Source organism: Microtus oregoni, unplaced genomic scaffold, assembly GCF_018167655.1.
Source record: "Microtus oregoni isolate MIOR12 unplaced genomic scaffold, Mior012 000074F_007, whole genome shotgun sequence".
In the NCBI taxonomy this organism is placed as follows: Eukaryota; Metazoa; Chordata; class Mammalia; order Rodentia; family Cricetidae; genus Microtus; species Microtus oregoni.
The window spans coordinates 263412-335500 of NW_024543994.1; the positions used below are offsets into that span (position 1 = coordinate 263412).

The following is a 72089-nucleotide window of genomic DNA, read 5'->3' on the forward strand; positions in this document are numbered from 1 at the left end:
GGAGGCTCACAACCATCCGTAATGAGGACTGGTACCCCCTTCTTGCCTGCAGGCATACATGTAGACAGAATATTGTATACATAAAAAGAATGACTTTAAAAAAAAATTCCTGTAAGTTTCAGGGAATCGACTTGAATCTGCCTCTCCGGAGTCAAACAGACTGCAGATAAGTATTCTGCGAGCGAACAGCCTAAGTTTTCTTACCTACTGCCTATTCCTGGAGGTAGCAATCTCTCCACCTTTCCTGGTCTTGGAACTTCCCTCTCCCAATTGGCAGGACCGTAAGCCTAGAAGTTTCAAATGTACACCCAAGATAAAAAAAAAAATCCTCTAAACTCCTTAACTTTACCTTCTCTTCCTAGTCTATCTTTGTCAACAGATTTCAAGTCAACTGCAGACTTCAACAGATTTCAAATCAACTGCAGCAACAAGCTAGGGGTTCCTTGAAAATCTGCATCCCAGACAGCTTCAAAATTGCTAGCCTGGACAACAAGTGAAATAGCCTGCTCTCCCCAGATTTGGCCAGCATTCCAGCTTCCAAGGGTTGGTTTTATTTATTTATTAATATCAATTCTTTGTTCATTTACTTAAAAAATTTCTGAGACAGAGTCTCTCTGTGTAACAGTCCTGGCTGTGCTGGAACTCTCTCTGTAGACCAGGCTGGGCTTGAACTCAGAGAGATCCACCTGCCGCTGCTTCCTGAGTACTGGGATTAAAGGCATGTACCACCATGGCCCAGCTAGATTGACATTTTAAGTGACCAATGACATTTTTACAAGAAGGACAGAAGGTGGGTGGCCTGCCTGGCCTGTTATGCATTTTCCTCACCCCTCCACGTGTATACCCTGAATAAAATTTCATGCAATGTTCTGATTTGGGATTTTTTGTTTTGTTTTGTTTTTCTGTTTCTTTTGAGATGAAGTCTCACTACACAGCCCTGGCTGGCCTGAAACTCACAGATATCCCCCTGCCTCAGCTTCCTGAGAGCCACGCTCACAGGCATGCACCACACACCAGCCTTTCAGTAAGCTTTTAGGTGAGAGTCTGGAGTCTGCGATATTTCCTGGCTGTTCTTAGTTTATATTCCTTGACCCCAGGCTACAGTCACCAAGGGGTCGCCAGAAAGAAGAGAAAAAGGAATTTGCAGATATTTTCACATGAAACGAAGGTGGTATCTGCAGAGATGGGTGCTGAGTCAGAACAGGGAGGGGAGATAAAGTCACCACAGGGGAGGCGGGTGCCCAAGGGAACCTGATTATGTAGAAGTCCAAGATGTGACCCTGAAACATCCCGGGCTTTAAGGAGGATCTGAGATTGGGGGATGTGTGCAAGTGTCCTCAAGGGTTGTCCAGGGGGGGATCCACAGTAAAGTTCAGATAATCCACAAATCTAAGAGGAGAAAAATAAGCACAAATCCAGCCAAGAAATAGTATGTATGCAACCCTGTAAAAGCAGGAAGCTCTTAGAAACTAAATGCATGCATGAATGAATGAGTGAAATATAGTGAAAGTATTTTTGGAGCTGGTGAGACAGCTCAACAGTTAAGAGTATATAGGCTCCGCCCTTGCAGAGGACCCAGGTTCAGTACCCTGTGTCCACAGGGAGCCTAACAATCTCCATAACTCCAGAGTCTCAAGGACTTCTGATTGTTCTAGAAAGTAAAGCCAACTTCTGATGTAAAACAGATGCAGCCTCCCCATAGGAACTCTGAAGCTTTGACCTCCTGGCTGTTTCAGTTCCCACTGGCACCTGCGATTGCAGCCCCACCACAAAGCACCCCCCCACACACACAGGCAATTTGACACCTCACATAAAGCAAGTACTTTCTCCCAAGTGCTTGATGTCAGGCTCCACCCACCTGCTTGTCTACCACCACGTGTAACTGATAGCAAGGAAACCCTAAGGCTTTGTTGACAAGATGCTTTAACTAACACTACACCAAACCCACAAACCCATCTTAAACAGTTTTAGACTACGAAAGACGCATTTCTCGTTCTTTCTGAGGCTATTATAGCTGAGTCACGTGCTCATAGCTCAGTGGGTAGGGCGCTCGCAGATTAATGAGCAGAGTGCTTGTAGCTCAGCCAGTAGGGCGCTTACCTAACATTCAGGAGGTTAGCAGTTCAGTTCTCTTAGCGTTGTGGTTCAAAGGACTGAACGCAGGCTGTCAGGCAAGATGCAAGAGCCTTTACCCGTTTTATTGTTTGTTTTTTAATATTTTCAGACAGCACCCAGGTGGCTATGCTAGCACACTTAGGAAGCTGAGGCAGAAGGGCATTTGACATTAGCCTGAGCGATGTAGCTTGTGTTTTGATTTCTTGTTGCTGTGACAAACTCCTTGACGAGCAGGAAAGAAAGTGACTTTTATTTTAAAAACAAGAACCGTCAGGAGCTTACTTGCAACTTCATTACCAAATACAGGAACTGAACAAAGGGCGGAAAGCAGCAGCATTTTCCCGAAAATCAGGGATAGGGAAGAGAAACCAGGGCCACCCATGAGGAGGAAAACAGCAGCCCATGAGGCACTGAGAAGCTGAAAGTAGCTGAAAGGGTCATCCCTGAGGCCTGACAAGGAAGCCACGACGTGAGCCCCATCCACCCTGCACCTTCTGGGGGCTCCTGCAACATCTTGGAACCATCCCATCCTGCGCCATCTTGAATTTCACTCCCTCTTGATCCAGCACTCTATCAAACAAGCTACAAGTACTCCACCCACTGAGCTAAAAGCACTGAACCACTGAACCACACCCCCTGCCCCATACCCAATCCTTGATTGCCCATTTTTCCTTTGATTTATTTTTCCCTATTTCTACCATATTCCTGGTTGGGATGAATTCTTTGCTACCAGGAATTCGTTGCTGTGGGGCCTGAACAGCACATGCTCTACATCTGAGGCAGTTTCGCATCAGTTATCAGTGGCTGGCGTCTGGTTTTTTACCAATCCTGCTTTGCCTGGCAGAGATCAAGATGCCAATAAAAAAAATGCATTGGGTCACGACCTTCGTTCAAGCCAAAGCAGGAGTTGCTTTCAGGTGCATGTAGAAGTGCTCTATGACTCCAGGTGACCCCAGCATCACCAGTGCTGAAACACTGATACTCTGAAGCCATATATACCCATGGGGCATATGATGTCAGCAGAGCATGCAGAAGTGTCACAAAAGCAGCCAATACAGAAAGGGGTGGGTCCACGGGACTAAGTGATGTGTGGCGACAAACAAAAAAGGCTGCAGAAAGCAAAGCAGGGGGAGACCCACTATGTGACAAGGGGGAAGGGAGGACACAGCCAAGCAGAGCAGCCCTAGGTACTGAGCCTATAGCCCTTCCTGGGTACTAGGCCTCACATCGCCCCAGGGTTTCAGGAGGATGGCACCTGTTAAGGTGATGGCGAGTCCTAGGCTGAGTGGGATGTGCACACACAAAAGGGAGTAGGCAGAGGAACACACTGGAACAAGTCCAGCCATCCCCCTGGCTCAGGCATATGTGGATCCACATAGGTCCTGGGAATTAGAACTTAGATCCTAATTGCTCGAGCAGTCAATCACACAGAGTATTTGGCTGTATCAGATGGTTAATGTTGAGTTTAATAAATGATTTTGTCATCATGAAACCAAAACCAAAATATAGCATGCTCGGTGCATTCTGACTAGTGAAGTATCAGGTCCTAGCAGGCACTCAGTGTTTACTGAATGAAAAAATATTGTTCTCAACGTTAAACAATAAAAAAAAACCCAGCAGACTTCCTTGCTTTCAAAATCAGATGTACCTGCCACCCACAGGCTCCAGCAGGGCACCTGCTACTGAGTGGATGATCTTTATCCCTGTTTCTGGGCCCCTTTCGTCCCTGTGTCTCTCAGGACTGTGTCTCCTAGCTAAAGCAGGACTCTGCCACGCGCATGCTCTAAGCAGCCGGGGAAACCGCATTCTTTGCATGCCAGGCTCTGAGAAACTCTGCCCAGGCTTTGCAGGTGGCTGCTGTGGTCTGAAAAGTACCGTGTTCTTAGCAATCCCGGCGAGCCCAATCGTGTATGATACCACTTAACAGGTCCCTGGAAACCCTGTCTACCCAGGAGTCCTCGGGCTCAGGATCAGCAGGTGTCGCGGGTCCACGGGGAGCAGGAACTTTCGGGGGGGGCAGTGGGGGCTGCAAGACGCTTGCGGTGTTCGCCCGACAGCATCGTCGTCCTCGGGAAACTCCTGGAAGCCGTGCCCCACCTGGACTCCTCCCCTGGTGCCTCCACCTCTCCACCGCTTGGGCTCTGCCAGGAACATCCACGGATGTCAGCCGGAAGTTCCTGCGCATCTTCTCGTTTCCTGCCGGGGGGTGGGGGGGGGGGGGGGGGCGGGGAGACGTGAGCCGGGACCCCCGAGCATCCCCCTCGTTCTATTTACTTTGGTACAGGCGCATCCCGTGGGCTCCGAAGGTAACAGGCAGGGCGGGGCTGCAACCCGGCTCCTCCCATCTCGGGGTAGGCGGAAGGGCGGAGCGCGAGGAAGACACCTCCCCAATCACGTCGTCCCGCCCCCCCCCCCCCCCCCCCCGCCGGCGTAGACCGGTCCCCGCCCAGCCGGCTTCCGCCTGGAATGAAGAGCGTTGCCATTGGCGTTTGTCCCGCGGACCCCACGCGCGTCCCACCGGTTCCCGCCGCTCTGAGCCCCGCTGCGCGCGCTTCCATTGTCCTTACGGCTGTGGGAGCCGGGACGCGTGTGCGCTGCCTCTGCTGATGCCGAGGCTGCCTTTGCGCCCCCGTCTCACGGTGCGTCTCCCGCCCCATGGAGCCGCCCGCGGGGGCCGCGGCGACCGAAAAGGATCCTGCGCCCAAAGACGACCCCAAGGATGCCAAGGTCTCGGCGCCAGTTGGGGACCCCCCGACCAGGACGTCGCCTCCGCAGAAAGCTGGACACGCGCTACAAAACTGGGACACCGTGGCCACAGTGGGTGAGTGAGAACTCGCGTGTCGGGACGCAAGGGTCCCCTGCGACCCTGGGGCTTTTATCTCCCACACATTTCAGTACACGGTCTCCGGAAATGGGGCGGCCCTACGTCACAGAGCTTTAAGGAGGGTGACTTCACCTTGGGGACTCGGTGGCTCCCTGCTGGGGTGCCAGTCACCCCGGGGACACCACGCCCGGCCTCTCTGGCGCTTGCGCACCCGCTTGGGCCCTAGGGTGCCTCGGGGTCGAATCCAGCCTCCCTAGTGTGGACACCTGGTGGGGTTCACCTCCGGAGGACCCTTCAGGGACAGCTATGCCGATGTTTTCCCCGCATCCCCTGTGTGCCTGGGTCTAGGTTTTTCTTTAGTGGCTCCTAGTTTGGTCTCCCCGTGACCCTCCAGGTTACTCGAGAAGTCGGTGGCTTCCCTCACGGGCCGGGATGCTATGAGGGGGCTGGGATCACGCAAGGTATCGTGGGCAGCAGCTTCTCAAGTCTGTCTGGGGCATCTCGGAGACCTCGGTCGCTAGGACAGTTACGCCCAGTGTGTTGATTTTTAGGAAAGTGTTCCTGGAGGAGGGACGAAGGGCGGGATTGGCGTCCTCTGCTGGCACAGATGCTAGAGACTTCTTCGTGCACCCTGGTGTTAGAAGGGGTTCAGTGCCTAGGTTGAGGGAGTCAAGTCGGGGTTCCGCGCTAGGCTTGAAGGAGGATTAATACCTTCTGAGCCGGGCTGGAGAGATGGCTTGGTGGGTAAAGAAGTTTGTGACCCGAGTTTGATCAAGGTTCCAGCTTGGAGGAAACCGGCTTTTGATTGACTTTTGAAGGAAACGGAGCCCCTGTGAATGTCTTTTACTTATTATGATGTAGCCCTGGTTGACCTTACTGTCACTGTGTAGCTCAAGATGACCTTAAAGTGCACATTCCCCTGCCAATCCTTTCTAAGTGCTGAAATTGCGGCCCTACTCCACCGCAGATTGGTTATATAGTGCTGCGAACCGAGCCCCCGCCCTTGTTTTTGAGATATTGTTTGAACTGAAAGTCACTGCATAGCCCAAGCCCACTGGAGACTTCAGGCAATCCTCTTGTCTTAGCTTTCCCAGTGCTGGGACCATAGGGACTCACGGACACTCAACACTTCAACTGGTTCTCCACCCTTTTCTTTCTTTTTTGGAGACAAGGACTCTCTACATAGGCCTGGCTGTCCTGGAACTTACTCTGTGGACCAGGCTGGCTTTGAACCTAGAGATGATCCCACCTCCCAAGTGTTAGGATTAAATTCGTATACCACCACTCCTGGCTTCTTTGTTAATTTTTAAATTCACTTATTTACTGCTCCGCATATGGGCAGGGTGGGGGTCAGGGATCAATTTACAGACATCTGTTATTCTGCCCTCCACCAAGTTGGTCCAGGGTATTGAACTCAAATTCTTGGGTTTGGCAGCAAGCCTCTTCACCTACTAAGCCCTCTTTCAGGCCCACTGGGTCTCCCATTGGACCCCATTGGGCATCTTGGGAGCCTCCCTGGGCCGTGTCACATCCTGAATCCTACATCCTTTCTCTGTTGTGAGCTTGTTCCCTCCGAGTCTTCTAGAAGGACCTCGGTGTGTGCACATGTCAGCTTCCCCTCTCCCCAGTCAGCCTTTTATTTTATATACACACACTTAACTAAGCTACAAGAACTCTCATCATTGAGGACTCATATAAGTTTAGACTGTGACTATGACAAACATGGTGTTCTGGGGGTGTTTGAGACAGAGCTTTCATGTGTAGTCCTGCCTGTCCTGGTGCTTGTTGTGTAGACTAGACTGGCCTGGAGCTGCAGGTGCCTACAAGTACACACCACCCAAATCCACAGGGAGCCACCCCCACGCTCACAAGAGTACTCTAGAGCTCACCAGGCGACTCCTGCATCCCTAGTCAGTCCCCAGCACACGCCCTACTCTGCATTCTCCAGAAAATAAATATTGATGATATTGCCTCCTACCTCAAATTCATTTCATTCCAGGCTGAAGATGTGACTCCGTGAGTACAGTGCTTGTAGCTTAGGTGGAATAGTTCTTACAGCCCAATGGGAAGACTGCTTGTGGTTCTGCAGATAGGGTTTTGTGTGATTCAGTGGACAGTATTTATAGCTCCGTGGGTAGAGTAGCTCAGTTGATACAGTGCTTCCATTCAGTGGATAGAGTAGTATAGCTACGTGGGTGAGTGCTTGTGACTCAGTGGGTAGACTGCCTACTGCTCAGCGGGCAGAGTGCTTGCAGCTCAGTGGATCTCAGATCTAAATTTGCGTAACAGGCCCCCTCTGCTTGGCTGGACTTCTGCACTCATTTCCCTGGACTCGGGGGTGATGCCTTGTGTTCTGAGCTGTCACCTGTGCCTCAGTTTACTGTTCAGCACCTTCCTGGCTGGCTTTATGAAAGCCGGTGTTAAATCTGAAACTTGGTGTTAAATTCTCAGTACTGCTAGGGCAGGAGCTCTGTCTGGGTGGGAGTCTACTAAGATGTATGGTCACATGTCTAGCTGTCTTTCCGATCACCAACAGGCTAGCACCTTATTATACACTAGAGAGGAATTGTTGAGGGGGAGTAGGCACCTGGTCGTCCATAGTAACAATAATCCATATCTAGAGCCATCTAGAAGACACTTCAGGTAATTACGTTGAGGAGGGAGGTGTTTGGACACGGATGGGGACCCAGAGTGCTTAAAAAGGAAAAATATCATTCAGAAACTCATTCAGTCAATCACCAGTCAATACTGTCAGTCACAAGCATTCATGCCTGTGGATGAAATAAGAGCAGCTGTGTCATGCGCCTGTGTCCATTATGTTGTCCCCTCCACAAGCCCCAGCCTCACTGTCACTTGCCTGATTAGCACTAGAGGAGTAAGATGTGAGATTTGCATAACATTCATGGATATGTAAATATATACTTACCCACATTGTACCTCGAAGGCCTCCAGCTCCTTCTAGAGCAGTCCCATCCTAAACAGGAAAGGGAAGTCTCATCATAGATCTTTGCAAAGTTCCTAAAGACAGACACACTGCACAAAGCCCCTCGCCACAGCACCAAGTCCCTGAGCACCACCTTCTAATTCCTTGTGGTTTCTAGGGGTGGGGCTCATTGTCATTCAAGCCAAGCATCTGCCCCCGATGGAGAGTGAAGGATCATAGGGTAGAGGGATGTGTCTGGCTGAAGCACCCAGGAGCTGAACTGGATAGGAAGGGTCCTCCCTGGGGCCTGTGAGTGGTGGGGCTGATGCACTTACACCTTACACTCCTGTGTTTGTTGGGAGACCAACAGGTGAATCTACTCGCCCCATGCCATCTTAAACTCCACCAACCTGTGCCATTTTGGTTTAACCCTATGTGCATCATCTTGAACCCCGCCCACCTTCCGCCATCTTAAATCTCACCCAACCTCTACCATTTTGGCTTGACCCTATATGTGCCATCTTGGAGTCCACCAACCCTGTGCCATTTTGACTTGAACCTATGTGCGTCTTCATGAAAGCCACCCACCCTGTACTATCTTAACTGAACCTACCTTCATCATCTTGAATTCTACCTGGCCTGCTTCATCTTAAATAACCTACATGCACCATCTCGAATCCCACCTCTTGGCAGGCATTTTGAATTGTTCACTGACTTGATTTATTCTTTCAGATTTCTTTTCCTGACTGTTTACTCCTCAAAACTCTCCTAGGACTTAAGGTATCCTCAACCCTTAGCTGTGTGTTTGTCCATCTCCTCAGCCACTGGCATCCTTTCTCGAATCACCAAAGGTGACACTCTGTTGTCCCTCTCTCAGAGGCACTTGTCCTGTATCACTGTGAAGGTGGTTCTAGAGTGAGTTTCAGGATGTTTTTGTTTTAGGACTGGGGCCAGACTGGGATGCCACCCAGAAGGAGGAAAGCAAGAACCTGTCACAACGTCAGTCACACAGGCCCGTGCTTCTTGCTTCAGTCACCCCTAAGCCTGGGTGCTCTACGCTGAGTCTGACCACACTCTTAGGACAGTACCTTCATTATCTGGAGAAGTTGAGCTTACTGGGGCTTTCTCTGTATTCACTCAAATTTTCATTTTATTTTATCTTTGAAATACTGGGCATTGAATATAGAATCTCATTTACACTAAGACAATCCCCTCCTTCTCCCTCTTAAGTCTCCTCACTCCTCCCCCTTTGCTTCCTGAGTCTCCCCTTGTAGCTCAGTCTTTCCTGGAACTCACTGTATAGTCCAGGGTGTCCTCAAACCACTGTTAATCCTTCTGTCCCTACCTCAGAAGTGCTAGGATTAAAGCCTGCCTCACCAGGCCAAGTTTATGCAAAGCTGGGGATTGAGCCCAGGGCTTCATGTGTGCTACACCAAATATATTACTTTCAGTTTTATTTCCTGTCTGAAATAGCCATCAGGTCATCACACTTCCTTTATTTTAAAAAGATTTTCTCCTGAGGTTGAGGGTGTAACTCAGTTGATAAAGTGCTTTTAACTCTGTGGGAAGAGTACTTGTGGCTTAGTAGATTGGCTCTTCTTATGGAAGGCCATCAGTGCTAATGACACATTGATATACCCGACACTTGGCTCCTCCAGGAATATTCTGGGCTGTACTTCCAGTCCACTCTTCTGTTTATTTTCCTTTTGTGAGGCTAGGAATGGAATGTGGGGAAATTTTTTTATTATTATTTTTGAGGGATGGAACCTAGGACCTTGTGTATGCTAGGCAAGCACTCCCCTGAGTTACACACCCAGTCCAAGAAAAATCTTATTAGTGTTATTATCATCATCATTATTGTTATTGTGCTAGGTGCTGGGGATATGGCCAGGGGACTCATTTGTGCCAGGCACGTACTCCAGCACTGAGCTGCACCCCCATCCATACCGCCCAGCTCTTTGAACACATAATGTGCTATATTTGACCTGGGACAAGAATCACCATATTCCAATATGATGGCGAAAAGGGAAAGAACCTGCATGCCTCTACACAGCCTACTGGGATTGTCCCTACTTGCACCCCATTGGTTACTGATACCTGGTTCTGGGCATCTGGGCCACTTTCATGTAACATCTGTGTCCGCCACCCTGGGAGCCTATTACATAAAAATTCATCCCTCCCCCATGCCAGTCATACAGAGAATTACTTCTGGAAGTTTCCAGGTATCATCCATGGATGGGGCACTTGACTACCATTTGTAGAGTGTGCACAGGGTGTGGGCAGCATCTTCCTACTCTGAGGTAGTCATTTTTTTAATTGAGGAGGCCACTCATCCTTGTGGCATAGAGGGCAACCTCGAAGTGTGTAAAGACTATAAAATGGTGTACAATTAATTTGGGTGGTGATGTTTGTTACCTCACTGCCCCTGTGACCTGGGAGTCACTTTACAGGTCAAGGGACTGTGCTAGAGTGACTGGTGTTAATGACTGGGGCTTAAACATCGAAGATGGAGTGATTTTTTTTTTATCACATAGGGATGCTGGGGCATTCACTGGGATGGGCAGATAACAACATACATTTGAGTGATTGTGGGTATGCTGTAGTTTACAACCAAGGGATTAGGGGTGGAGGTTGTATAGGGGCAAACAACCGGATCCAGTGACAACACAATTCCTTCTACAGACTTTGAAAAATGGTGTGCAATGTGTATTAGCTAGCTTTCCATTGCTGTGGAAAAAAATCCTTGACATAATAAAATTATAAAGATGTGTTAGCGCCTGGTCTCAAATGTGTCTGTCTATAACTCCATTGCTTTGGACCTGTGGTGACCCAGAGCATCATGGGAGCATGTGGTAGAGCAGAGGTGCTCACTACATAGTGGTCAGGAAACAGAAGAGGAGACTGGAGTCCCAGTGCCCCATTCAATGACACGTCCCTGATGAGCTAAGTTTCTCCCACTAGGCAGTAAACAGCACCTTGCCCTGGGAGTTTCTGGTACTTTCTTGTTGTCTTTGTTCTGGCAGCTTCTGGCAGTTGGCGCTCTGTTGCACTGTGCTTTTCCACGGTGTTAGGTTTCTCAGCTGCTTTGCCTCTGCAGCTCCCCTGCTCTGTGTAATCAACACCACCAGCTGCCTCTGTACCCACAAGCCGCAGGCACAAGTGTGAAGGAAACAGGTCGGCAGCCATCTGACGCAGAAGCCATGCCGTGGACTGCACATCACAGTGCATCTGTCAGGTTCTGCTCACACAAAAGTGATGTGTCCCCCACCAATCAGAAACACTCACAGGGTTCTAGTGTCGCAGCACTTGCTTTTCTCATTGCTGCGACAAAATGCCTGATAATCAAAATTTAAGGGAGGAGGATTTATTGTGTCCCAGACTGGTGCCAGTCCATCATGGAGACAGGAATATAAATGTCAGGAGCAGAGAGAGGTGACCACTGGGACTCAGGTCTTTCTCCTCCTCCTTTAATCCGGGAACCCCAGCGAAGGAATGATAATGCCCACATTCAGGGTGGGATTTCCCACCTCAGTGACCCCCCCACTTCAGTGAGCCCCATATTCAGGATAGCCTGGGGCAGACCCTGCTGAGGTTATTCTAAGAACATTTGGAGCATGCTTACCCCAATCCTCTCTGGAAAAGTGTATGAAAATACTCCCACCCACTTTTCCCATCTGATCCACTCTAGGCCAGTCCTGACTTCAGGATCACTTTTGACTCTCTGTGCCCCCTCCAGTCCTGTGTGTTCTGTGACAGGTGTCTCCTGATTGGTTGGCATCCTTTTCTAAATAACAGAGCTACAGAGATCCATTTTATATCCTAATTAATTTATTTTAAGCTAAGATAGCAGAAGTCAAAAGAAGTGTTTTTGAGACTGGGCATGACAAAGCATGCCTTTTCCCCCTTTAATACAACTTTGGTGCTGAACATGGTTCTCTTGGTCATTGGGCTATTCAGCCCACGGTCTAACTGTGGGTGGGTGGGTGTCTTTCTTGGTCCTGTGCCTAGCTCTACCTTGCTGTGGGGAACATCCTGCATGTTTGCAGAGATTGGGATTTTATGAGGTTTGCTTTTTCTTTTCTTTCTTTTTTTTCTTTTATTTTGGAAGCAGGGGGTTGAGGACAGGGTTGGTTTCTGTAGCTATCCTGGATATTCTGGAGCTTTCTCTGTAGACCAGGCTGACCTTGGACTCACAGAGATCTGCCTAATTCTGCCTCTAAAGTGCTGGGATTAAAGGTGTGCACCAACACCATCCAGTGAGTTTTGCCTTTTCTTTACTACATTATAAGGGTAAGCACTGTATGTTGAAGTATCATAAGGCAGAAAGCAACTGTGTTTAATTAAAAGTTGAGATGGGGGCTGGGTATTGATGGTACACACCTTTAATCCCAGCGTTTGGGAGCCAGAGACAGGTGGATTTCTTGAGTTTGAGGCCAGCCTGGTCTACAGAGTGAGTTCCAGTACAGTCAGGGCTACACAAAGAAACCCTGTCTATAAAAAAATGCCAGGATGTGGGAGTGTGAGTGGGTAGTTAGATGGGTGAATGGATGAATAAATTGGGAGTGGGGGTGGATGGTTTAGTACATAGAGTGAAACAGAAAAGAAGGAGTGAGAGGAGAGAGAGGAAGAGATGGATATGGAGCTGGAAAAGGAAAGGAACAAAAGGGGCATAGCTAGAGATGAGGATGGAGAAAGATGAGGAAAGGAAGAATTAGGAGAGGGCAAATGCTGTTGGGAGAGGAAAAAATGAGGAGATAAAAGAGCAGAGGCAGCTGAGGGGTGGATGGAGGAAGAAAGTGCAGGAAGAGCAGAGAGATTCAAGAAGCGGAGCAGAAGCTCCAGGAAGAACTGGAGGAATGAGAGGAAACAAGGGATGTGATAGAGGTGGAGGACCGAGGAAGAGGTGGTAAATAGAGAGAGCTAGGATTAAAATTACCCCACCAGGTCAGGTGGTGGTAGCACAGGCCTTTAATCCCAGCACTCGGGAGATAGAGGCAGGTGGATTTCTGTGAGTTTGAGGTCAGTTCTGCTCTACAGAGCTAGTTCCAAGACAGCCAAGGCTACACAAAGAAACTCTGTCTTGAGAAACAAAAAACGTACCCCACTAGGAGTTGCAGAGTCTAGCATCTGGGCTCTTCCCGTGACAGTGTTTAAATCATGGCCGACTTGAAATACAATCTCCAATACGTATAGCAGACAATTATTTTTTTAAGTTTTAGTCATTATTATTACTATATGTATGGTTGCATATTATAGCATCCTTGTGGACATCATAGGAAAGTTGTTGAGTGAGTTTAAACCACCCCCGCCCTGCCTTACATGGGTGTCTAGATTTGATCTCAGGTTATCAGGTTTGCAATGCAAGCCCTTTACCCTCAGAGCCATTTCCCTGGCTGCTTAATTGACAGTTGTGTATAAAAACATATGCATAAAGTCCTCAGTGCTCAAGTAAGTTTCTCTCCCTGTGTCCAGCTTTCAGGTCCCAGGTCAATATGGTGTTCATTTCTCAGATATGTATGCTTTTCCTGATTGAGGGGAGATTTGACTGGCTGCTTTGTTTTCTTTAAGGCACCGGAACATTCGGCCGCGTGAACTTGGTGAAGGAGAAGACAGGCAGGAGGTACTATGCCTTGAAGATTATGAGCATCCCGGATGTCATCCGCCTGAAGCAGGAGCAGCATGTGCAGAATGAGAAGGCAGTTCTGAAGGAAATCAACCATCCCTTCCTTGTTAAGCTGTGAGTTCCTGGCTCCTTCTTTCTAGCTCCCCACTTCTGCAAGGTTATTCTCTCAAGGGAGCATTATCGGGAAGGTGCTGGCTGTAGCTCAGTGAGTAGAATGCTTGCAGCTTACATGATAGAGAGCTTGTCGCTCAGTGGGTAGAGCACTTGTAGTCCAGTTGACTGATTGCATGTAACTCAGCAGGGAGAAAGTTTGTTGCCCAGAGGATAGAGTGCTTGCAGCCAGCTAATATAATGCTTGTAGCTCAGTGGGAAGAGTGCTTGCCCTCACCTAATAGAGTGCTTGTAGCTCAGAGGTATGAGGTAGGAGATGCTACCCGGGTTTTGTCTTGATTTCTTCTTAATTGTGCATGACTGTGCACATCCAAATCATACCCACAGAGGCCAGAACAGGGTGCTATATCCCCTTGGAACTGTAGTTTTGGGTAGTTGTGTACTGCCCAGCCAGGTGTTGGGATGCAAAGTTGCATCCTCCACAGGAGCAGCAAGTGTGCTTAACCTCTGATCCATCCCTCTAGTCTCAACCTATGAATTTTTATAACAACTCCTTTTGTGTGACCTGAATAGGCCTTGTGATGCTGATATCAATCTCTTCTTCAATATGATGCACCTGTAGAAGTCAAAGACCTGGATCTTTTATTACAGCATCTAGTCAAGATGACAGAGTAACCTAATTATTCATTCATAATTTTCATCTAAAACTCAACTGGTGATTTTTATCAATGTTAAAACCCTTTTTTGTATTTTAGAAATATATACACATTTATGTAAAATATATTATATATATATATGTGCACATATATATGTCTATATATATATGTGGAGATCAAAGGATAACATCTGCCATTGTTACTTAGTTCGCACTAAGAGTTTGAGACAAGGTCTCCTGCTGGAACTCAGCAAGTATGACTGTCCCGTGAGCCCAGGAGAGGGTAAATTACCCGGCATGACATCATTGAAATACCACCACATGATAGTCATGTTATTCTAGAGTGTTCCATCTTGTTAGAACATCATAGATGTACACTATAGTCAAAATTCATTAGAATAGCATAGAATTAGAGTATCAGAGTTTGGAGAGAGGACTCAGTGGTTAAAAGCATCTGCTTCTCTTGCAGAGGACCCCAGTTCAATTCCCAACCCTCACCTTGCAACACACAGTCCTCTATAATTCTAATTCCAGGAGATCCTATGCCCTCTGCTGGCCTCTGTGTCTGCTGTACTCTTATATGTACACACACACATATATATGTACACACTTAAACACACAGATATAAATAAAATACAGAGAAGTATTTTTTAAAAATGTAAAACACAAGGACCTTAAATTATACATGAACTTAAATATTAGCCAAAATGGGTTCCTCTTGGTGGAAACACCAACTAAGGCTCATCCCTCTGTATCTGTCCCAGTCCTTCTTATGAGGACTCAGTCCTGTTAAGTCAAATCTATCCCAGAGACATCATTCTACCTGTTTCCCCATAAAGACCCGGTTCCACACACAGTCCTGTCCCAAGGTCTTGGGTGTGCAGACTTTTAACACAGAAATTTTGGAAGGATGAATCCTGAGTGGTTAAGTCAGACTAGACATCTCCACCCACTCCTGTGTGACTACACATTCCTTATAGGAATCTTTTCTTGCTTTTATATATTTTGCATTCATAGGACTCAACAGGCAGGTTAAGAGCTAGGTTAAAGTTCACTTAGTGTTACAGGGACTTGGAGTACTTACAGCCTGGCAGAACATGCCGTGTATCTGCCCAGCTGTGGGAACACAACTTAGTCGGGCCTTTGAACTTTCAAGGATGATGTGCATGCTGCTGGAGATCTTCAGGGTCATCATCCTGCTTGCGTGTGTCAGCTGTGAACGTGGAGTAGTCTGTTTGTCTTGAACAGACATGGGATGCATAATGAGAATGGCTTCAAACAGCTGATAGGACTCTCAGTTTGTATTGCTGCAGGGATCTGGGCTTATTTGCAAATGGCTTTAGTAAGAGTTGGTATTAGACTTAGCCCACTGTGGGTGGCACCATTCCCAAAGTACAGGGAAAATGTCCTGTTTCAACTGCCAACTGACACAACCCAAAAAGGTCTCACTGAGGCATCTTCCACTTCAGATCAGCCTGTGGGCATGTCTGTGGGAGTGTTCTGATTGATGACTGATGTAGGGATCTGCCCACTGCAGGCGGCACCATCCCCAGGTAGGATGAGAGTGTGCTGTCACTTGACACAGAAAATTTGTGCTCTGATTGGAGACCATGATCTCTCTTCTTGTACAACCATTCCTTTTATGTCAGAGGGATATACACACAGAGATCTAACCAGGAATGAAGCCTTGAGTAGAGTAAATTTTTGGAGAGGTATGAACTATAATCTCTGAAAGGCCCAGTGTCTCCGGACACAATACAGCAGGTGTCTAGAGGAGCCTCCCATCCTAGGGGATTATAGTCAGAGAGTGATCTGTAGACATTGCTTTGTGCGCGTGGAAAGCAGTGATGTTTTTGGATGAAAACCTTGTGGTAGTTGGGAGAGTTACTTGGCGGGGGGAGGGGAAGAGAGAGAGGGATAGATAGATAGATAGATAGATAGATAGATAGATAGATAGATATTAGTAGATAGATATTAGTAGATAGATATTAGTAGATAGATATTAGTAGATAGATATTAGTAGATAGATGATATAAATGATAGTTAAAGATAAATGATGGATGGATAATGGATAGATGATAGATGGTAGACAAGATAGATGGTTGGATGGATAGGTTAAATAGCTAGATAATAGATGATTGGTAAATAGAAGAAAGGTACATACATACATACATACATACATACACACACATGCATATGTTCATACATACATAATACATACATAGTTTTGGTTAAGATCAGGGTGTTGGTGAAGGTCCCACCTAGGGCAACACTGGCTTAGCACATACTCTGCCTGCGAACTTCACCCTCAGGTTGTCCTCACATAGCAACCTAAGACATCCTAACATCAACCTGCAGCCACAGTCCATCTAAGCACAACCTTACCATTAGGTGAACTGACATCGGGCATCTTAATCAAACATCCTCATTTCTTACTGGCCAGCTTTGACTCTGTTGCTATGATAAAACAGTGACGCAAAGGGACTGAGAGTCTCTAAGGGTTAACTTGGCTTTCACTTCTCTGTCACCATACCCCCCCCCCATCTTGGAGGTAAGGCAGAGCAAGCAGAAGCAGAAAGTTTTCATCCAGCACAAGAAGCCCTCTCCACAGTGGGCAAGTTCTCCCATGTCAGTCATCAACTCCCTGCAGATACCCACGGGCCAGTCTGATGTGGGAAATGTCTCACTAAGATCCTACCTAGGTTACTCCAGGCTGTGTCGAAGGTGACAGCACATCTTACTGCAGCTAGGGAATGGTGTCACCCACAGTGGGCATGATCTGCATTCATCAATCAATTGAATGAAGAACCTCCTCACAGACATGCCCACAGGCCAGTCTGATATAGAAAGTTCTTTGCTGTACCCTTGACAGTTAAAGCTAACCAGGGCACATACATATGTTTGCACCTTTTTGTGTATTTATCTTTATATCTGTATTTATACAACAGGCCAGTCTGATAAAGAAAGTTCTTTGCCGTACCGTTGACAGTTAAAGATAACCAGGGCACATACATATGTTTGCACCTTTTTGTGTATTTATCTTTATATCTGTATTTATACTTTGATATTTGTATATAGACACATGTTAGTGTCTGTATACACCAGTATATTAACGGGAACATCTACCTCTGTATATCCAGAGTCTGCACACATGTCTTGCCATCCGTATCTATCAATCACCAACATCCATCTGCATCTACATCTGAGCACCTACCTCAACACCCATCATGCACTCTGTTGCATCTTGCAGGTTCTGGACTGGCCATGACAACCGCTTCCTGTACATGCTGATGGAGTTCGTGCCTGGTGGTGAGCTGTTCACTTACCTGAGGAACCGTGGCCACTTCTCCTCAGTTGCAGCAATCTTCTACTCCACAGAGATCGTGTGTGCCATCGAGTACCTGCACTCCAAAGAGATCGTGTACAGGGACCTAAAGCCTGAAAATATCCTTCTAGATAGGGAAGGGCACATCAAACTCACTGACTTTGGCTTCTCGAAGAAGCTGGTGGATAGGTGAGTGGGAACAATCACAGGGTCATCGGAGGTTGATCGACAATTGAAGGTTTGATTTAGGTGGGTGAACAGACATAAGCAGAATGCACAGTAGGCTCTGGTGTGATGCACCCCTCCCTCCATCTATCTAATTGGGTATCCTATTATTTTCTTACTAATGTTGTTAAACACTCCTAAAAAAGTTTTTTAAGGAAGAATGGGCTTATATTAGTTGGTTCCTGGTTCCATCATGGGATCACGTGCCAATAGGACCATGTGTAGAGGGCAGCTGCTCACATTGCAGCCACATACAGGAAGAGAAAATAGGAAATAAGGCAGGGTTCTCAAACCCTGAGCTCACCCCCTGCTGGGCACCAAGTGTTAAAATACCTGAGTCTGTGGGAAGCAGTCCACACCCAGTGTACAACTTTGGGAGTGGTGGTGTCCAGGTTGTGAGCAAAGGAGAAAATCATTCTGTTATCAGAGTGGTTGAATTTTGTTCTGGAAAATTGTAATAATGTCCATGTGAGAATAACTTTGTATTTGAATATATGTGCATATGCAAATATATTTAAATACATATCTATATTACATGTACATTTGTGCAGTTTATATGTTTACATACATGTATGTATGCTTACAGATATACACATACATGTAGATTTTACACACACAAGCATATGTTCAGGGATACTATAGCTAGGTAACATGTTAGTTCCATTTTTGTTGTTGTTTTTCAAGAGTTTCTCTGTGTAACAGCTCTGGCTGTCCTGGAACATTGTTGACCAGGCTGGCCTTGAGCTCTCAGAGATCCGCCTGCCTCTGCCTCCCAAGTGCTGAGATTAAAGGCGTGCGCCAGCACCGCTAGAGGGCAGTTTGATTTTTAATGTATTTTTTTGCCTCAAGATGTATTGTATGTGTGTGAGTGAGTGTGTGTGTGCATGCACGTGCACATACATGCACATGCGTTACCCACAGAGATCATAAGAGAGCATTGGATCCCCTAGAACTGGAGTTACAAGTGAATGCCTGCAGTCATGTGGGTCCTGGGTACTGAACCCAGGTTCTCTGCAAGAGCAGCCAGCCCTCTTAAGGCTGAGCCACCTCTCCAGCCTCCATCTTAGTGTTTTCTATTTATAGAACTCTTTCCTTAGGGTCCTCTGCTCAGGGCTAAGGGAGCCCCTCGTAGGTAATGAAGAAGATGGTGTCACATTCCTGTTAAGCCATAGGGTGGGGGTGGGGGTGGGGGGAGAAGGCTTCACATTGAGGAAATCAGGCACTTTGCAGCCTCAGCAGGGTATCTCTGTGCTGGGGACAGATTCTCTGTGGTCCCAATACTAGCAGAGTATGCTAAATACCCTTGACCAACCAGACAACCATTGGGGTATTTTTGCAAAAAAAAAAAAAAAAAAAAAAAAACGGATTGCCTGTAGAGAGTTTCAAGGCTGTAGAAAGAAGTCAGGCCCAAGGCTGTAGAAATTTCCACCTAAGGCATGCAAACCTCCAGCCTGGGGCAGACACAGAAAGACTCAGCTTTCAGCCCGGTAAGTGGAGCTCTCTCAGGTCCAGTTACCTGTGGCCTCCTCAGCTACTGTGCTCTATCTACCCTGATCTTGTTCTAACTGAGTCAGGCTACAAGGATCGAAATCTGAGTTAATGAGCCCAGAAGCACACAGGAGCCAGTGACTGACTGGCTCCTAGTGTATTCCATCGGGATGGGGTATGAGGCAAAGGGTGTGTGTGCACCCCAAACTGGATGAGCTTGAACTCCTGATCCTTGTGCCTTAACCTCCCGAGTGCTTAGATGACAGGTGCGCATCTCATGTCCTGTTTCCACTGGGACTAGAACCTGGGCCCTGTGTCTGCTAGGCAAGCGCTCTATCTATTCAGCTACACGCTTCCCACCCACAAAGCTGTCGGCACTCTACTCAATGACCTATAGTTCCATCCCTGCACAATCCCTTGCACCAGGTCCGGATCCATTATTTACAGATTCTGGGCCTGAGTCCCTTCTGTACATTTCACTTGCAGGACTTTTCTCCCCATCTATTCCCTGCTCTGTCTGGTTCACTGCACAGAGGTTTTTCGTGTTGTGCCCTCCCACTGCCAACCTTCCTGAGCCACTAGAGTCCTTTTCGGAAAGTCCTTGTGCTGTGACTTGTCAAGTCCCCTGCAACTGGAGTTACAGGTGGTTGTACCACCACCACGTCGATGCTGGGGATCACAAGAACAAATACTCTTATTCACTGAGCCATCTCTCAAGCCCTCTCCCCCGCCCCTTTTTTTGGTTTTTCTAGACAGGGTTTCTCTGTAACTTTTGGAGCCTGCCCTGGAACTTGTTCTGTAGACCAGCTTGGCCTCAAACAGAGATCCGCCTGCCTCTGTCTCCTGAGTGCTGGGATTAAAAGTGTACACCACCACTGCCTAGCTCAAGCCCACTTTTTAAAAAATAATTTATTACATTTATTTATTTTGGATGGGGAAATGTGCCGTGGTGCATAGGTCAGAGGGACAGCTTGCAAGAGTTAGTGCCCTCCCGTCTCCATGTGGGTCCCAGGAATTGAACTACGGTTCTCAGGCTTGACACAGTGATTTGACCCAGTGAGCATCTGCCTAGGGTTTCAAGCATGCTATGCCAATGCTCTGTCCACTTTGCCATGGCCCCAGCTTCAGGACATTTTCATCATGTGTAAACATGAACCTCTCCACACACCCTTCATTCGCCCCTCACAGCCCATTGGAATACATCATATCGCTCTACATCTTCCTGGCCCACACACTTCATACACACACAACATCATTGCAATATTTTTTTCCTTTTCATGTCCAACTTATGCAATGGCCTCTTTATCTATGTAGTGCCGCCCTCCAACCTATCATCCTTTTCATTGCTGAATAATATTTCATTTTAGAGTTTGACCACGTGGCTTTATTAAACATTATATAGCTTAATTTCTTTTTTTAGTTGAATCTTTCTTTTGAAGAAAGAAACAATCAATTTTCTTATATGTTCTACAGTTTGCAGATGTCAGCAGCTGTTTTCCACACCAATTGGCTGTTTTTAAATATAAATTAAGGCTGGGTATGGTGGCACACACCTTTGATCCCAGCGCTCAACAGGCAGAAGCAGGAGGATCTCTGTGAGTATGAGGCTGGCCTGATCTACACAAGTGAGTTCCAAGATAGCCAGCTCTGTTACATAGAGAAATGTTTTCTCAAAATAAACAAAAACTCAGAAGTCCTGATGCTCCTGCCTCCGCCTCCACATCTCTTTATGCCATGCTGGAAATTGAACCCAGAGCCTACTGCACGCCAGGCATGTGCTCTGCCAACTGAGCCACATTCCTAGCCCCATCACTAATTTTTTTAAAAGAATGTGTAGGTTGAACCTAATGTCTTTATTTTTTTATATTTTTTTAATTATCATGTGCAGTATTCTGCCTGTATTAACCCCTCACACCAGAAAAGGGCACCAGATCTCATTACAGATGGTTGTGAGCCACCATGTGATTGTTGGGAATTGAACTCAGGTTCTCTGGAAGAGCAGCCAGTGCTCTTAACCTCTGAGCCTTCTCTCCAGCCCCATCGCTAATGTTAAAGATGATTAATACTGATTATTGATTCTGCATATTGATTTGCCCATCATCCCCCACCCTCTCCTTCCCTAGTATGCTTTCCACTACCTTCAGTTTTGTTTGTTTGTTTAATTATGTGTATCTGTGTGTATGTTCATGTGAGTACAGTACTAGCAGGGGCCAGAAAATGATCATGAGTCCATTAATCAAATTATGTGTAAGTTAATGCAAGGAAGACATTCAGCGAAGAACATGTCACTACAGGGTCAGTTTATGTTATCACCATAGATGAGGCAGCTGGGTGTGGTAGTCCATGCCAACCATGGGAGTAGGCAAGTTTGAGGCCGACCAGGACTACAAACTAGGAAAAGAGCTTAGATTCAGGAGTGTTTATATTATCCTCATCGTCATTATTATTGTGTGCATGCTGAATGTTTGAGCACATATTTGTCACAATGCAGGTGTGGAAATCATGGGACAGCCTTTTACAGTTCGTTCTCTCCTTCTGTTTCTTATGTGGATTGATCTTAGGCTTGTGTGACTTTACCAGCTGAATACCCAAAGTTTGGATTTCCTTGGCTTTATGGAACAGGTTCGTCTACCTAGGCCAACATGCCAGTCTGATGTAGAAAATCCTTTACTGAAACCCTTCCCAGGGGATTCTGGGTTATGTCAGTTGACAGTTAAGTTCACACAGCATCCCAGTGTAGAAAATGGGTCTGCCCACAGTGAATATGGCTTGTGCCTCAAATACTTTCACATCATGAAATCTTAGACTTGTCACATCAGTGGGTGTTCAGAAAGGTTTAGATTTGGGAGCATCTTGGATTTTTTCAGGTAGGAATATTCAATTTATGTGGCCACCCATCAGTTTTCTTCATGGTGACCATACTTGCAACTTGGTCTTCATCAACCCTATGTTATGGCATCTTCCAAATTTCATGGATACTGCTTCTGTCATCCCCCATAGGACATGGACCCTCTGTGGAACACCGGAATACCTTGCCCCAGAAGTCATTCAGAGCAAAGGCCATGGGAGAGCCGTGGACTGGTGGGCACTGGGCATCCTTATATTTGAGATGCTGTCTGGGTGAGTGACCCTCCTGAATGCAACCGGACACACACGGTATCTTCTTCACACCCCACACAGTACCTTGAATCTCCTTTCTGACACTTGGCACATGGACGTACTCACTGCACTATCAAGATTTGGAGGGTATTTATTTTTCTATAAACCCAGTATTTAGTTTCCTTAAACGAGAATTTAAATTTTCAAAGACATTCATAGTTGCCTATGTGTAACATCCATCTTATTTGTGGGATGACACATGAGGCTGAGCAGTACCCACGGGGAACAAATGACACCAGTCAAACAGTGTAGTAGTGATAGAAGAGCAGATGAGGAAGGCAATGCTGTGCTGTTTCTTCACCACCCTAAATTTCCTTTCTTGGCAATGCATAGAATGTGGGAGTTATGGGCTTTGTTTGTCTCCCACTTGCCTGGAAGGTTGGTCATTCCTGAGGGTCACTATTATCTGTCAAGTCTAGTATACACTTGAGAAAATTGTATAAACATAGAAAATGAGATGTCCCCAGATCTAGGTGTAGCTGGAAGAATTGGAGGCCAATACCCTGACAGTGTTCACCTGTGTAGACCTAGAGTCACTGGCTCCTGCTGGGGAAGTGACAGTTGTCTCAGCCCCACGGGTTTTTCTCTGGTGCCTAGATAAAAGAAAGTTCATCCTTTGTGGATCAAACCAAGTATTAAAAAAAAACAGCTTGCAGGAGGATTTTACTAAAATAGTATGAGATTTGTCAAGAAGGAGCATCCACCTACCCACCCACCCATATATACATACATATACTCATCTAACCATCTATTCATACATCAGCCCACCAATCCATTCATCTGTCCATCCATCCATATACTCACTTATCCACACACTTACCCATCCATCCATCCACCCACCAGTCATCCATCCCCCAACTCATCCATCTACTCACCCACCCACTCATCTACCGCATCCATCCACTCTTCCAGCTCCTGGAGGCTCCTGGTATGCTTGGCTTTTGTGGCCTCTTCAATCCCATCTTCACATGGCTTCTCCTATGGCTCTGTATTTGTTCTGTCTTAAGGTTACTGTTACTACATCTACAGTCATCCTTACTCAGGATGAACTCATCTCAAAATCTGTCACTCATTCTCTAGGTAAAGACCCTATGTGCAAATGGGTCCCAGTGATGTTTTCTGGAAAATTTGTACATATTGTCTGTGTGTGTGTGTACAATACATGAAATATAATTTCTTTGAAATATCTACAAAATGTATAATATATAACATAACTCATAAGATACACACATATGCACACACACACATACACACAAACAAGGAAATGCTTTAAAATCAATATAAAATTTTTTTCATGTCGTACTGATTATGAAGAAAAGCCTGGGGTCCCAATATCTTTTTAAAGGGCACATCTCCAATACTTTCTGCTACTAAGCCCCACCTCTCAAAGGTTTATAATGGTCAGTTCCACCCCCTGCTGGGGATGAAGTCATCAACAGAGGCCCTCTATGCTTTCCCTGTCTTCCTGTGGCTACACTGCCTCCTGAGAGCATCTGCTTGCCATCTGTCTTCACATGGCCATGTTGCCAGTTTGTCAAGCAGTGGAGCCATCTGACACAAATTATTTTTTGCCTCCATTAAGCAAAAATAACTGGCACAAAGTAGACATAATTCTGTGTTTAATTCTGCTAAAAATACACACTTCTCTCTGCAACAGGTTTCCCCCATTTTTTGATGACAACCCATTTGGGATTTACCAGAAAATCCTTGCGTGCAAAATAGATTTCCCCAGACACTTGGATTTCACCTCTAAGTAAGTGCACTTGCGGACTTCCTGCCCTGTCCCTGTGTTTATTTTCAGCGCTTTGTGAAATAATACTGAAAGCACACACTCCTGGCAAATTCTCTGATTCATTACATATGCCAACCACTTTTCCCACCAGGAAGGGAAAGCTTTTCATTTTACTGAAATATAATATTTGAAAGACCTGTTATATATCTCATTCCTTTTGAGATAGAATGTGTTGAAATTAATGCAGATTTGGAGCCAATTGTATAAGTGATCACTCTGTCCATCAATCCATCCATCCATCCATCTATCCATCCATCTAATTTATTAGTTATTAATTTATAGTTGAGTGAGGGTCCTATTTTGTAGCCCTAGCTGTCCTGGTACTGCTGTGTAGATGAGGCTAGCCTTGCTTGAACTCATAGATATTATCCCCCTGAGTTCTGAAATGAAAAATGTACAACACTGTGCCAGGCCTATTTATTAACTTTTTAACTTTAAGTTTTTAAACTCTTTTTTGAACCACTAAGAAAAGAGGGGCTTAGTGGGAAGAAGTTAGGTTATTGGAGATAGGCCCTTGAAGGAGATGCTGGGGTCCTAGGCTTTTCTTCATGATCACTTCAATGTGTAAATATGGTATTTTTATTAATGTTTTGACAATTTCATACACATGTATGGTATATTTTGCTGAGATTGGTTTATTAGTTGAGCTAGAAAGGCAAACCTCTGTGGCTCCACAAGTGTTCTTTTTTTTCTGTCTTTTTCTCTTTATAAAATTGCATTCATCATAAAGAATTATTATATACAAGGTCAACATGTTGCTTAAAAAACATTTGCTCAGTATTCATACTGACCATGCATTTCATGAAGACTATGGTAAAATTAGTGGAAAAGAAAAAACAAGGGTTAAAAAATATATAAATACCTTTAACTTTCTTTGATTTGAGTGTGGTTAAATTTGAGCATTTTCTAACCAGAATGAGCCTTCATCTCCAATCGTTTATTTTTTTCATTTAGTTAATTAGGAAGAAGGGTCCACATAGTTCAGAACTTCTGATCCTCCTCTTTTAGCCTCCCAAAGGCAGGGTGACAGACAGATCTGTGCTACCTGTATCCAGACTATGTAATACAGCAGATGGAACCCAGGGCCGGGTGAGCACTGTACTCACTGAGTAGAAGCAATCAACCAACTGAGAAATAAGCATTCTGCCCACTGAGCGACAAACCCTCATCCAATTTAACTGCAAGCTCTCCGCCCGCTGTGTTACAGCCACCCTTTCCACTGAACTACAGTTCCTCTTGGATATTATTATGGGTGCTATGGATTGCAGGATATTTGTGTGCACGTGTATGTGTGTGCGCGCACACACACACACACACACACACAGAGCATCCCATCTCCACCCTGCCTTAATTTCTCCAAGTCTTTGATTTACTGCACCTCACTGTCCTTTGCATTCTCTGTCTTTTATCCACAATAAAGACACAGCAGAGTGGCTGGTGTTTGGGATTTTATTCAGCAGGTGTGCTGGGGCTGCAAACTCGGTCTCCCTAGACAGACCTGCATAAACGAACACAGGTGTGGTCCTGCAAAGCCGCCTTGTCAGTTATACAGGAGGAAACAATGCTGGGATAGATAAGTGCTAAAGGGTTGCGGGCAAATTCCCTGGATGGAGGGCTTGTGGCTTAGTGGGCGGAGTGCTTGTAGTTCAGAGTACTTATCGGCAGAATTGGCTGGGTGCTGGTTGTTCAGTGGGGAGAGTGCTTATACTTCAATCAGTAGAGATTTTGTACCAATTTTCTACCATTTGAGTACTTGGTAGTTGAACACTGCATAGAGTACTTGTAGCCCAGTAGACAGAGTGCTTGTGGCTCAGTGGGGAGAGTGCCTTTCTCTCAGTGAGTTGTGCTGGTGCCTCTCTTGGCATGCCCCGAGACCTGGGCTTCATCCCTCACTGTGTAAATGGTACTACACACGTCTGTAGCCCTGGCTTGTAATAGGCAGAAGCCAGAGGTCAGGGGTTGAAGGTCAGTGTTAGGAGTGGGAGCCCAGGAAGCAAGCAGCCTACCCACCCTGCCCCCTGCAAATGCTTTCCCTATGGACACACTGTGCGAGTGCAGGTGAGGTTGGTGCCTGTGTTGTTTCTGGCATTTTCCATATCTAAGTGGTGTCTGCTCTGTTCATGCAGAGACCTGATCAAGAAGTTGCTGGTGGTAGATAGGACCCGGCGCCTGGGCAGCATGAAGGTGAGTCATGCCAGGGTGTTCCAGTTTGCACACTGATAGTAACATCATCAGGGTGTTCCAGACCATGCTCAGTGTTCGTTATTTTTGTGGTTTGTTTGTTTTTATTAATTCTGTGTATATACTACCTGGGTATATCACCAGCCACAGTGGGCAGAACACACCGGTTTCCCTGCTGCTGCAGTAATAGGTTGTCCACCACCATGTGGGTGCTGCAAACCAAACCTGGGTTCTGTACAAGAGTAGCCATCTCTCCGACCCATTTTTGCTGTTTCCATGTAGCCCAAGCTAGGCGTAAACTATGTAGCTGAGAATCACCTTGAACTTGTGACCACCCACCTCTACCTCCCAGAGCAGGCATGACAGACTTGCAACACTCCTCATGGTTGACTTATTATTCTTTGTTAGAGTTTTATTATTATTTATTTGCTTGTTTTTTCTTATTTGTTTGTTTGTTTGTTTTTGAGGTGGGGTTTCCCCAAGTAGTCTGGCTGCCCTGGAACTCTCTATGTAGACTAGACTGACCTCAAATTTTACAGGAATCCACCTGCCTTCCTTCCCAGAGTGCTGGAATTAAAGGCATATGCCACCACATCTGGCCACTTATTTTTTTAATCTGCTTTATTGGAGAGAGACTTTACAAATACTACCACATACACACACACACACACACACACACACACACACACACACAGTTTTTCTAAAGCTTTTTACTGTATATGTTTATTCTCAAGAACGGGGTAGAAGACATCAAGCGGCACCGATGGTTCCGGGGTGTGGAGTGGGAGTCAGTGCCACAGAAGAAACTCAAGGTAGGACTATCATACACCCTTAAACTAAATGAACCCCTCCATATCCTAGCCTAACCATCCACCAAGCTCCCACTGCTGTGTCTCAGTCTTAAAAATTAATTTGGCAGAGATTTATTTAGTGATTGTCTCCATGTATGTGTATTAGTTTATGTACACCATGTGACTGCAATTCCCGGGTGGCTTCAGCCCCTCCTTGTAAAATTTACATTCTGAGTGACAGGCAGTGCATGGCCCCACTCAGCTGCCTCGTGTTACCATTCCCTGTGAGCCATGCAAACATTACTGTCAGTCAACAAAAGTATTCGACTTCCTCACATTTCTGCATAATGGTGCTTCCCTTATTTATTTTGTGTGACCCTTAGCCACCCATTGTACCCAAGTTATCGGGTGATGGCGACACCTCCAACTTTGAGACTTATCCAGAGAGTGAGTGGGACAAGACCCCACCTGTGTCTGACAAAGAACTGGAAACGTTCAAAAATTTCTGAGGAACGGGAACCCACATCTGCAAGGTGAAACTTTTGTATTTCTGAATTTTAAGGTAGGATGTCATATAGCCAAGGATAGCCTTGAACTTAGCATGTGGTCGAAGAAAATAACACTCTGTGCAGCTGAGGATGGGGAGTTAGCCAGTCTGCAGGATTTCTTAAAATGATTGACAGGTCAGTTACTAGTAGATATTGCCAATCCCTTAACTGCCCCCCCCGCTTTCTTTTTTCTTTGCTAGAAGCATGAAGAATTCCACGCAGTGCCGAGGACCAGAACCATTTTTGTTGCTTGACTTTATTTTCTTTCCTGAAAAACTAGAAGGATTCGGTATATGTATCCACTACCCATTCAAGGCTAACGGGATCATTGCCCTCGGGACCCAGCCTCATTTCAAAACTAGAAACCTGCCCGTTGGGAAGTTTGTAAAACCTGTTAAATTGTAGATTTTTTTCCCTTCTTTGTGAGTCTTGTGTTTGTGCTGTGTAGTTATTGTTGTTGTTTCGCTACTGAATTTTGTAAGTTTGAATTTGACCCATTTAATTCTAGCTGTCACTGTGTATGTGCACAGACAATGTGCAAAACTGATACTTTGATATGCCTGGGACATGTTTATTTTCCCAAGTTTTCTGAAAAATCTGTCACCCTGCAGGCAAAAAAAGGGGGGGGGGTGAGATATATGCATTTTTAAAATGCTTTTCTATGCATTTTGCAGTCATTTGTGTGCATTGTTTGTTAGGTTTCTCTCTGGTCACTATAAACTTGGAAGGCAGGAAGCCACATGCCCTGCAGACCCTCTTTCAAATATGGCACAAACAGGTGACTTTCTGCAATCTTCCAGTTTACACGTTTCCAGTAAAATATCCTTTCCTAAAATTAAGCCAGAACTTTGTATAATGCATTAACCACTTGGCATGCTGGGTGCAAAGATTGCCTTTTTATGATAATACAAATTTATCCACATTCCCAAAAGGGAACTTTAAGGATCCACCCCTCAACTCCCTCCTCTGTTGTAAATGACATTTTCTTCCCACCAAACTCAATCCTGTTCTTCCAGCCTTGTTCATCTGTAAAAACTCAGGTTCTAGGCTGGTAACTTTTTTTTTCTTTACTTTACTTTTCTTTTTTTTCTTTTTTTTTTTTTTGAGACAAGAGTTTCTCTGTGTAATGGGCCTAGCTGTTCTGGAACTAGCTCTGTAGACCAGGCTGGCCTCAAACTCACAGAGATCCACCTGCGTCTGCCTCCCAAGTGCTGGGATTAAAGGTGTGCACCACCACTGCTCTGCCGGGCTGGGAACTTTTTTTTTTTTTTTTTTTGGTTTTTTGAGACAGGGTTTCTCTGTGGTTTTGGAGCCTGTCCTGGAACTAGCTCTTGTAGACCAGGCTGGTCTCGAACTCACAGAGATCCGCCTGCCTCTGCCTCCCAAGTGCTGGGATTAAAGGCGTGCGCCACCACCGCCCGGCCGGGCTGGGAACTTTTATGAACGTTTGTACAGAGCTATATTTTCACTGAGCTTTCTCAGCCCTTTCGAGTATGCAAAATAACTGGGTTATGTACCACAAACAAACATACACAGGAGATAGAACTCAAGATTATAATCAAGCCCTGTGAATACACACGCTGACCCACATAGGTGCTGTCTTCATTTGATATTAAGTAGGAAATAATATAAAATCAGCGTAGGAAACATCGCCTTAATTCTAAACATATACGGGGAGATCACACATATGCACATGCTCCCACTGTGTTTGACCCCTGATCCTAAAAATAAAATTAAACACCCTTATAAATTATATCATGTGATGTCATTGTAGTGACATCAGGTAGTGCGTATGAATCATAATTTTTATTTTAATATTCTTAATGTGTGTGCATGTGGCTTCAGTACATACGGGGCCAGCAGAGCACTCCAGAGACTCTGCAGCTGGACATACTAGGCGATTGCGTGCTGCGCTGTCCATGTTGGAATGGATAAAGGAACTATGTCCTCTTCCTGCCTCTGAGTCCAAGGAGAACTGAGCACCCAGCACCTTCTCTTAAAGCAATGGGACAGTTAATGAATTTCAAATTTCTCTGATGGTTCGTTGACTTGAACCAAGTACAAAAGATAATCAGTAACGACTACTAATTTAAAAACAAATCCCCATGCTCTCCAATCAAGACTAATTTTTGTGTGTGTGTGTTTAGTAGCTATAAAGTACTCAGTGCTGCGGAATGGTGCTCACCTCACCTAATTAACTGTTACATGTTACACTGTAAAACGTGATTTGACGGCTAAATACTGTTCACAGGACCCTCGGGCTGTGCTTATATCTCAACATTGGACCAAAACATAGCAGTCAATCACCACTGTGTTGCTCGGTGAACCCTAGGCAAGATTTAGCATTGTGTGGGGCTCTATGTTGGAATGAAAAACTGGAGAAAGGGTCTTTCACTTCTGGCTGTGTATTTTGAGGTGTGTTGATTTCCTGGGTTGTGTGTGTGTGTGTGTGTGTGTGTGTGTGTGTGTGTGTTGTTGTTGTTGTTGTTTTTGATGAAGCTACATAGGGAGCATTGATGAATGCCTGACACCCGTCATTCTTGTTTCACACACACAGTGCAAACCACCTGAAAATGATGATGCAAAGTCAAGGTTTTTGTATGAGTTGGTTTCTCCCATCTGTGTGTTTGTGTCCGTGTCCCTATCCTTGCTTGTTCCCATCAAATCTGCCTTGTGAACCTCACAGTCTTGCATCCAACCGCACACTGTCATTTCCATGGGGGTGTGGGTGCTCTAGCTGGCTATGTAATAGACATCCTTACTTGTGTAACTTGGGGAAAGTGAGCGGGAGCAGGAGCCTTCCCGGCCCTCCTGGTCCTCACAGGTCAGACTCAAAACCCCTTGGCAACCTCAGTTCTTCTCCCAGTGTGGGGATTCACCACTCGACCTCCTGATGGAACAGGTGTCGCGTACACTGTGCAGGTGTGTCCCGCTGCTGAGCACTTGCTGGCTCATCTGAAATTAGCACCTGGAATGAAAAAGCCTGGTCTTTCATCTTACTTTCTAATCCTGCTGCACAATTTAAAAATCACTGTGATTTGTGTATATATCTATCTATATCTTTCTATATATATTTGCCCCCAGGAAGATTTTTCTGCTGTCTAATTTATGAAATAATACTATTGAGTCCAGGTTTGTTTAATAAAAGTTTGTATGTTAAGAAATCTGTCTCAGGTCCTTCCTTGGCTTTTCCTGTAATCCGGGTTAACACTATAGAACAAAAGTGGTTAATGACCACAGTGGTCCAGTCACCAGTTGGTGACCATTCTGAGAGGCAGAACTGAAGATGCTCAGATAAAGTCAGGTTTATCAAGGAAATGGGTATGTACCCCTGTAGCAGGGGCTGATGATTGTTTCCATGAAAATTAGCACCCCCAGGGTTTTTCTAGTGTTACAAACTGCAGACAGCATAAAGGGGAGGAGGGTCATAACCTAGTCAGGGAGAAGAGTGAGCAGGGAGTGGTGGGGCTGCATGAACCCAAAACACCTGCTGTTACAGGAAGATTTTTCCCAAGGGAGAGTAGAAGCCACCTGGAGTTGACTAAGTGCACATGCTATCAGAGGCCTGGATTCAGCCTCTCAGAGGAGTGAATGCTTCCTTCTTCAGCAGCTAAAAAACAAGTTTTCCTGTTGGCACACGGAAAAACCTCCCTTCCTAGCCAGCCTCAACTTGGCTTGATGGACACGTTCAGTAATCAGCACCCAGAACACTGAGATAGGACAATGTTGGCAGCCAGTCAAGGCTAAACAGCAAGACAGTTTCAAAGAACAACAAACAAGCCAGACCTCAGTTGGAGGCCTCAGAAACTTCACACCTAGAGTGGCTCTAAATTAACAACACTATTTAAAAAATAATAATGATTGCACTACTAGGTCAAGCAGAATTAGCAACTTTCGTTTTTTGTAAAAAATATCTGTTAAAAGTTTCAATCTGTATACAAATATATAATACAACATAATTAGCTACGTTAAATACTACAAACTAATGTGAGTCCGATGGGACAGGAAAACCACATTTAAGCTTGAACCATTTTTCTCGCCATATTAGCATTTTCTCAAATACATGGGGAATATGAGGTGATGATAAGGTGCATGGAACAGGGCCCCCAAATCACATGTTTGTGTGTGTGTGCATAAAACTTCTAACACAGGTACTGGGCCTAGCACTACTGAGAGAAGGTCTCCACTGTCATGCCTTGGTCAGAAGTTGGTAAACAGTAAACAATGCCAAGCCCAAACCACAGAAAATCATTGGTAACATGACATCTGCAGCAAGATTGCCAAATCACAAACATCCTAAGTAATTGTCTCATAAATCTCTTTTAAACGATTTTTTTTAGTCTATTCTCCCCCAGTAGCTGCTCATTGAAATCGGCACTGCAGCCGGCACAATCCATGAGCCAATTCCACTGCCCCAGGAACTACAAGGGTTTGAAAACCTTTTGGTGGGGTGAGGAAGGGTTGGGCGCTGGAGAAGGTGGTTCTCTGTGTAAAGCATGTGGACTTTTGACACTGCTATAAATATAGAAACTTCACCTGGAGTTCTACCACATCAATGGCAGGCCCGGTTGGGATGCAGGGAGACAAGGCTAAAGCATGGAAAGGGGTGGTTGGAGCATTCCTGAGGCAGCAGGCGCCAAAGGCTATGGGCTAGGATGTGACCTCCCTACAAGTGGATGGATCACTCAGAGCAGCAACCCCAGATAGGGATAGGAAGGGAAAGGAAAAGAGTGTGACATGAAGGGAAGGTGGGGAACTCAGGCTTCTCCAGACTGTGGAGGGTGGGGATCAGGCCAGGAGGAGCCTGGAGGTGGAGGTTCACACCCTCCCTGTTCCCTGTTCTCAAGAGATTCCTAGGAGGAGACTCACCCACACAAGGGAGAGACAGAGACAGGCCCTGACTGGAGAGGAAATGCCCTGAAAAGCAAACAGTCCTAGTAGGCTCATGTGTCTTATAAAAGCTTATACTGAAATAGGTTCTTGTTTTGTTTCAGCTCAGCTGTTTTTTTTTTTAAATATTGTCTCATTACAGAGCCCAGAGCAGCTTGAAGCTCAGGTTGGCATCAGGCACAAATACTGTGATTCCTTTTTTTTTTTAACTTTTTGATTAGGTTTATTCATTTTATGTCTGAGTGTTTTCTCTGCATGTATAACTGTGCACTGTGTGCATGTTTGGTGTCCACCAGCGTCAGAAGATGCATCAGAGCCCCCCGGAACTGGAGTCAGGGATGATGAGTCGGATGGTTGTGAACTACTCTGTGCATGGGTGCTGGAAATCAAGCCTGGGGCCTCTGCTAGAGCACCCAGTGATCTGAACCTCTGAGCCATCTCTCCAGCCCCTAAATGCTGGGACTCTAATTTGGAACTTCCCTGCAAAACAGTGAAAACAAATGTTAAGGTGTGCCCTGCCTGAATATGACTCAGAATGAGGTAGTTGATTCTGTCTTGTAAGCCCAAGGTCCTACCGTTGATCTTCAACGCCTCAAGGAAACAAAACCCAAACATATTAAAGAGTCCTCAGATTTTCGGCACATGCCCCCTACCCATCTGACTCTAGATGTGCAGCTAAGGTTGAATCAGACGAATAAATAGGCAGCTGGAGAGCCTGTGAGGGATGAGATGAGCAAAATGATTCTAGACATGGTAGAGGAGGTACACTGGTACACTGGGGCTGGCTGCTCTTTGGGGGTGAAATAACTTGTTATACCACAGAAAGATGGCAAGGCAAGAACTCTGAGGGAGCTCACGGCCATGCAGGAAAATAGGGGCCCCTCCTTGAGGGCTAAGGAGGAGGATTAAGAATGCACACTACATACACAAAAGACGTTACACTTCTAACTGACGTGATTGTGGTTGTTCCCACAGACCCCTCGCTGCAGGACACAGGTTCTCAGCATAGCTTGTGGTCTGCAAGAAAGGACCCTTGGCAATGTCAAATGACAGTTTTTGCTTTCACTTTGGAGAAGGCGTTGCTCCTGACCTGTGGAGAGCTACCTATTGCTGCTCAGAATTCTAGAGTGCTTAGAATGGCCTTGCTACTAGCAAGATCCTTAAACGTCCTTAAGGCTAGCTCCAGAAACTCTCAATATTAAAGACATTATTATTATTATTATATTTATTATGTTATTATTTAGTTGTTCAAATTGTTTTGCTGAATCTCTGTATGCTCTATCATCATCTATTTCTCTCTGTTTATATATCACATTTTTTTGTCTTAAAAATATTCTGTGCAACAGTGTTTTCCTTGCATGTATGTATACTTAGTCCCCACACAGTGCATAAGGATCCTGTGGAAGTGAAGTTGCAGATGGCTGGAAGATGCCATGTGGAGGTTGAGAATCAAGCCTTGGGCTTACAGAAAAGCAGCAAATGCACCTTTATAAATGATTCATCAGTGCAGGACTCGCTCTCCTCTTTTCTATCAGAGGCAGTATCTGTAAGCCTAAACTGGTCTTGAAGTCATAATCCTCCTGTCTCAGCTTCCAGTGAGCTGGGAGTATAGTTGAGTCCTTTTCTAACTGAATTTAATGGGCTTCTATGGTGCTTAGTGCAAATTAAAAAAAAAAAACCAATAAATAAAATGGTGGAGATGAGAAAACTTGTAGAGCCCTCAGCAGAAGATGTGGACCCAGGGCAGGATCTGGGTATGGATTAGGCTCGCAAAACCAGAATAAATTTACCATGCCAGAGTCTTCACCAGTAGCTGTGGACACAGGTAGTGTACTGGGTCTGAGCCTGGATTAGATAGATCCACAAGTGTATGGAAGTTTCATATCTCCCAGGGGATTTAGCAGAATCTATAAACCTGGGCTGGGGACTGCATCCAACATTGGGCTAGGCCAGCCTGATCTACAGAATGAGATCTAGGGAAGTCAGAGATTTATAGTGAGGCCATGTCTCAAAATACAAACCTAAGCCAGATGATAGTGGTGCACGCCGTTAATCGCAGCATTCAGAGGCAGGTGGATCTCTGTGAGTTTGAGGTCAGTCTGGTCCACAGGGTGAGTTCCAGGATGGCCAGGGCTGTTACACAGAGAAATTCTGTCTCAGAAAACCAAAACAAATAAGCTAAATTAGTTAGGGGACTACCTCTCTAATGCTAACACCAACACTAGGCCTAAAATGCTGAGCACAATCCCCTAACCCTAACCTTAACCAAACATAGCAGATTATAAAGCAGGCATACACCTAGACCCAACCCTACCTTGCATCATAGAGCTAATTTATATTAAGGGATATGGTAATTGGATTCTACAGAAAAAAATATTTATGAAATTTGAAACCTATCAAATTTTGGTCCAAACCCCAGGCAGGTGGTGACTGAGGAACTTACAGCCATAGAGGTCTCTCCTCCAGAGGGGAAGGCTAAGGAGCAACACTTAGACCCCCTAAATATGATACTTTGTTCCTACAAAATACCCCTGCCTCGGTGACAATGTGTTTGCCTGGAAGTCAGCCGCTTTCAGACCCTCCAGTGATAAAACCATCATAGAGGATGGAACATCCAGGTATGTACAGCATGCAGAATCCACGGAGCAAGGTTGGTCCCTAAAAGAAGGCCACCAGATTATATGTATATTTACTCACACTTGGGCCTTAGCAAAAGGTATTGCAATCTGATCTAAAAAAAATGGAAAAAGACAAATTTTACAACAGTAGAAAAGATCTTTGCTCTAAAGAGGCCTAGATTTTTTTCTGTTTTTTGATTGTTTTTATTTTGTTCTGTTTTGTTTTGTTTTGTTTTTTCAAGACAGGGTTTCTCTGTACACACCTGGCTGTCCTGGAACTTGCTCTGTAGACCAGGCTGGCCTCCAGCTCAGAGGAAGTCAGACATAACAATACCATTATGATCAACCATCTAAGATCTATGCAACCAGATATGAGCTTAACTAGGAGCAAAAACGTAGAACTACAATCAAATGGGAAAATGACACATAGGAGCAAATACTATCTACCATTAATCTAGTAAAGGTCACTTACGAGTGGCTATTGCCACTACATCAGAAACTAAGACATCTAGGAACACAAGAACTAAAACATTGGTTAGATTAATGTACTAATAAGACACCCTGGCATGTTATTAAGAATACTATTAAGGGTTGTGAAAAGTGTTCACAGAAGCCAACTAGATTACAACTCCATTGGCAAGGCTACATGTTGTAAGATAGATTTAACTATACAAATACACTTCATAGGACCATTGACGAAATATAGGAACAAATACGCACGCTTAGTGGCAGATACCTTTATAGGGTTAGGCACAGCAGATGCACGTATCCTACATGACAAGCCTCCATGAACAATCTTTGGTTCTGGGGCAGGGCCTTTGGCTGTCTTAAATCTATGATAATAGCCTGGCAAAGGACTGACTAAAGAAGTAGATATCTGATGGAATTTTTATGCATCATATAACCCTAGAGCAGTGGTTCTCGACCTTTGTAATGCTGTGACCCTTTAATATGTTCTCATGTTGTGGTGACCCCCAACCATAAAATTATTTTCATTGCTACTTCATAACTGTAGCTTTGCTACTGCTATGAGTCATAATGTAAATATCTGTGTTTTTCAGTGGTCTTAGACAACTCCTGTGAAAGGCTTGTTCAACCTTCAAAGGGGTTGTGACCGACAGGTTGAGAACCACTGCCCTAAAGCATCAGGAAACATTGAGAGTGGTAATGCCATAATCAAAGAACAACTAACATCAGAATAACTCAACCTAAAATTGGCTTTTATTAGCAAAGCAGCTTACACCCTGAAGTCAAAACCCAGACAGTATTGGGACTCAGCCTATCTATGATAATTTATTCCTTTCCAACATCTGAATGTCAACAATACCTTCAATCTTACCTGGAGACACTAGGTATTGACTAATTCCACTATCTGCCTCAATGGGAATGCTTGCATTCCCGCCTCACAATGCTTATCAGAACAAAGTATTAGGCCAATTTTGCAGACTCTAAATAGTCTATAGCAGCTTGTCACTATCTGCTACTTTACTACCTTCATTTTTACTAGTTCCACTCATTTTATATGAAAAGTGGTTTTAATTTGAGATTTGGCCTCCCAGATACAACTTACCTTGTTCCAGACTGTTTTCAGTTAGGAGAAGAACTTACCAGATATACCATCATTAGGAGACATAATAACGTTTTTAAAACTTACAAATTTGTAGCACACAAGCTCATATTGACAGTAGATTTAGCTTTGGTCCTGGAAGCCAAAACTGAAGCTACATCCTAAGATCTAATGGCAGATACACAGCCCAGCACTCTCCTCACACTTTATATCACCTTAATTGTAGTCCTACTGGCCTCAGTTTTGAATTGGCTCTATTTTAAATATATATCCTCTATTCGAGCACCATGCATCTACTGAGATATCACACCTGGATCACTAATACTGAGAATGAAGTAGATCAACAGTCTCTCTCTCTCTCTTTTTTTTATTGAGCTCTATATTTTTCTCTGCCTCCTCCCTGCCTCTCTCCTCCCCTTCAACCCTCCCCCAAGATCCCTATGCTCCCAATTTACTCAGGAGATCTTGCCTTTTTCTACTTCCCATGTAGATTAGATCTATGTAAGTCTCTCTTAGTGTCCTCATTGTTGTCTAAGTTCTCTGGGATTTTGATTTGTGGACTGGTTTTCTTTGCTTTATGTTTAAAAACCACTTATGAGTGAGTACATGTGATACTTGTCTCTCTGTGTCTGGGTTACCACACCCAAAATGATGTTTTCTAGCTCCATCCATTTTCCTGCAAAATTCAAGTTGTTGTATTTTTTTCTGCTGTGTAGTACTCCATTGTGTAAATGTACCACATTTTCCTTATCCATTCTTCGGTCTAGGGACATTTAGATTATTTACAGGTTCTGGCTATGACAAACAATGCTGCAATGAACATAGTTGAGCACATGTCTTTGTAGTACAATTGAGCATCCTTTGGGTATATACCCAAAAGTGGAATTACTGGGTCTTGAGGAAGGTTGTTTCCCAATTTTCTGAGAAATAACCACACTGACATCCCTTGGACAGGAATTTAACTGTGATAATTTAATTACTAAAATAATAACTGCATCTTGTCATAAACTTAATACTATTCAACCTTTTAATGGTAATTGGGCTAAAGTATCGAATAACACATGTACCAACAATAGGTTTTAACTCAACTCACATCTTTGAGACACATTTCTTTTAAACATATATTCTTTGTGTGATGTAGGAGGGTCATCTGTCTATGTTACTTTCATTGGTTAATAAAGAAATTGCCTGGCCCATTAGTTCCAGCCTCTTATTGGCTAACTCTCACATCTTGATTAACCCATTTCTAATAATCTGTGTAGCACCACGAGGTGGTGGCTTACCAGGAAAGATTCAGCATGTCTGACCTGGCGGCTGGCTCCATGGCGGCTGCCTGACTCTGCTTCTCTCTCCCAGCATTCTGTTCTGTCTACTCCACTCACCTAAGGGCTGGACTATCAAAAGGCCAAGGTAGTTTCTTTATTAACCAATGAAAATAACATAGACAGATGGCCCTCCTACATCATTCGTGGATTGTCATATCTGGGGAATCTCCCTGGACCCTATTGGATGATATGTGAAGGGAATAATCAGAAACATAAATTATACACTAAACACCAGAGACCAGGATATGCCCAAAGAAAACATACCTCTGAAATATTAGAACACAGAAACTCTATAATATTGTCCTTAAAACATAGACATATTGGTGTACTCCAAAGACCCAATGTGTATAAATATAACTTCCAGTTCTCTGAAATAGATTTTGATGTGCAGAATAATTTTCCTAAATGTGCTAAATTTTCTCAGTCTTACCAAATTTCTAATTTCCCTATTCAACAAAAATGGAAATGATGGTTCCTTCAGTTTGATATTGTTGCTCCCCTGGCAATTACAGTTTTAACTATTCCCCAAGCACAGCAAGCAGACACATTAGCAGAGCATGAAAGACATCTTGTTAAGGTACAGCAGTTTCAGCACAACTAACAGCTCAGTTTTTACTTTCTAAGAATGTTTAATCCACTTTAACTATACACTTGGATGCTATGCAAAATGGACAATTAGATTGACTTCTTTCAGAGAATAGACAAATCAGACAGACTACTGTGTGGCTTGAATAACACTTTGATCACTTGTTAATGGCAACCACAGAGGATATCACTAACCTCCCTTGAACTGGTGGTACTGGACCTATAACCAATAAGTCCATTACCATTGTTAACCTATCTAAAACTCAGTGTTGTGATACACAAGGTATATGCCACATTCAAATCTTTTACACTACTGATGCTTTGTTAGCATTTGATTGCCTGAACCACATAAGCTAGGAAACTCTTATGTACAGATTTTGGGTAATCATTTACAATCTGCATCCTACTGCTTTGGTCTCTTACTGGCCTGGAACTTAACAAGCAGATGAGGTTAGCTTGCTGGCTAGTGAATCCCAGGGAACCACTTGTTTCTCCTATCAAGAGCTGAGCTTACAAGAATGTACTCTAAGCCTAGATTTTTCTTTTTTGGTGTGTGTGTGAGAGAGCACACACACATTTTGAAACAGGGTCTTACTATGTAGCTTCATATGGCCGGGAACTCACAATGTAAAGCAGGTTGGCCTTGAAGGTACAAAGAGCCACGTGTCTCTGCTCAGAGTGCTGAGGTTAAAGGTGTGCACCACCATGCCTGACTTTGTCTGGAGGGTTTTTTTCTTTTGTTTTGTTTTGTTTTGTTTTGTTTTAAAGGGTGGTTCTGGAAGCTGGGTGGTGGTGGCACAAATCTTTAATCCCAGTACCCAGTGGCAGGTGAATCTTTGAGTTTGGGGCCAGCCTTGTTGAGGAGCACATTCCAAGACAGTCAGAGCTACACAAAGAAACCCTGTCCCAGAAAAACAAAATAAAAAAAAATAGGGGGAGGGGTGTCTTGGAATCAAACTGAGGTTGCAAGTACTTTACCAAGTGAGCTCTTCTAAAGGTTTTTATTGCTTAAAATGTTTCTTTTATTAAAATTAAGACATTTTATAGAATACCATCATAATATATTTAGAACTGTGTTTATTGTTTGCTTGTGTCTTTGGCTACAGTAGGTATCGAATGGGGAAATGGAAATTATTTGTATAAGATATATATATATATATATATATATATATATATATATATATACATACATATATATATATGATTAAAACTCCGTGTGTGTGTGTGTCTGAGAACATTTTTATTAAGGACAGAATGGGGTCACAGCATCTTAGAAAGTCTATTCTCTGCCATCATGGAAAGAGCAGGACAAGACCCGGGGCACTTCAAGGAACCAGGGGGATGTGAATTCCTGAGCCAACTTGTGTCAGGGATGGGTGGGTAGCTGGCTGCTCCACAGATCTCCCCTTCTCTAGAGGATCCAGCTCTTGAGTTTCGAGCAGCCAGAGCTGCCTGCCAGCTTGCTCAAAGCCTGCTCCAGAGCAGGGCTGGAAAGAGCAAGGCATGCAAACCCAGAGGGACACCACTGACTCCAAGCCAGGCAGGCCTCTGCTTCCATGGTTGTCAGTTCTGGGGCTGAGAGTCCCTGAGAGGGGCTTCTGGCATAAGAGAACCCTCTCATAGTGAGCAGAGAGCAGTAAGGGTCAGCAGGCAGGTAGAGCTAAGCAATGAGACAATTGGACTATCTCTAGATTCAGAAAAGCAATAAGAACAAATGGTGGCTTGTTTGGACAACTTCTGACAGAATTTGGCATTTTATTACAAATTTGAACATGAATGAAATAAGATCCATTGTCACTTTTCTGCCAATGTAGAGACAGATGTAGAAATGCAGGCCCAATGCTCTGACCATCCTGGGCACATAGACGTCTCCAGAAACCTGCCCCATGCACACCTAGAACTAAAAGCATAGTTCATTTATGCACCACAGGAACCAAACACTTGGAAAACTTAAATAGTGTTACACTGCCTGAGAGGACCTGTTTCCCTTGTTTATAGGCAAAACCCAGAACTGTCTTCCAAGCTTATGAGCCCTAGGTAGCCCTGAAGTTAAAGAACTAAGATTAAAGCAGAAAGCAAGACTTCTTGAGGCAATCTTCTCCACAGGCTCTAGACCCCTAGTAGAAAGAGTTGGTGAACATAGGCAGTCAGGCCAACAGCTTCCTCAGGGCGTCACTACTGCTTCAAGGACAGTCCCACTTGCCTTGAAAAGACATTAAAGTTCAAATCTTGACAAAGTTCATTTGATAAGTTCTAAGGTCAAATTTTATTTCCACAAAAAAAGGCAGTGGAATCAATATAAAACACATTAAAAGGATATTACTGAGTGAACTTCAAGTGGACCTTGACCTTGGAAAGGCTGAATCCAGAGGGAGGGAAAGGCAATCCTGTGCCTGGGCTGCACCTGCAGCTGCTCTGAGGAAGGGGCAGCTGGTTACAAAGCAGAAGCCACCAATGCTGATCCCACAAGATGCAAACCATGCGGAGAACGACAGTGGTGGCCTACTGTGCTTAGGGGTGGGGGCTCCTTGGCACATCTCAGCAGAGCTTGGTGGTGGAGAAGCTTGAGATTTCAAAAAAAATATTCTGGCTTTTGCCTTGACATGGGATAACCAACAGGTCATCTCCCACAGCTGCAGGGAGGGCTGCTGACTGGAGAGAATTTTTTTTTTAATTTATTTATTTATTATGTACACAATATTCTGTCTGTGTATGTCTGCAGGCCAGAAGAGCGCACCAGACCTCATTACAGGTGGTTGTGAGCCACCATGTGGTTGCTGGGAATTGAACTCAGGACCTTTGGAAGAGCAGGCAATGCTCTTAACCGCTGAGCCATCTCTCCAGCCCTGGAGAGAAATTTATCACACAAGTTCAAGGCATTCTCTGCTGGCAGACCCTCCCTTCAACGTCATCACAAACCTGGTATTGCAGGGTTCTCTACAAAGAAAGCCTGACCATGGGTTCAGAGCATGGGATCTGCCCACTGAGTCTGTCACTTGTGGAAACACTTTGCTAAGATTTTACGTAAAAGCAGCTTCCCTCTGCACAGACATTCTTTTGGGGGGGGGTTGATATTGTTTTATAATCTTTTGTAAGTACATTACTAAGATGGCATTAGGGGACTTGAGCTATTACCCACAGGCAGTGTGGCACAAAAGGGCTACTGCTTCTATGGGGAGCTGGGGCCTTAGTCTGTGGAAGTGGAATTGAAATAAAAGAAGGCAATGGGGAGAGGGAATCACAGCTCTTTTTTTATAACCTTCTGGGCTAACTGTACCTTTGAGTCTGGGAAGGAAAAGAAATGGCTTTCTTTCAAAGTAGACTAAAGCAGTGATTTTTAAAACAAAGCAAACAGAACTAGAGCATCTGAATGTTTTAATCCTTCTTTTCAGGTTGCCTAGACCACTTTTGATTAAGAAACTATAGAAAGTTAGTAACTGCCACAAGCGGACGCCAGGCGGTGGCACGCGTCAATTTTCCACAGAGTCCTGCTTTGCAGGGCATCTGAATGCATTGCTCAGGGGCTCTGCTGAAACTTGCTGGAATCAATCACTGATGGCAGATTTTAGTCCACAGGTCGTTTTTCCCCTATTTCTTTGTAAACTCTTCAGCATTCTTACAGAATTTTTTTTACGGTCCTTAGAGTATTCAGGGTCAAAAGAATATTCTGGCTTTTGCCTTGACATGGGATAACCAACAGGTCATCTCCCACAGCTGCAGGGAGAGCTGCTGACTGGAGAGAAATTTATCACACAAGTTCAAGGCATTCTCTGCTGGCAGACCCTCCCTCCAACATCACCACAAACCTGGTATTGCAGGGTTCTCTACAAAGAAAGCCTGACCACGGGTTCAGAGCATGGGGTCTGCCTGTTGAGTGGGTGCTCAGGCTGGGGGTCGTTCACCAGTGCTATGAGGGACTGGATTACTTGGTTGGTTTTGGTGGTTGGCTTCCAGTTTTCAGAGCTAATTACCAGCAGACAGACCTGTCCCTTCTCATCAATGTTAGGGTGGTAGATCTTGGTTTTAAATGTGATCTTGGGTGGTTTGAACGGATACTCTGCTGAAAAGCTGATTTCAATTCTGAAGGCCCCATTATCATATGGAGGGTTGTCAGAAAAAATAAGCCCTTGCCAAGTCAATAAATTAGCTTGATCAAGCTGGATGTTATGGAACTTTTTCATTCCACATTTGCTGATCTCTTCAAGCTTCTTCATCAGTCTCCTGCTGGCCGCCATCTTGGATCTGATCTAAAACTTCTTACATGGAGGAAAATTGCTGGATATTAAACCAGGGTCTTGTCCAGACTCTCCCCTCAGCCTATGAAAAAACTTTGAAACATTTTTCATCCCTTGAAAAACTCCTAAATTTTAGATATGTCATACATATTACCTGGGCATTAATTTTTGTCTAATCTTGAATTCAGCTGTGAGCAAAATGATGCTTAATTCAAGTCTAAAATCAAACAGAATCAGAAATGGCCATGAGGCTAGTTGGAGAGCTCTTGCCCAGAATGTAAAGCCTGGAGTATCATCTCAAGCCCCACAGCTAAAGAGAAAGTTGCTGCAAGCCTAATTGCTCAGCCATCCCTTCACAAGTGATTTATCAGAACGAAGGGATCTGATAAAGGCTAAACCAAAAGGCAAGGCTTTTTGGCATTATTGCTTTGTAAATAAAGTGGCTGTCCTTTGCTGTAGTTTTTTTGCTATAGCTAACTTTCTTTCTGTTACATATTTGGGAATTAATTCCTTCAGTTCAGAACTGTTTAGTGAAAACAGTTTCCTACTGGTCAGGCCTTTGTTCCTCTCTCCTAGGTAAGTACAAAGATCTGCCTTCCTGCAATTATCTTTATCAGCAGGCATTTGGTCAGTGCTTAGGATTCAGGCAATAGAGAATTTCACTTAAGACATACACAGATCTCCAAGGACATAGAACCTGCCCAAATTGATGTTCTGGTTTTACCCCACTTAAAAGATTCTTAACTCCTTACACTCACTTTCACCTCAGCTTACTGATGATTTTAGTTCCCGACTCTCAAAGACAACAGAAGGGATAATTAACTGCAAACCAGAGAAAGACCCACAACACCCACGATCAGAGCAGCTGATAACAGCGTAGCCCAGAACTGATAATTTGGAGGTCTGGGTCTCTGCTTCACTTACAGCAGGAAGTTTACCTCCAGACATATGTCTGTACAAACTGCAGCATCTGGTGTATGTGCTATCTGATCAAGAGCTATCAGCATCGCCCAGGTTGCCTGGTTACCTCACAGCCTCTGTGCTTGCTGCGAGAAAAGAAGTGGGCGTGTTCATTTAAACAATCAATGCGCTGTTAATAATTTTACTGAAAATAAATCTTTTAGCTCTTACTAACCACCTAAAAATGTAGCATAGCTCACTAGGATTCCCTTCTAGAACTCTCTGATGATTTAATTCATTTCTTAACTAACTTTCTCCATTAAGGAGTTCACTGGATGTATACTAGCTACTCCCACCGATCTCTCTCTCTCTCTCTCTCTCTCTCTCTCTCTCTCTCTCTCTCTCTCTGTGTGTGTGTGTGTGTGTGTGTGTGTGTGTGTGTGTGTAAAAACTCTTCTGATTTTCTATGGGGCAAAAGAATTCTGGCACTGGAACCTGCTAGGCCTGGGAAATTGCTGGTTTTAAGAATATATATGACTAGGAATGTTTGTAACAGGTGGAACACTGTAGAACAAGGACCAATGAGAAATGACGTATTGAAGAGAGAAGAATAAAAAGCATGGATAGACACAGAACCTGTTGTGAATAGGCTTCTTTACCCTCAGATTTTTGCCCTCTTTAGCTCATCCTGGCATCTTTAATGGAACCCTACAACGGAGTTCTTAAAGGCTAGAACTTTAAGGCTCCCGTTAGAAAATGACTTTACACTAAATTCTAACTGATTATATACCATACTTAACATCTGAAATGATTGAGAACCTGTGCCTAGGAGAAACAGATACTTCAAAATAAATTATGAAACCATTCATGGAACTTATTAGAAAAAAATCTGCATGCTACATAAGACATTAGCCATGATAACTACAGAACTCCGTGGTTAGAATGATTAAAAACAATTAAAAATAAAAAATTATAAAGGAAGAGACGACTCCGTGGTTAAGAGTAAACTGCTCTTCCAGAGGATATGGTTTCTATCCTCAGCAGCCACATGGTGGCGCACAACTGCCTGGAATGCCAAATTGGAGGGTGTCTGCTGCCATCTCTTGGCCTTCTTGGACACCGGTCATGCCCATGTCCACATGGTACAAAATACCCATATCCATAAAATTTTAAATCAAATCAAAATAAATAAAAAGAAGAAGACCTAGAGTCATACTATGAAAGGAAAATGATTGCAGGGGTAATTTGAGGCTATTTTATCTTATCATATTATAAGGTACATACTCAAAAATCTTTTTACAGCTTAAAAAGGGAATATGTAATATTAGATAGTAAAAACAATAGTGCTTGGGAAAATATCTCAGTGTTAAAGCACTTGATTAGCATGCATACGACTTTGGATTTGATCCCAGTACTGCAGAAAACTCTACAAGAAATGGAAATACAAATTTCATTAAAACGAGACAGAAAAATCTATTTATATCAAATTCATTCATTAAATCAGCATCTTTTAGGTAATGCTAGGGAATAAACTCAGGGAAAACTTATTTCACTCAGATGAGTTATTTGTATATAGACTTTATTACTCAAAATTCAAATAGTGGACTGGAGAAGTGACCCTGGTGATAATGTTTGTCTGAATCTCAGTAGCAGCACTGCCCCATAACACCTATGTAGGAGGAGGCTGCTTGTTCGTCCTGGTTGCCCAGAACCAAAATAATCACACAGAAACCATATAATTTAAATCACTGCTTGGCCCATTAGCTCTAACTTCTTATTGGCTAACTCTTACACCTCAATTTAACCCATTTCTATTAATCTGTGCATCACCACAAGGTCATGGCCTACCAGCAAAGTTTCAGTGCGTCTGTCTTCAGCAGTGGCGGCTTCATGGCATCCCTCTCTGACTCTGTCCTTCTTCTTCCCAGCATACAGCCTAACTTTCCCCGCCTACCTAAGTTCTGCCCTATCAACAGGCCAAGGCAGTTTCTTTATTCATCAATGGTAATCACAGCACACAGAGGGGACTCTCCCACATCATACCCACACACACATACACACACACACACACACACACACACACACACACACACACACACACATAACAGGAAGAGAGAATCAATCAATTTCCTGTCTGAAGAAACCAAAACTTCAAAAGCTTAGCCAGGCTGTGCTACACCTACACTTCCCACCTGTCCAGAAGCAAGGCATCACTTGTGCCTGGGAAGACAGCCTGACCCTGCATCTACTCTGCTCCTGCCAAAATAATCATTAGTCTTTGGCCCAGCACTCATAGGCTTTGAGACTTCAGGACAAGTTATCAAACTTCAGAAGGATAGTTTCCCCTTCACTAAGGCATGTTGTCTGAATGACCCCAGGTTCTTCCCCAGTGTGGAAGGCCTGGATTTAACTTGGCATTTAACACTCTGCATTAGAGAAGCAATGCATTCTGAGAAGCATAGGCATCAGCATGACTGACATTAGAGGCCAGCTTGTCTACCTGAGAAGACTAAGTGGCATTACTCCTGGGGACTCAGATGCAGGCTCTGTTTTCGTGTAAGTGGCAGGAGTGGTGGCAGTTGTGTTGTCCTCAAGGGAGCCAGAAATCCTGCTGGATGCTTACACACTGGTAGTAGGTGCTGGCTATGCTTGCTCATCTAGGACGCTGTCTTCAGCTTTCTCACCAATCTTTGCAAATCAAAGGTTAAGAAAATAGTAGTGCTCTAGTTAAAAATCATGTACATGGCCGTCAAGAAACTCCAACACATGTACCAGCATTGCCTCTATTTTCCTTCACAAAATAAAATTGAAAGAGAGTGAAGAAACAACTCATAATGTACATTAACACTGAAAAAGACTTTTCTATTATTACATCAATTGAAATTTGGAGTTATATTTATATATTTATGGAATCAGAGTAACTTTCAGCCTGAAAGGAGATAACAAAAATGAAATGATTTCAACAGTTTATAAATATTTTGTAAGGAAAATTAATTCGCCTTAGAAAATATACACAATACCGTTTGGTACCTGTAGCATTCAATGTAAACAATTTTAGCTTACAATTTAATTATGATGCTGAGGTGGTATGTTCAGAAAGTTATTCCTGGGAAGATTTAATTTTCTTTTATTTTCAAGACAGGGTTTCTTTGTGTAGACTTGGCTCTCCTGGAACTAGCTCTGTAGATCAGGATGATCTCAAACTCTGCCTGCCTCTGCTTCCCGAGTCTGGAATAAAGGTGTGTGCTACCACCACCTGGCTTGCTTCACTACTCTCTTCTGTTTGTTCAGAAAGGATGGGAAACTACAGGGGCTAACCCAATCTTCCTCTGGAGATGTTCTGTTGCTTTTGACTTGCCATCTTCATCCAGTTTTATGGTTGAGGTTTGATTAGTTGATTTTATAACCCTCAACTTTCTCATGACACATAAAACTTCTCAGTAAGGCATTGTATGCATTGAAGTTTGCCCCAGAAAGAGACTGGTAGTCTTTGGCTGTTCACTGGATATACAGTCAGAATAAAGTCATACATACATACATACATACATACATATGCATCAAAGGCAGCTGCCATGTTGGTGCCAAAATTGAGCCTAGATTCTCTGGAAGAATAGCTAGTGTTCTTAAGCACTGAGCAATGTGTCCAGCCTCAACAAGCAGGCTTTAAAATCTTATTTTGCAATCAGACCTGATGGCACATACCTTTTTACATGCCTTTAATACCAGGTGGAACTCTGAGAGTTCCAGGCAAGCTTGGTCGGCATAGTGAGTTTCAGGACAGCCAGGGCTATGTAGAAAGACAATATCTCCAAAAAAATAAATAATTTTTTTAAAAAAAATCTTATTTGGAAGTAAAAATGGGATATTTTTGTCCTGACCAATTCTTAACCTCTCTGTTGAATACTTTTATAAAAGAATTTATGAATGTATTTGTGTGAAATTTTTGCCCTTCTTCCATTCAATTAACTCTTCTGCACAAAAGGTCAACATGAAAATTTAAAAAACAAACAAGATTGAGAGACTTCAAGTTATAATTTCTATATGAGCACACCAAAGTTATTATAGCAAAAAACATAAAAGCCTAAGGCTTAGGGAGATATGGAGGGATGAAGCAGACATGAAGCAAAACCATTCTTAAATGTCCTCCTTCTGGAAGGTGAAAGTCAACATTGCCATTAAAGTTTCTGTGGGTACTTGGAACTCAAATGGATTGTTGAGTCTCTTTCCAATCAATAAGAAAGACAATAAGATGGGGGAGGGCTCCTACTTCTATGAGAATTTGTGGTTTGCCTGCTTGTATATCTGTGTGAGGGTGCTAGATCCCTTGGAACTGGAGTTACAGACATTTGTGAGCTGCCATGTGGATCCTGGGAATTGAACCTGGGTCCTCTGGAAGAGCAGCCAGCACTCTTATCTACTGAGCTGTCTTTCTAGTCCTAGACTCCTATTTCTCACTTTCCCACAAAACACTTTTCTCCAACCAAATTTTTAAAAACTGACTGCTTGAGACAGTCTTCTGAAACCAGGGTGTCAACTAAACTATTCAGAATGCAATAGCAGAGGAGAAGAAGGTGGAAAGTGCCATAATGGCAGGCCACACTGGGATGGCAGTAACCACCTCCCTGACTACAGATGTCCTGATATGGTGAGGATGAGAGAAAGGAACGACAGGAAGGTTATGAGATGCGAAGAAGTGAGTGGAAGGAAATAAAATACATAAAGAGGAAGTGGAGCAAATGGTCCAGCAAGGCCCCTCATGGGACCTTGCACCCAGAGACAGAGATGGGTTCTAGGATGTCTAACTACGAGATCTAAAACACTTTTTGAGAGAAGAATCAACTACCTTTTGATTCTTGTTGTTTCTTGTTGGTTTTCCTTTATTTGAACAGCATGTTTGACCTGACCAATGGGAGTCTCACGCCCACCCACAATCCAACAGAAGGGAAAATAAGCTTCCGAAAACCTGGGTTTACTGAAGGGAAGAGCAATGAAATCAATTAAGAGAAAGTTTATGTCTTTCTAGGAGGTATCACATACTGTAATATTCAGTAGCACACGCAGATTGTTTATATTAAAATCCAACAGCTACTTCTGGTGGCTCTACCCGGAATGCTTTAAGTCTTAAAAGAACATTAGCACAGCACAAAATGGTTTCCAATGTTTTTATGTGGCCTTTCTTGATATGAACCTCTGTTTCAACTTTCCTGTCTCATCAATTTCTGTCTCTAGAGCTCAATCTACTAAGATATTCCAGACTGTCTTATCCATGAACTATTTTATTTGGATTTTCCATTCCTCTACTTCTTACACCAACAATTTATTTCTCTCCAACTTTCTTATGAATGAAGGGTAACTTTGAGTTTGAGGCCAGCCTGATTTACAGAGCAAGTTTCATGACAGCCAGAGCTATACAGAGAAACCCTGTCTCAAAACAAAGAATGAAGGATAAAAGAAAGCAAACTTTTTAAAATATTTCTTTTTTTATTAATTTATTTTTTTATTAAAGATTTCTGCCTCCTCCCCGCCACCACCTTCCATTTCCCTCCCCCTCCCCCAGTCAAGTCCCCCTCCCTCATCAGCCCAAAGAGCAGTGAGGGTTCCCTGCCCTGTGGGAAGTCCAAGGACCTCCCACCTCCTTCCAGGTCTAGTAAGGTGAGCATCCAAATGGCCTAGGCTCCCACAAAGCCAGTATATGCAGTAGGATCAAAACCCAGTGCCATTGTTCTTGTCCTCATTGTCCACCATGTTCAGCGAGTCCGGTTTTACTCCATGCTTATTCAGACCCAGTCCATCTGGCCAGCAATATATTCTCAGAAGAATGCACAAAAGCACAGATTAAAGCTATTGTGGAGCTGCCTCCCTTCTCCTTCCCCTTCCTCTTCCTCACTCCTCTCTGGATGCCAGGTAGAATACAGTTGAAAGAAATTACAAGCAATGATGGACTCAACATAATAAATCCAATTAAGTGAACAGCTGCACTGGGTAGGATTAAGATACTGTAGACATAGTGTTTGCTCAGTGTGGCTCTTGAGTGTACCAGAGAGGCCTGTTTCAAGGATGTAAGGACTTAACACATGCAGGAGGCATATTTGTCCTGTTTGCTGGATTTAGGGTTAAAGTCACCCAGATGGCTACCACTCAGTGCCTGGGCAAGACTCATCAGTGCTATTTAAAAAGGCTTCTTCTGCTGCCCCGCTGTTCACTTTTTTTCCCATTGTTGCTTAGCTGGTTTTGCATAACATTCTTTGAGCTCAGTGGTTATCAACTTTTCTCATGTTGTGATGACCCCCTAACAATATTATTATTTTCGTTGCTACTTTATAACTGCAATTTTGCTACTATTATGAATCATAATGTAAGTAACTGATATGCAGGGATCTAATGTGCAACACCTAAAGGGGCTGTGACCCCATTTCAAAACAGCTGTTCTAGCTCCTTTGTTGCTTTTTCCTTTGACTTTGCTTCTTACAATCTTAAAGGTAGAGATTACACTACTGAAGACAAGACACACAACTAAAGAGACTGTAGTAAGTCTTAATATTGAAGACTCTCATTCCAGATGTGTTATGAAATATTCCTTTACACTGTGTGAAGATGTGTCACTTTGATTGGTTTAATAAAAAGCTAAATGGCTAATAGCTAGATAGGAGGCATAGCAGGAACTTCTTGGCAGAGAGAGCTCTGGAAGAAGAAAGGGGTATTGTGAGCTGCATGCAGAGGGAGCAAGACAGGTAGGAGGAGAGGTAAAAGCCACGAGGCATGTGGCAATATGCAGATGAATAAATATGAGTTAATTTAAGTTCTAAGAGCTAGTGGGACAAGCCTAAGCTATAGGCCGAGCTTTCATAATTGATAATAAGTCTCCGTTTCATTATTTGTTAACTGGCAGCCCAAAGAAAAAGCCTCCTACACAGGTGTGAAAAGTATCTTCCAGCAATGTAAAAGATACAAACCTGAGCCTTTTGATTATCTTCTATATCAGATTCACAAGCTGGTACCATAGCCTCAAGAACATGAAGAACAAGGAGCCTCCTTCTTAAGTTATCAACTAGATGAGTGTCTGGTGGGCAGTGGACATACTTTTCTTGTTATCAACATGAATCACCTTCAGATTTAAAGTTAAATTCACATAAAAAAATTTCTAAGATTTCTATTGCTGTGATTAAACATCATACTTTGGGAGGGAAGGGTTTATTTTAGCTTATGATACCATATCACAGTTCATCACTGAAGGCAATCGGGACCAGGAACTCATGCAGGGCAGAAACCTGAAGACAGAAGCTGATGCCAAGGTCATGGAGGAGTTCTGTTTACTGGCTTGTTGGCCAAGGCTAGCTCAGCCTGCTTTCTTATAGAACTCAGGACTACCAGCCCAGGGGTTGCTCCACGCAGGAGACTGAGCCCACTCACACCAATAACTAATTTAAAAACTGTCCTGCAGGACTACCTACAGTCCCTTCTTATGGTGGAATTTTCTTAATTGAGGTACCCTCCACTGTGAGAACTGTAGCTTGTGTTAAGTAGACATAAAACTAGCTAGCACATAAGGCTACAAAGCATTTTGTAAACGAAATAAGACTGCATTTTGGGTCTGCGAGCTGCCCAACCAGCACGGAGGCCTGATCTTTCGGCGCCAGGAGACCCAGCATTGGGGTGAGTTTCTGGCCCACGGCGCCAGCCTGGGACGGGGAGCTCGGGGGTTTCTTGGCCCCCTGTCCTGCTTGGGCTCTCTGCAGGGCCTCTACTCCCCGGGTGCTGCCTCTTTCTTCCTGGCCCACCCAGCTTCCGTCCAGAGCCCTCCCCACTTCACCCCCACTACCCTCTTTTGGCGCGTGGCATCGCCCAGCGCAGCCTATCTGGGCGCTGGGTCCGAGTACCCGGGGCTCCCGGGCGGGCAGCAGTTCCTTTGTTTCTGTGGCCTGCCTGCACCAAGCGGGGTAGGCGCTTTGTCTGCGAGCTGCCCAACCAGCACGGAGGCCTGATCTTTCGGCGCCAGGAGACCCAGCATTGGGGTGAGTTTCTGGCCCACGGCGCCAGCCTGGGACGGGGAGCTCGGGGGTTTCTTGGCCCCCTGTCCTGCTTGGGCTCTCTGCAGGGCCTCTACTCCCCGGGTGCTGCCTCTTTCTTCCTGGCCCACCCAGCTTCCGTCCAGAGCCCTCCCCACTTCGCCCCCACTGCCCTCTTTTGGCGCGTGGCATCGCCCAGCCCAGCCTATCTGGGCGCTGAGTCCGAGTACCCGGGGCTCCCGGGGGGGGCAGCAGTTCCTTTGTTTCTGTGGCCTGCCTGCACCAAGCGGGGTAGGCGCTTTGTCTGCGAGCTGCCCAACCAGCACGGAGGCCTGATCTTTCGGCGCCAGGAGACCCAGCATTGGGAGAGCCAACATTGGGGAGAGACAGCGTTTGGTAGGCAAGGAGACCTAATCCGGAAAAAGAAGATCCATAGGGAGCATTTGGAAGAAGAGATGGGCCGACGTCAAGGCAAGAATTCGCCCAACAAGCTGAAAAGCAACATGAAGCTACCAGAAACAAGCGACCCCACAACGGGAGGACAAGAACCCCTTAATCAAGAGGAAGGAGAAAAGATTGACTTCATGAAAGTGATTGACACCCTTAAACAGCATGTAAAAAACGCCCTTATAGAAATGGATGAGAAATATAACAGAAAGTTTGAAGAATTGAATAAATCAGTGAATGATACCCTAGAAAACCAAGGAAAAACAATCAAACAGATAATGGAAACAGTTCAAGACCTGAAAACTGAAATGGAGGCAAAGAAGAAAACACAAACAGAGGGCCGTCTGGACATGGAAAATCTAGGTAAACGAATAGAGACTACAGAAACAAGCATAACCAGCAGAATACAAGAGATAGAAGAAAGACTCTCGGATTCTGAAGATACCATAGAGAAAATAAACACACTGATCAAAGAAAACAGCAAGTCCAACAAAATCTCATCACAAAACATTCAGGAAATATGGGACACAATAAAGAGACCAAACCTAAGAATAATAGGAGTAGAAGAAGGAGAAGAAGGGCAGCTCAATGGTCCAGAAAATCTATTTAATAAAATTATAGAAGAAAACTTTCCCAACCTAAGGAAAGATTTTCCTATGAAGGTGCAAGAAGCATACAGAACACCGAATAGGCTGGATCAAAAAAAAACATCCCCTCGCCATATCATTATCAAAACACAAAGCATACAGAATAAGGAAAGAATATTAAGAGCTGCAAAGGAAAAAGGCCAAATTACTTATAAAGGTAAACCTATCAGACTTACACCTGACTTCTCCATGGAAACCATGAAGGCCAGAAGGTCCTGGATAGATGTACTGCAGAAACTGAGAGACCATGGGTGCAAGCCCAGATTACTATACCCAGCCAAGCTTTCATTCACTATAAATGGAGAAAATAAAATTTTCCAGGATAAAAACAAATTTAAACAATATGCAGCCACAAATCCAGCCTTACAGAAAGTAATTGAAGGAAAATCACTAACCAAGGAGTCCAACAATGACCACAATAACTCAGACATCTAGAGACCCTTCACCAACACAAAACAAAGAAGGGAAACACACAAACTCTACGACTAAAAAAAAAATGACCGGAGTTAACAACCACTGGTCATTAATATCACTTAATGTCAATGGACTCAACTCACCTATAAAAAGGCACAGGCTAAGAGATTGGATAAGAAAACAGGATCCAACATTCTGCTGTTTACAAGAAACACACCTCAACCACAAAGACAGGCACCTACTCAGAGTAAAGGGCTGGGAAAAGGCCTATCAAGCAAATGGACCTAAGAAACAGGCAGGTGTGGCCATACTAATCTCTAACAAAGTTGACTTTAAACTTAAATCAATCAGAAGAGATGGAGAGGGGCATTTTATACTCATAACAGGAACAGTTCATCAGGATGAAGTCTCAATCCTGAACATCTATGCCCCTAATATAAAAGCACCCACGTACATAAAAGAAACATTGCTAAAATTCAAGGCAGCCATCAAACCGCACACATTAATAGTAGGAGACTTCAACACTCCTCTCTCACCAATGGACAGGTCAATCAGACAGGAACCTAACAGAGAAATAAGAGAATTAGTGGAGGTAATGAATCAAAGGGACTTAACAGACATCTATAGAACATTCCATCCAAATAGGAAAGAATATACCTTCTTCTCTGCAGCTCATGGAACCTTCTCGAAAATCGACCACATAGTCGGTAACAAAGCAAACATCCACAGTTACAAAAAAATATTAGTAACCACCTGTGTCTTATCAGATCACCATGGATTAAAGTTAGAATTCAACAATAATGCTACCCCCAGAAAGCATACAAAGACATGGAAACTGAACAGTCAACTATTGAACCATAGCTGGATTAAGGAAGAAATAAAGAAAGAAATTAAAGTCTTCCTGGAATTCAATGAAAATAAAGAAACAACATACTCAAACTTATGGGACACTATGAAAGCAGTCCTAAGAGGAAAGTTCATAGCACTAAGTGCCCACTTAAAGAAAACAGAGAAAGCTCACATTGGAGACTTAACAGCCCACCTGAAAGCTCTAGAAAAAAAAGAAGCAGACTCACCTAGGAGGAGTAGAAGACTGGAAATAATCAAAATGAGGGCTGAAATCAACAAAATAGAAACACAGAAAATAATACAAAAAATCAATGAAACAAAAAGCTGGTTCCTGGAGAAAATCAACAAGATTGACAAACCACTATCCAAGCTAATCAAACGGCAGAGAGAGAATTTGCAAATTAATAAGATCAGAAATGAAAAGGGGGACATAACCACAGACACAGAGGAAATTCAGAGAATCATTAGATCTTACTACAAAAGCCTATATGCCACAAAATTGGAAAATGTAAAGGAAATGGATACTTTTTTAGATAAATATCATATACCAAAGTTAAATCAGGACCTGGTGAACAATCTAAATAGACCTGTTAGTCGCGAAGAATTAGAAGAGGTTATCAAAAACCTCCCTACCAAAAAAAGCCCAGGACCAGATGGTTTCAATGCGGAATTCTACCAGATCTTCCAAGAAGATCTAATACCTATACTCCTTAATGTATTCCACAAGATAGAAACAGAAGGGTCATTACCAAACTCCTTTTATGAAGCCACAATTACTCTGATACCAAAACCACTCAAAGACTCAACCAGGAAAGAGAACTACAGGCCAATCTCACTCATGAATATCGACGCAAAAATCCTCAACAAAATACTGGCAAATCGAATCCAAGAACACATCCGAAAAATTATCCATTATGATCAAGTAGGCTTCATTCCTGAGATGCAGGGCTGGTTCAACATACGAAAATCTATCAATGTAATCCAGCATATAAATAAACTGAAAGAAAAAAACCATATGATCATTTCATTAGATGCTGAAAAAGCATTTGACAAAATTCAACATCCATTTATGTTAAAAGTCTTGGAGAGATTAGGGATACAAGGGTCATACCTAAATATAATAAAAGCTATATACAGCAAGCCGACAGCTAACATCAAATTAAACGGAGAGAAACTCAAAGCCATCACACTTAACTCAGGAACACGACAAGGCTGTCCACTCTCCCCATACCTCTTCAATATAGTGCTTGAAGTTCTAGCAATAGCAATAAGACAACATAATGGAATCAAGGGGATTCGAATTGGAAAGGAAGAAGTTAAACTTTCGTTATTTGCAGATGATATGATAGTGTACATAAGCGACCCCAAAAACTCCACCAAAGAACTCCTACAGCTGATAAACAGCTTTAGTAATGTGGCAGGATACAAGATCAACTCCAAAAAATCAGTCGCCCTCTTATACACAAAGGATATGGAAGCAGAGAGGGAAATCAGAGAAGCTTCACCATTCACAATAGCCAAAAACAGCATAAAATATCTTGGGGTACATCTAACCAAGGAAGTGAAAGATCTATTTGACAAGAACTTTAAGGCATTGAAGAAAGAAATTGAAGAGGATACCAAAAAATGGATGGACCTCCCTTGCTCTTGGATTGGTAGGATCAACATAGTAAAAATGGCAATTCTACCAAAGGCTATTTATAGATTCAATGCAATCCCCATCAAGATCCCATCAAAATTCTTCACAGATCTGGAGAGGACAATAATCAACTTTATATGGAAAAACAAAAAACCCAGGATAGCCAAAACAATCCTATACAATAAAGGATCTTCTGGAGGCATTACCATCCCTGACTTCAAACTCTATTACAGAGCTACAGTAATGAAAACAGTGTGGTACTGGCATAAAAACAGAGAAGTCGACCAATGGAATCGTATAGAAGACCCGGATTTTATCCCACAAACCTATGAACACCTGATTTTCGATAAAGGAGCTAAAAGTATAAAATGGAAGAAAGAAAGCATCTTCAACAAATGGTGCTGGCACAACTGGATGTCATCTTGTAGAAGAATGAAAATAGACCCTTATCTATCACCGTGCACAAAACTCAAGTCCAAATGGATTAAAGACCTCAATATCAGCCCGAACACACTGAACCTGATAGAAGAGAAAGTGGGAAGTACCCTACAGGAGCTGGGCACAGGAGATCGCTTCCTATGTATAACCCCAGAAGCACAGACATTAAGGGCAACATTGAATAATTGGGACCTACTTAAACTGAGAAGCTTCTGTAAAGCAAAGGACATAGTCAATAAGACACAAAGGCAACCTACTGATTGGGAGAAGATCTTCACCAACCCCACAACAGACAAAGGTCTGATCTCCAAAATATATAAGGAACTCAAGAAACTAGACTTTAAAATGCTAATTAACCCAATTCAAAAATGGGGCACTGAACTGAACAGAGAATTCTCAGCAGAGGAAGTTCAAATGGCCAAAAGACACTTAAAGTCGTGCTCAACTTCCTTAGCAATCAGGGAAATGCAAATCAAAACAACTTTGAGATATCATCTTACACCTGTCAGAATGGCTAAAGTCAAAAACACCAAGGATAACCTTTGCTGGAGAGGCTGTGGAGGAACGGGTACCCTCATCCATTGCTGGTGGGAATGCCATCTTGTGCAACCACTGTGGAAGTCAGTGTTTCGGTTTCTCAGGAAATTCGGGATCAACTTAACCCTGGACCCAGCAATACCACTCCTGGGAATATACCCAAGAGATGCTCTATCATATGACAAAAGCATTTGTTCAACTATGTTCATAGCTGTATTATTTGTAATAGCCAGAACCTGGAAACAACCTAGATGCCCTTCAATGGAAGAATGGATGAAGAAAGTATGGAATATATACACGCTAGAGTACTACGCTGCGGTAAAAAACAATGACTTCTCGAATTTTGCAGGCAAATGGATGGAAATAGAAAACACTATCCTGAGTGAGGTGTCCCAGACCCAAAAAGATGAACATGGGATGTACTCGCTCATAATTGGTTTCTAGCCATAAATTAGCGCCACGGAGTCTACAATAGGTGAACCTAAAGAAGCTAAGTAAGAAGGTGAACCCAAGGAAAAACATATAGATATCCTCTTGGCTAAGGGAAGTAGACCCAATTGCCGGGGAGAAAATTAGGATCTTGGGGGTGGGGTGGGATGGGGGTAAGGGGAGATGGGGAGAGAAAAGGTAGAAGGGAAGGAGGGGGGATTTGGGGAATCAGGAGAATTGGGATAAAGGAAAGGTGGATAGGGGAGCACGGAACCACAATTCTTAGTTAAGGGAACCACTTTAGGGTGAGCAAGAGATTTGACCCTAGAGGGGCCCCCAAGTGCCCAACATGAGGTTCCCAGTTAGTTCCTTGGGTAGCTGAGGATTGGGAACCTGAAATGACCCTATCCGAGAGCAATACTGACGAATATCTTGCATATCATCATAGAACCTTCATCTGGTGATGGATGGAGACAGAGACAGACCCACACTGGAGCACTGGACTGAGCTCCCAAGGTCCCAATGAGGAGCAGAAGGAGGGAGAACATGAGCAAAGAAGTCGGGACCACGAGGCGTGCACCCACCCACTGAGACAGTGGAGCTGATCTACTGGGAGCTCACCAAGGCCAGCTGGACTGTGACCGAAAAAGCATGGGATAAAACCGGACTCTCTGAACATGGCGAACAATGAGGGCTGATGAGACGCCAAGGACAATGGCACGGGGTTTTGATCCTACTTAATGTGCTGGCTTTGTGGAAGCCTAGCCAGTTTGGATGTTCACCTTCCTAGATATGGACGGAGGGGGGAGGACCTAGGACTTACCACAGGGCAGGGAACCTGGACTGCTCTGTGGACTGGAGAGGGAGGGGGAGAGGAGTGGGGGGAGGGGTAGAAGGGTGGGAGGAGGGGGAGAAGGGTGGGAGGAGGGGGAGGGAAATGGGAGGCTGGGAGGAGGTGGAAACTTGTTTTTTGTTTATGTTTTTTTTCTTCTTTTCTTAATAAAAAAAATTATTTAAAAAAAAAAAAAGACTGCATTTTGACCTGTTATCACATGAATTCTAGACCCAATCTATGCCTGTTAGTATATATAACTCATGTTCATATATCAAGTTATATATTTATTGGACAAGCACTGCAACCACCGGTGTCAGTAGTGGAATATGTATTTCATACGCTTTAATCCTGAATCCAGATAACTCAATTTAACACAGAAATGGGGACTCAGAAAGGTTAATAATTTGACCAAAACTCCATACTTCAACTGAAGTAGAATATTTAAAAGGTCTATAAATCTTTAAAGCTCAACAATAAACCAAGCAGTGGTGGCACACGCTTTTAATCCTAGCACTCAGGAGGCAGAAGCAGGCAGATCTCTGTGAGTTCAAGGACAGCCTGGTCTAAGTGAGTTCCAGGACAGGATCCAAAGGAGGGCTGGAGAGATGGCTCAGAGGTTAAGAGCACTGGCTGTTCTTCCAGAGGTCCTGAGTTCAATTCCCAGCAACTACATGGTGGCTCACAACCATCTGTAATGAGATCTCGTGCCCTCTTCTGGCCTGTAGGCAAAATGTGGGCAGAACACTGTATACGTAATAAATAAATAAAATCATGAAAAAAGTATACAGAGAAACTCTGTCTCGAAAAAAAGTTCAAGAATATAGTCTTATTCCCTTGTTCTAGTTCATGTCTTATTCCAGAGCTTGATGGGTTTTTTCTATTTTATTAAGGCTTCATACATCTATATATTATATGTTGAACATAATACCCCTCAATGGATAGTAAGCTATTTTTAGTTTTCTAAAGTTCAAAAAGATAGAAACAAGATATTGGTGCATAGACATAACTGATAAGATCATATAAAAATAAATGATTATCTTTTATGTTATGTTTTAGGAGCATAATATTGACCCTCTCCCATGGGCACCATATCCCAGCCCACACCTCCTGTAGCTTTACTGGAGGCCAGGCCAGATCTAGGGACCCAAGACCAATGCCTAGCCCAAATGTCATCAGAGAAGATTCACTCAGCAACTGATGGAAACAGATGCAGAGACCCAAAGTTAAACATTAGTCAGATCTCAGGGAATCCTGTGGAGAATAGGGAGAAAGGATATAGGAGCCAGAGGGGTCAAGGCCACCACAAGAAAACCCACAGCATCAACTAATCTGGCCTCACAGGGTCTCACTGGGACTGAACCTACAATCAGTGAGCCTGCTTATGGGACTGACTTAGGTACTCTTCGTTTATGTTACAACAATGTAACTTGGTCTTTGTGTGAGACTCCTAAAAGTGAGAGCAGGGACTATCTCTGACTTTGTTGCCTGTTTGGGGGAGCCTATTCCTCCTACGAGGTTGCCTCATCCAGCCTTAACAGAAAAACAGGAGCCTAGTCCCACAGCAACTTGACACACCCCTGCTGCCTGATATCCATGGGCCCACCTTGAATATGGGCAGCACCATCCCACGTGCTGAGGCCCAGAATGAAACAATAGAGAAAAAGAAAAAGTGAGCTAACACTAGCATTCATCTCTCTCTGCTTCCTAACTGGCCATGCCTTCTCACTATGATGAACTAAAACGTTAAACCAGAACCCCAAATTAGTCTTATTTTAAAAGGTTCTTCTTATTAGGTGTGTGGTGACTAATACCTAGTACAGTGTACAAACACTTATACTTCAGAATTGCTTTTGGCAATATCTCAGTGACAATCAGATTGAAATATATCAGAAAAGAATATCAGCAACTTAATTTAACATCTAATATTTTCTTAAGATTTTATTTCTCTGCCAAGTGATTGTGATTATGGCATACACCTTTAATCCCAGCACTCTGGAGGCAGAGGCAAATGGATCTCTGTGAGTTTGAGGGCAGCATAGTCTACAGAGGCATTTCCAGGACACCCAGGGCTATACCAAGAGACACTGTCTCAAAAAAAAACAAAACAAAACAAGAAAAAGATATACATCTCTTCCTGTGAGATGATGCCAGGTTCAAATCAACATTTCATTGACTGATCTATTACAAGAAAAAAATAAAGATTAACTATGAAAGATTTTTAATTAACATTTAATAAGACATTAAAATAAAAAATAATCCATACAGTTAAAAAATGTCCTACTTATTCACTAACCAAGTTAGGCAAACAACAATCTGTTTCTGAATACCTACTGTAAGTGAGTGTGTATACACATAATTTCAGAGACACTAACTCAAGCAAAAAGATAAGGGAGAAAGTGATAGAACAGGAACTTGGCGTCCTCATATGACCTCTGCATGCGTGGAAGCACACACACACACACACACACACACACACACACACACACTTACATTTATACACCACACACACATGTACTCACAGAGAGTAAGCTGTTTGTAAAATGAAATGTATGATCCTAAACACAGCAATAAATTCTCCAGTGATGACAAAGAATATTCCCAACAGAATTGTTCATAACAGCCATAGACACAGAGTTAAAAGAAACAATATGCTGAAAGGTATTAGAATATGAAAGAATTTTAAAGTCATGGTAAAGGGCCAGAATCAGATATAAATACTACATCTGGTATAGATAAAGGCATATCAAATACCCAGAAAGTGAAATTTAGATATAGAGGAAAACAGTCATCACTTAGGACAGATTTCTTAAACTATGGGGTTATTACTACATGAAGGAGGTCATCAAAAGGTTTCTGAATGCAAAATAACCAGAATTAATTCCAGGCCAAACCTATGAATGAATTCAAGACACCCTTGATAGTGCTCATCTGTGTAGCATGCTGGGCCTTCACCGAGGTCTTAGTTTTTAACATATAATGTGTACTCTAAACAACACATGCCCAGATACAATCAGATCAAAGAACCCTGCCCATAACTACTTGGCTAAAAGTCAAGACTATTTTTGGTCGTGAGCCTAGCCTTTAGTGGTTGAGTCACTTCTCAGGAGGCAGAGGCAGGCAGGTGAATCTTGAAGTTTAAGGCCAGCTTCACCTACAGAGTGAGTTTCAGGATAGCCAGGACTTCACAGAGAAACTCTGTCTCAAAAAAATATTCAAGAGTATTTTATGTTGCTGTGGCTTGGTATGGGGCAGGCTCAGCCTGCATAGGCTGAGACCACTCTCAGGCTTCCAAGGACCAATTTGAGGATTCTGTGGGAACCTGATCCAGCTTGTGCTGTGGGATACTGTTGTTGTACACTGTAAAGATTTGTCACTCATCTTGGCTTAATAAAATGCTGATTGACCAGTAGCCAGGCAGGAAGTATAGGCAGGGTGACCAGACTAGGAGAATTCTGGGAAGAAGAAAGGCAGATATGGAGTAGCAAGTCAGATGTAGAGGAAGCAAGATGAGAATGCCTTATTCAGAAATGGTACCAAGCCCGGTGGCTAAACATAGATAAGAATTATGGGTTAGGCGGCCACTTCCGGGCCGGGCTTGCCGCTGGCCGCCGCTGTCCTGTTGCGCGCCCTGAAGCGCCTGGCCCCGCGGGGGTGCCAGCCCTCGACCATGCTGGTCCTGCCCGCGCGCGGCCGCAAAACCCGCCACGACCCGCCTGCCAAGTCCAAGGTCCGGCGCGTGAAGATGCTGCCCGCAGTGGACCCCGCGGAATTCTTCGTGTTGACCGAGCGCTATCGGCAGTACCGGCAGACCGTGGGCGCGCTCAGGCAAGAGTTCGCGTCGGAAGTGCGCAGGAAAGCCTATGAGGCCCTGTCCGGGGTCCTGGCTGATCGCAGGGTGCGGGAGGCCGCCAAGGAACACCGGGCGCTCATGGCCTGGAACCAGGAGGAGAACAGGCGGCTGCAGCAGCTAAGGATAGCTAGGTTGCAGCTGGAAGCACGGGACCAGGAGCTGCGACAGGCCGAGCACCAGGCCCAGCGGGCCCGGGAAAAATAGGCGTGGGTGCAACTGAAAGAGCAAGAAGTCCTCCAGCTGCAGGAAGAGGCCAAAAACTTCATCACCTGCGAGAACCTGGAGGCACGGATAGAAGAAGCGCTAGACTCCCCGAAGAACTACAACTGGGCCATCACCAGAGAAGGGCAGGTGGTCAGGAACTGAGCACAGAGGCTCCTAAGAGCCCAGAGTAGGGACAGTGCTTGCCAAGGAGCCCCGTGTGCGTCCTATGGCAGACGGCTGATCCTTTCCTAGAGCAGCCCCCACCCACCCCAGATTCTGAGCGAACCACCTGACCGGAAGTTGTTCCGACACTACATACAAACTCAGGACAGCCTCAGTCTCTGGGAAGTTCCTGTCACACAAAAGATCAAGCTGGACTACATCCCCTCTAGCAGCCAAGCTATCTTCTGAGTCTCACGGAGGACTGTGAACCAAATGGTCGCTGCTTTTCTAAGTAAAGTTTTACTGGAGAAAAAAAAAGAATTATGGGTTAATGTAAATTGTAAGAGCTAGTTAGTAATAACCATGAGCAATAGTCCAAACAGTTTATAATTAATATAAGTCTCTGTGTGTTTATTTGGGACTGAATGACTTTGGGACCTGGCAGAACAGAAACTTCTGTCAACAAGCTTGGTGTCTAGAATTCATGTAACTACAGCACTCAGCAGTTTATTGGGTTGCATGTGGCTGGTGGTGACAGTCTCTAAGGTGTGGCCCATGCAAAGACAGTTCAGAGGCCAGAACTGATGTGAGCATCTGCCTTGGCATGCACAGGGATCCCTGCAAGTGCTCCATATAACACAGCCACAGAGGGCCAAACCTGCCTGCCACGTGAGAAGAAGCATGAAACCATCGGAAGTCTGAGGAGGCAGCAAGGAGCATCATGGCCACCCATGAGATCCTGTACAGCCCAGCATTAATCTGAGCTGTTTCGCTGGAAGCTCAGCTCTGCAGTTGCAAAAGAGCTAGAATCTCTTTTTCTGCCTACCCACCTTGGTGCCTCCACAGTTTACTGCACCCCAGCTTCTCTGGTCACATCCTCTGAGGCCTGAGAACATCACCTCTGCCCCTTTGTAATCACTTTAGAGTAGGAAGATCCCGAAACTATTTAGTGAAATATGACTGGGTGTGACCTCAGTCTCTGCACATTGGGGATGTATTACAGAAACACACATGGGTATAATGCTACAGAAAGATGTTGTAGTAAACCAGGATGCAAGTTCTACTAGGCAAGACCACACATTGTTATACTACTATAATTGTCCACTTGGATGTGCCATTGCAGCCACAAGTATCAATGACAGTACACACTAATTTATCAGAGAGACAGTGGCCATGTCTGTAGTTGCAAAGCAGCATACTTGAATATACTTGCATCACTACACACGGATGTCTCTGTACAGTTTAAAAGATGAATGAATTAGTGCAGAAACAGAGCACTGCATCTGATGTCCTAGAGTCTAGTAGTTACTCTAGTAACTACTTCATTAGCTCTAGTATCCTTATGGGGTGCTCTAGTATCAGTATGGGGTGCACATGGAGTACAGCCATTCTTCCTGTTGTGCCTTTACATCCATCTGCACAATGTTCTCATCCATTCAGTTGCACTGCTCTACTCCTACAAAGGTATTTAGTCGTTGCTGTTCTAGTTCAAGTGCATGCTGTGCCGAACAAATACAGCTGTCTACTTTGTTTTTAGTGTGCATCAGTTTATGTGGCAGCAGTAGTACATTTGTTTTTCCAAAGTAGTGCTGTAATAATAGATCTGTGTGCTCTGCTCTCCTAGTACATCTGTGTGTCAAGATGTTAAAGTATATCCTGGTGTACTCATGTCTAGTACATCCACATGTCCTGTTGTAGTATCACATTTGAGTGTGTTTTGTAAAAGTTCATCTGTGGATGACTGTCCATGTGTACTGCCACACAAGGACACCCATTTACACTCCTGTTCATGGACATCTATGTCTTCTGATGTACTAGTAAATACATGAACACACTGACTAGGACATCATTGTACACTGCTCTACTTTGGCACTAATACATCTATGTCCATGTGCAGTGCAATAAGAGTAAGTTTATGCAAACCTCTTTACTATTAAATTGATGTGCACTGCTGATCCATCAAGATTATGCACAGAGAAGTAGTCATACATTTCATGTTTGGTGCTGTACACATACGTCCATGTGCACTGCTGTAATAGAACATTGAGACGCATGGAACAATTATTATAAACCTGTGCGCTGCTGTTCTAGTACAGGCTTGTGAACTGATGTGGGAGTATACCTTTGAGCTCTCTTGTATTAGTTTGTGCACATCTGTTTATGTTGCATTAGTAGCAGTCCAGATTTGCTGGCACACTGATGTGCATTGCTTTAGTAAGATGCACATGTGTGCTTTTGTACTATTGTATCCATGGAAAGTGCTGTACTTGCACACCCTTGTGTGTTCCTGTCTAGTACTTCCATGGGTGTTGGTTTGCTAGTATATCCATATGTGTGCTGGCTAGTTTCATGTCGACTTGACACAAGTTAAAGCCATCAGAGAGTATGGAACTTCAATTGAGAAATTCCTCCATCAGATTGGGCTGTAAGCACACCTGTAGAGCATTTTCTCCTTCTTTCTTTCTTTATTTTTTTTCTTTCTTTCTTTATTTTGGGAGTGGGGTTTGAGACAAAGTTTCTCTATGTAGCCCTGCCTGACCTGGAACATTCTCTGCAAACCAGGCTGGCCTCAAACTCACAGAGATTTACCTGCCTCTGCCTGCTGAGTGCTGGGATTAAAGGCATGCACCCTACCACTTGGTAAGCATTTTCTAGTTAGTGACTGATGGGGGAAGGCCCAGCCCATTGAGGGTAGTTCCATCTGTGCTGGCTAGTCTTACGGCAACTTGTCGCACAAACTAGAGCTATCAGAAAGCATGCCATGGACCGTCTCTCGTGGAGCTCGAGAATGGAGGGAGAACAAGGGTGAAGGCTAAGGAGAACCTAAGATTCGGCGAATGACAGACAGACACAACTCAGGTTGAGGTTAGAATCTGCTGCATTTTATTCAAATCAAAGCATAATATTTATATTACTACAGAACAGAAACTAAATGCAATCAAATAAGGAAGTTGGCACACTTCCCTTACAGCAATAGACAGAAATTACATATACACAGGCTATCTCTATACTTAGAATTTTCTTGCGGTTGTGGCTAAGGACATAGCAATCTTCTTCTTAAAAAACTGTCTCACACCATAAAACTACTGCAAACATTCTCAGAGGCCAAGGTCCCATTTACCCTTTAAATAATTCCACTAAGCTTCCTTGGGGTCGGTGCCGCAAGGCTTGGACCACTATTGTAAAGCTGGTTTCATGTTATCTAATATTTTCTTTCTTAAGCATCTCTATGTTCACTTTGTCAGGGTCTGTGTCATGAACCTCCTTTTGTTCTAAAGTATCCATAAATTCCCCTAAACTTTTTGGCTGATACTGATTTAAGGCCTGAATTAACGGTGGAGACTAACGCATGAGTTTCTCAGAACTCAGGGAATCATTGGGGACATTTTCCTGTTGAGAAAGTCTATAACCTCTTTGGCACGATGTCTATGATTGTCACGATAGATAAAAGAGAAAGAAAAAGAAAAAGGCGTCAACAGCGCCAGCATGGCCAGGTACACTGTGATCGAAAAGATTGCAAAGGCTGCGGTTGGTCAAGCATCATGACTGTAGCCTACTGCCAGGGAACCACCGGGGACACATCTCCAGGAAGCTCAGACCCCTCACCCGACATCGACCTCCACCACCGTACATTCTGTCACACAGGTGTTGTCATCATCGTGGGCGTGGCAAAAGCAGAAAACCTTTATTGAGAAAAATTCTTCCATAAGCTATAAGGCATTTACTTAATTAGGAATGATGAGGATTGTGATCCTGGGATCTGTAATAAATAAGGCCAAGCAATCCAAGGGAAGCAGGCCAGTAAGCAGCACCCATTCATGGCCTCTGCATCAGCTTCTGTCTCCAGGCTCCTGCCCTGCTTGAGTTCCTGTACTGACTTCGTTTGACAATGAACTGTGATATGAAAGTTTAACTGCAGCCCCTCAGGAGGCAGAGGCAGGTGGATCTCTGAGTTCGAGGTCAGCCTGGTCTACAGAGTGAATTCCAGGACATCCAAGGTGACACAGAGAGACCCTGTCTCCAAAAAAGAAATAGATGATCCTACTGCACGCACTGGCTTTGTGGGAGCCTAGGCAGTTTGGATGCTCAACTTACTAGACGTGGATGGAGGTGGGGGTTCCTTGGACTTCCCACAGGGAGGGAAATGGGAGGCGGTGGCGGGGAAGAGACAGAAATCTTTAATAAATAAATAAATAATAAAAAAATAAAAAGGAAGAAACAGAAAGTGTAAACCAAAATAAAAAGAATAAAACCAAAACATTTTCCTCCCAAATTTGCTTTTGATCACAGAGTTTCATCACAGCAATAGAAACCCTAAGTAAGACAATAAAAAAGTCCCGCTCTAGTAATAAATCCCAACATGCTTCTGTAATAGTATGGGTGTAATATATATCCATGTTTGAATCTGTACAAGTGCATCCATAATTACTGTTCTACTAGTAAATCCATGTGCACATGTTTACTAATACATCCATGTGGATTGCTATCCTAATTCATTCAACTGAGTGACTGCTATCCTAGTCTGTCAGGGAGCACAGATCTACTACTGAATCCCCGGGAACTGCTATATGAATAAATCCATGTGAGTTACTGTAGTAGAATACTCTATATAGTGTACTATATAAAGATAGCATATGCAGTATAGATATAGACATATAGTGTGGTAGTGTATCTGTGCCTGAGCCCTGCTTTGCTGTGGGACATTCATGTCTGCAGCAGTAAATTTCACTCAGGATTTATGTACCTCAAACCTTTGGACCTATCAGCCTCCCTAACTTTGTTCAAACTGACCAACGTAAATTGCAGGGGAAGGCCCATAAAACCCTTAAAATTCTCAGTCTTCAAGGAAAGGCTGGGTCTTGGTTTTCTAGTGCCCTCTCTGATTTGGAGGGAGGGTCTCTGTCTGTGTGTGCCAGCTGTGTGTGTGCATTTCTTCGTCCCTAATTAAAGCCTTTCTTCAACTGATAATTCTGTCTGTCATGTTGAAGAATTGTCTTGCTGCTGCTTGTATGCCCACCCTATTCTTAGAACTAGGATAGTAACCTTATGTGGGAAAAGAACCACAAGGGGTGGTCAAAGTTCTTGAGGTGTGACTATTGTCTGAGATTATGTATTTGGACCTTATAAAAATGACTAAAGAGGACATGACTACAGGACAGGAAGTTGGAGATGTGACAATGGAAGGAAACAATTTTAGCTTATTTATCTATAATATGACAGAAATAACAATCCTTAAGAAATAAGTCTAGAACTAAAGGAGACGCTGACTGTAAAATACTTAAGATGACACAATAGTATTACTGTACCAGTTCTGTAGGGCACATACGTGGGTATGGTTTCAGTGGCTGTTAAGCCAAATAGCGCCTGTGAAGACCGCGGTCTCATTGAAGGCTTTAGCATTAATATTCCAATCTCATTGAGGGTGTTAGTAGCACTCGATACTCTGCAGGCTGCTGCACTTGTGCTGGCTATTGGCAGCTGGAAACACTTTAATCCTTGCTTTCTGGACTTGTTCATTTGGGAAGTACACAGTATGGCAAATTGCTTCTTCAAAGGGCAGTAGGGAGAGTGGCTTTCACCCAGAACTGTGTTGCAAATTTATATTGCACCATCACATAATCATGTACTAATTCATCATCTTTCCTGTTGTCTAGAAACAAGAGAGAGGTCCCACTGATGGAGAGGGGTGCTATGTCAGAGAGCTGACAGGAGCAGCCATTCCCAGAGTCTGCCATATTTTATGTGTTGCTTGGCACCATAAACATTCCCAATAAACCTTCATAATTTTCTTTTGTAATTTGACTAGTATTTTTACATAGGGAAAAAATAAACTGATATCCTCCTGCACTGTGCTTTTAAATCCCCAAATTCAACCATATTCAAGAACTTATTATCATGGATAAATAGTTCATATAGAATGTGAACTTAATTTGATGTTTCAGGGATCAGAAGAAATACATTGTAAAAATGGAGAGTGGACAGACGCTTCCAAATGCATTGCTTGGCACCATCTTTCCCAAGTTATGTTTCATTAGTGTTGTAATTTGTGCATTTAATAATGTACTTAATTGTGACATTTTCACACACATATATATCACTGTAGCTTGTTCTTAATTCACACCCTGACCCACACTACTCTCCCTACTTGAATAAGTATTTTCTAAAATGCTTACATAGCTCACTAGTCTCTTTCTGTAGATTGAACGTCCCAGAACGTCCCAGAAGAAATGGAGATGACAGCCTGTGGGCAACCACATTCTGCTGAGAACAGTGCAGCAATCTCTGAAATTGACTGCAATAGCAATAAAATGGAATATTAGTGTGAAGCCGTCTGTACTGGCTGATTTTGTGTGTCAACTTGACACAAGCTAGAGTCATCAGAGAGGAAGGAGCCTCAGTTGAGAAGGTGCCTCCTAGAGATCCAGCTCTAAGGCATTTTCTCATTCAGTGATCAACAGGGAAGGGGCCCGTCTATGGTGGATTGTGCCATCCCTGGGCTGTTGGTCCTGGGTTCTATTAGAAAGCAGTCTGAACAAGCCACATGAAGCAAGCCAGTAAGCAGCACCCTTCCATGGCCTCTACATCAGCTCTTACTTCTGGGATTCTGCTGTTCGAATTTCTGTCCTGACTTCTTTCAGTGATTAACAACAATGCTGACGTATAAGCCAAATAAAGCCTTCCCTCTCCAAATTGCTTTCTGGTTATGGTATTTCATTGCAGCAATTGAAACCCTAACTAAGACATCATCTCTGGGGAACAAATGTGATGACTTGTAATCCTGACCACTGGATGCTGTCCCTGAGTGTTGGTATGTGCGCTATAGTCAACATTTAAATCTATGACTCAAAAGTTTCTATTTGGCTTAATCTGCCTATTCATACGCAAACACCACTGTTTGCAAAACAGACGTATGGCTGCTGGTTCTACTGTGTGATTTTCTGAATACATCGAAGCATCTGTAGAGTTTCAGCCAACATAAATAATTGAGAACTACAAACATCATTTAAAATACATTAGTGCTAGGCACTGTGAGAGGAGCTCCACTTTAAGTGACAACACCTCTGAGAGTGGCAGCTCTTTAGAGAAGTAAACAGGAGGCATTGTTGGGCTAATGACCATTCTGTGGTGGCAATCTGCTCCCGGAGAGCCATGAACACTCCTTTCATGAGTCTTCAGTTTATCATCAGGCTGATGGTGGCACCAGAAGCTGCACACAGCATGTGCTGAACACTTCTATATACGATTGGCCCATGGCATCTTTTAATGACCTCTGTTGATGGCATTGACCTGACACAAAGCCAGTCCTACTGTGCTTGCTTGGTCCTGTTCACACATGGGAGGAAGGAAGGGATAGTCTGTGGTTGTTTATCCTGAGTTTAAGTGTTAAATGGCACTTAAAATGTCACCCAGGCCAGGTATGGTTGTGCACACCTTTAATCCCAGCACTTGGGAGGCAGAGGCAGACAGATGACTTGAGTTCAAGACTAGATTGTTATACATAGTAAGTCCCAGAGCTGTCAGGGCTGCATAGAGTCAAAGAACAGAACAGAACAAAAAAGTCACCTAGGCTGGGGGATGATGATTTTAACCCTAGCATTAGAGAGACAGAGGCACACATAAGTCTTTGAGTTCAAGACCAGACTGTTCTATGTAGTAAATTCCAAACCCACCAGGGATGCATAGCCAAGCCATGTCTTAAAGAAACAAACAAATAAATTACCTAGGTGAGATAAGATGGTTCAAAGGGTAAAGTCACTTGCCAGTGAGCCAACCTAAGTTGTATCCATATGTTAGAAGGAGAGAAAGAACACCTGCATTCAACCTCTGTCCTTCCTTCACATACACACTATGAAACACCCTTTTCACCTCTCATACGTACAATCAATTAATTAATAAACTTATAAAGGGGCTTCAGGACAGAAATGTGTTGATCATAGTCCTGTGCTGTGTGTAGAAAAGGTTCCAATTCAATGGGTAAAAAACTAAAGGTGGTGTTTGGGTACCTCTTCTGGCAAATGGTCTTAGTGCATTTATCCCTAGAAATGAGTAAGTGCATAACAGGCCAGGCAGGCCATCCATCTTCTGTTCTTTTTGTCAAATGTAATTGGTCCCTTAAAAGAAAGTCAACCTAGCCAGGCGGTGGCGGTGCACAACTTCAATCCCAGCACTCCGGAGGCAGAGGCAGGCGGATCTCTGAGTTCAAGGCTGGCCTTGTCTATAGAGTAAGTTCCAGGACATCCAGGGCTACACAGAGAAAACCTGTCTCAAAAACCAAAACAAAACAAAAGATCAACCTAGGTGTGTTGTAGGATGAGGGATGGGCTGTGTCCCGCTGCCCTGCTAGCTTAGCCCCAAAATAATTACACAGAAATTGTATTAATTAAATTACTGCCTGGCCCATTATATCTAGCCTCTTGTTGGCCAACTCTCACATCTTGATTTAACCCATTTCTAATAAATCTGTGTATCACCACGTGACTGTGGCTTACTGGCAAGATTCTAACCTATGTCTGTCTCAGGCCAGAGATTCATGGCATCTGCCACACTTCCCTTCTGCCACACTTTGTGGCAGGCAAGACACCACAAACAAAATAAAACTGAGCAAGGGAGAGAGAGTGCTACCGCACAGAAGAGGTACAGGTCTTTCTTTTAACCAAGTTACAAAAAGATTTACCTAGGCAGAAAATCCAGGATTTCCCTTTACCCAATTAGAGCCACAGAATGTCAAAATTATACAGCCAGTCAGAATTTCCTGCAGCCTGATATCACAGAAATGCCCGCATTTACACAGCAAGAATTGTTTGCTGAGAAATGGTACCACAAAGTTTTTTGCCCTAACCTACACAGGAATCTTCCTGGTGTGGATAACCATGGGTGCACATGTTTTTCTGCCTGTGTGCTAAGATCTTAGTGTTCATGGTCTGAGTGAATAGCAGTGGCCTATGTGAATCTTTCTGAAGCCCTCTTTTATCATACAAATGACACTTGCTTAAGATCGAGAAAAGATAAACCATGATCTATCACCTGCCCTTTCCTGGGTGGAGACAGAAAAGGAGATGTGGGGAAAATAGGGGAGAGGGACAGGAAGAGTGGATGGGGGAAGCAGGGACCTAGATATAAAATAAAAAGATTAATTTTAAAAAATAGGAAAAAAACAGACTAGCAAAATAGAATGTCATAGAGTGGGTAGTATTGGTAAGAACTGGAACATATTCAAACTGTTATTTTTTTCCTAATATTGCAAATCCAGTTAGTGTTCCTTGCAAGCAAAACAGTGTTTGTAGGCTTTAAATTTTTGGACTAATATTTTATTCACTTCTGTTCTTGTGTGCAATAACCCGGTCACTAGGCTTCTGAATGTGTCACAAATGTTCTCTTGGATTGATGACATTTGATATTATTAGACTTTGCACACAGAAAGGACATGACATCTTCATATCACCTCCTAAAAAAGAAGGAGTTTCTGTTTGTGTTTAGTCTGGAGCTATTTATTTTTACTATTTTTTTATTGTTTTAGTTAAGCTATAAATTTTTCTCTGCTCCCCTCCCTTTCTCCTCTACCCCTTCTACCCTCTCCCATGATCCCCACACTCCAAATTTACTCAGGAGATCTTGTCTTTTTCTACTTTCCACGTAGATTAGGCCCATGTATGTCTCTCTTAAGCTCCTCTTTGTTGAGTAGGTTCTCTGGGATTGTGAGTTGTAGGCTGATTTTTCTTTGTTTTATGTCTAATGTTATTTATGAGTGAGTA

The 72089-nt window shown here is 43.8% G+C and overlaps 1 protein-coding gene and 2 pseudogenes across 1 annotated transcript; 2 read left to right on the forward strand and 1 right to left on the reverse strand.

Annotated features, from left to right (window-relative positions):
• Positions 1-4663: 4663 nt before the first annotated feature.
• Positions 4664-28624, forward strand: LOC121441270 (cAMP-dependent protein kinase catalytic subunit PRKX). Its single transcript, XM_041642411.1, has 9 exons — positions 4664-4936; positions 13431-13599; positions 17502-17765; positions 22290-22409; positions 24106-24201; positions 26367-26424; positions 27156-27233; positions 27596-27745; positions 27961-28624. Exons 1-8 carry the CDS (start codon positions 4771-4773, stop codon positions 27719-27721), a joined length of 1077 nt encoding a protein of 358 aa, XP_041498345.1. The 5' UTR covers positions 4664-4770; the 3' UTR covers positions 27722-27745; positions 27961-28624.
• Positions 28625-42310: 13686 nt separating this feature from the next.
• LOC121441272 lies at positions 42311-42980 on the reverse strand (annotated as a pseudogene).
• Positions 42981-48531: 5551 nt separating this feature from the next.
• On the forward strand, positions 48532-62492 carry LOC121441277 (annotated as a pseudogene).
• The last annotated feature ends 9597 nt before the right edge of the window (positions 62493-72089 follow it).

What these genes read in the sequence shown, in the direction of transcription:
- LOC121441270 (XM_041642411.1), top strand. Translation starts at nt 4,771, where the DNA reads ATGGAGCCGCCCGCGGGGGCCGCGGCGACCGAAAAGGATCCTGCGCCC. An exon ending in GGACACCGTGGCCACAGTGG is followed by an intron (nt 4,937 to 13,430) that starts GTGAGTGAGAAC and finishes GTTTTCTTTAAG; the next exon opens with GCACCGGAACATTCGGCCGC. An exon ending in TCGAAGAAGCTGGTGGATAG is followed by an intron (nt 17,766 to 22,289) that starts GTGAGTGGGAAC and finishes CATCCCCCATAG; the next exon opens with GACATGGACCCTCTGTGGAA.